The sequence below is a fragment of the Medicago truncatula genome, chromosome 6 (genome assembly GCF_003473485.1).
Source record: "Medicago truncatula cultivar Jemalong A17 chromosome 6, MtrunA17r5.0-ANR, whole genome shotgun sequence".
Taxonomy (NCBI): domain Eukaryota; kingdom Viridiplantae; phylum Streptophyta; class Magnoliopsida; order Fabales; family Fabaceae; genus Medicago; species Medicago truncatula.
The window spans coordinates 39,766,067-39,838,155 of NC_053047.1; the positions used below are offsets into that span (position 1 = coordinate 39,766,067).

At 31.8% G+C, this 72,089-nt stretch overlaps 6 protein-coding genes across 9 annotated transcripts; 3 read left to right on the plus strand and 3 right to left on the minus strand.

Annotated features, from left to right (window-relative positions):
* Window positions 1–6,176: 6,176 nt before the first annotated feature.
* On the minus strand, window positions 6,177–10,916 carry LOC11437178 (ARF guanine-nucleotide exchange factor GNL2). The gene is made up of 3 exons (XM_024786590.2): window positions 10,404–10,916; window positions 9,354–9,919; window positions 6,177–9,252 (listed from the first exon to the last, which is right to left on the minus strand). Exons 1-3 carry the CDS (start codon window positions 10,914–10,916, stop codon window positions 6,177–6,179), a joined length of 4,155 nt encoding a protein of 1,384 aa, XP_024642358.2.
* A 1,383-nt stretch (window positions 10,917–12,299) lies between these two features.
* On the minus strand, window positions 12,300–21,427 carry LOC11436735 (DNA mismatch repair protein MSH7). 3 transcript variants are annotated; one of them, XM_003620465.4, is made up of 17 exons: window positions 20,934–21,424; window positions 18,527–19,247; window positions 18,300–18,395; window positions 18,130–18,185; window positions 17,855–17,921; window positions 17,208–17,303; window positions 16,946–17,077; window positions 16,798–16,831; window positions 16,653–16,700; window positions 15,717–15,913; window positions 15,501–15,627; window positions 15,131–15,408; window positions 14,631–14,825; window positions 13,769–14,176; window positions 13,489–13,585; window positions 13,164–13,291; window positions 12,300–12,971 (listed from the first exon to the last, which is right to left on the minus strand). In XM_003620465.4, exons 1-17 carry the CDS (start codon window positions 21,242–21,244, stop codon window positions 12,495–12,497), a joined length of 3,468 nt encoding a protein of 1,155 aa, XP_003620513.2. In that variant the 5' UTR covers window positions 21,245–21,424; the 3' UTR covers window positions 12,300–12,494. The 3 variants fall into 3 exon arrangements, 2 of the variants coding, with proteins under 2 accessions (XP_003620513.2, XP_024641259.1); XM_024785491.2 differs by lacking the exon at window positions 14,631–14,825 and having other exon boundaries at window positions 20,934–21,425; XR_005642181.1 differs by lacking the exon at window positions 12,300–12,971 and having other exon boundaries at window positions 13,272–13,291; window positions 13,728–14,176; window positions 20,934–21,427.
* Window positions 21,428–23,341: 1,914 nt separating this feature from the next.
* Window positions 23,342–26,494, plus strand: LOC11442572 (multiprotein-bridging factor 1c). Of its 2 annotated transcripts, XM_039826752.1 has the most exons (3): window positions 23,342–23,886; window positions 23,933–24,204; window positions 26,065–26,494. In XM_039826752.1, exon 1 carries the CDS (start codon window positions 23,410–23,412, stop codon window positions 23,857–23,859), a length of 450 nt encoding a protein of 149 aa, XP_039682686.1. In that variant the 5' UTR covers window positions 23,342–23,409; the 3' UTR covers window positions 23,860–23,886; window positions 23,933–24,204; window positions 26,065–26,494. The 2 variants fall into 2 exon arrangements, with proteins under 2 accessions (XP_039682686.1, XP_039682685.1); XM_039826751.1 differs by having other exon boundaries at window positions 23,342–24,204.
* A 3,924-nt stretch (window positions 26,495–30,418) lies between these two features.
* Window positions 30,419–36,891, plus strand: LOC11432192 (rRNA-processing protein FCF1 homolog). The gene is made up of 10 exons (XM_003620469.4): window positions 30,419–30,631; window positions 32,688–32,833; window positions 32,917–32,982; window positions 33,085–33,190; window positions 34,668–34,710; window positions 34,925–34,997; window positions 35,389–35,476; window positions 35,998–36,054; window positions 36,142–36,220; window positions 36,469–36,891. Exons 2-10 carry the CDS (start codon window positions 32,763–32,765, stop codon window positions 36,480–36,482), a joined length of 597 nt encoding a protein of 198 aa, XP_003620517.1. The 5' UTR covers window positions 30,419–30,631; window positions 32,688–32,762; the 3' UTR covers window positions 36,483–36,891.
* A 2,140-nt stretch (window positions 36,892–39,031) lies between these two features.
* LOC11442573 (aldehyde dehydrogenase family 2 member C4) lies at window positions 39,032–49,059 on the minus strand. Its single transcript, XM_013597607.3, has 9 exons — window positions 48,861–49,059; window positions 46,494–46,636; window positions 41,714–42,097; window positions 41,001–41,090; window positions 40,735–40,908; window positions 40,437–40,574; window positions 40,064–40,201; window positions 39,887–39,948; window positions 39,032–39,420 (listed from the first exon to the last, which is right to left on the minus strand). Exons 1-9 carry the CDS (start codon window positions 48,964–48,966, stop codon window positions 39,147–39,149), a joined length of 1,509 nt encoding a protein of 502 aa, XP_013453061.1. The 5' UTR covers window positions 48,967–49,059; the 3' UTR covers window positions 39,032–39,146.
* Window positions 49,060–58,215: 9,156 nt separating this feature from the next.
* LOC11439969 (aldehyde dehydrogenase family 2 member C4) lies at window positions 58,216–63,478 on the plus strand. Its single transcript, XM_003620474.4, has 9 exons — window positions 58,216–58,454; window positions 59,370–59,512; window positions 60,575–60,958; window positions 61,581–61,670; window positions 61,777–61,950; window positions 62,036–62,173; window positions 62,371–62,508; window positions 62,607–62,668; window positions 63,052–63,478. Exons 1-9 carry the CDS (start codon window positions 58,355–58,357, stop codon window positions 63,323–63,325), a joined length of 1,503 nt encoding a protein of 500 aa, XP_003620522.1. The 5' UTR covers window positions 58,216–58,354; the 3' UTR covers window positions 63,326–63,478.
* The last annotated feature ends 8,611 nt before the right edge of the window (window positions 63,479–72,089 follow it).

The window sequence follows — 72,089 nt, forward strand, 5'->3', positions numbered from 1 at the left end:
TCTGACCTGTGTTGTTTGTTCCTTTTGTTTGATCCTCTTTCTTACTGAAACTCTCCTTCGAGAACTGAGCTATTTTTGGAAATTCTGGTCGCTCATTTTTGCTTCTTCTTGAAACTTCGTTGAGAAACAAATGTTGGTAATGTGTGCTATAGTCTCTAACAAACAGAAGAACAGTAAGAGTCCCTCTCTTTTCCCCTTTCCCCGCTTAGTTTGAAAAAATAGCCGTTAGTCTTTTATTTTTTTTATTTTTATTTTTTGAAGTAGTTGTTAGTCTGTTATGTACTTATGTTACCCTTTCGACATTTCATTATTTAATAATTTTTCAAAAAAAAAACAAACACATTCATTTATTTAATCCTTAAAAAATATTATTTCATTTTTTTTAAAAAAATATTTTAGAATAAAAGTAAATAGTAAAAAATTTAAACTATATATGAAACATGAGGTTATTACTTGACCAACAATTCTTGAAATGGTTTATATATGTGATACTATTTATCCAATTTTGCGAAATAAAAGTAAACAGTAAAGATTTAAAAAAAAAATTATTTCATTTAATCAGAATACATCGTAAAATTCTAAAGAGTATTGGTTTACTATAAAAATTGAATATTTGATTAAAACGAGTCCTCACTTTTTACACTTTTCAACTAGGTTTTCATGGAGATATAGTCTTACTTAAGCACATGTATTTGGACACACTGTTTAAACACACACATCAAAATGTATTTTACTTAATTTAAAAAAATAAAAATATTATTCAACTATTTTCTCTTTCCACTTTTTCTTATTATTGTATGTGTGCTTAAAATTGATGTATTGGGTATGTGCCCAAGTAAGTATTTTCTGTTTTCATGAAGTTATTACTTGACAAATAATTCTTGATATGGTTTATGTGACACTGTTTACCTAACTTTGCGGAATAAAAGTAAATAGTAAATAATTTTTTTAAAATTTTTTATTTTATTTAATCAAAATACATCATCATACAATTGTAAAGAGTATTAGCTCACTATAGAGAAAAAAAAACTTCTAATTCTAAAAACAATATGAAGTTTCATGTCACTTGCTTAGATTCTAATGCAACTAGATATGAGGACAATGAGTCCTCAATTCTTGACTTCATATTGCACAAACGTCGGAAGTATCGTCACATCGTAACACTTATTGTGTTATAAAATAAGAGGGAAAATAAGAGATGTATGATTGAACTGTGTGTTTAAACTACACCACAAATGTTTCATTATATAAGCTATATAACATTAATTACAGTAGAGGTTTCATTATATAGACTCTACAACATTAATTACAATAGAATAGAATATGCCGAAACATAAGAAACTATGTTATTTAAATATTTTCCTTAAAAAAAAAATGTTATTTCAATATTTAAATAATATACTCATACTAACTTATATTACAAGTTAAGAAGATTAAAAAAAAAGGAATTAATCAATAAATGTACATGTTAGAAAGAAAAAATTGGAAGATTTTAAAATTAAAATACAAGATTTTAAAATTTTATTTTAACTTTTGGTTAGCTAAAGGCATTATAACTAACTTTTGGTTAGTTATAGCTCAAAGGCTTATTGTTCAACCAAATTAGGGTTTCTCCAATTTAATGGACGAGACATGGAAGACAATGCAAGGTACCCTAATAAAAAAAATAAAACTTTTTTCTCCAAATGGAATTCCACACAAAAACCCTAACCAAAAAAATCCCAAAATTTTCTTCAATCAGAAAAATCTTTCTTTAAAAATCCTCAATTTTTTTGTTCAACCAAATTAGGGTTTCTTCAATCCATCAAAAGGGTACCCTTTACGATGCGAAAATCCTTCTAATCTTCGTAATAAATACTCAATCTGTAACTTATGAAGTTGTTGACGAGTTGGCACAGTGTATGAGTGTATCATATCGAAAATACAGGAAGCAGTTGATGTTGATGATGATGATGATGAGGACACATACACTTGTTTCTGCTGATAATCTCAGTGAGTAATGTAGGTAGGTAAGTGTGTTGTTGGTTGTATTTTTTATTAAGTATTATGTTTTCTTGTAATTGCATGTTGTATTGCTTATGATTTGATTATAGGATGTATCCAAATTTAAAAATATATGACCTGTGTTGTGTGCTCCTTTTGTTTGATCCTCTTTCTTACTGAAACTCTCCTGCGAGAACTGTGCTCATTTTGGGAATTCTGGTCGCTCATCTTTACTTCTTCTTGAAACTTCGTTAGGAAACAAATGTTGGTAATATGTGATGTAGTCTCTAACAAACAGAAGAACAATAAGAGTCCCTCTCTTTTCCCTGCTTAGTTTGAAAAAAAATCTAGCTGTTAGTCTGTTATAACAACCCTTTCAACGTTTCATTATTTAATAATTTTTCAAAAAAAAAAACACATTCATTTATTTAATCCTTAAAAAAGATTATTTTATTTTTTGATATAGTTTATGTGATACTATTTATCCAATTTTGAGAAATAAAAGTAAATAGTAAATATTTTTTAATTTTTTTTATTTAATCAAAATACATCATACAATTTTTATTTTTTTTAAGGAACATCATACAATTCTAAAGAGTATTGGTTTACTATAAAAATTAAATATTTGATTAAAACGAGTCCTCACTCTTTTCACTTCTCAACTAGGTTTTCATGGAGATAGTCTTACTTAGGCACATGTATTTGGACACACTGTTTAAACACACATCAAAATGTATCATACTTAATTTAAAAAATATATATATATATTATTCAACTATTTTCTCTTTCCATTTTTTCTTATTATTGTATGTGTTGGGTATGTGCCCAAGTAAGTATTTTTTGTTTTCACGAAGTTATTACTTGACAAACAATTCTTGATATGGTTTATGTGACACTGTTTACCTAACTTTTTCGAATAAAAGTAAATAGTAAAGATTTCTTTTTAATTTTTTTATTTATTTAATCAAAATACATCATACAATTGTGAAGAGTATTAGCTCACTATGAAAGTAAATAAAAAAAACTTCTAATTCTAAAAACAATATGAAGTTTCATGTCACTTGCTTAGATTCTAATGCAACTAGATACGAGGACAACGAATCCTCAATTCTTGACTTCATATTGCACAAACGTCGAAAGTATCGCCACATCGTAACACTTATGAAATAAGAGGGAAAATAAGAGATGTATGATGGAATTGTGTGTTTAAACTACACCAGAAATGTTTCATTATATAAGCTATATAACATTAATTATAGTAGAGGTTTCATTATATAGACTCTACAGCATTAATTGCAATAGAATAGAATATGCCGAAACATAAGAAACTATGTTATTTTAATATTTTCCTTAAAAAAAAATGTTATTTCAATATTTAAATAATATACTCGTATACTAACTTATGTTACAAGTTAAGAAGATAAAAAAAAAAAAAAAAAAGGAATTAATCAATAAATGTACATGTTAGAAAGATAAAATTTGAAGATTTTAAACATTAAAATACAAGATTTCTAAAATTTTATTTTAACTTTTGGTTAGTTATAATAGCTCAAAGGCTTCTTGTTCAACCAAATTAGGGTTTCTTCAATTTAATGGACGAGACATGGAAGACAATGCAAGGTACTCTAACCAAAAAAATAAAACTTTTTTCTCCAAATTGAATTCCACACAAGAACCCTATCCAAAAAAATCCCAAATTTCTCTTCAATCAGAAAAATCTTTCTCCAAAAATCCCCAATTTTTTCGTTCAACCAAATTAGGGTTTCTTCAATCCATCAAAATGGTACCCTTTATGATGCGAAAATCCTTCTAATCTTTGTAATAAATACTCAATTCGTAACTTATGAAGTTGCTGAGGAGTTGGCACAATGTATGAGTGTATCATATCGAAAATACAGGAAGCAGTTGATGATGATGATAATGATGATGAGGACACATACACTTGTTTCTGCTGATAATCTCAGTGAGTAATGTAGGTAGGTAAGTGTGTTGTTGGTTGCTTTTTTATCAAGTATTATATATTGTTGTAATTGCATGTTGTATTGCTTATGATTTGATTAGTACAATGTTATTTGGAATATAAAATCAAGAACATGTTTTTGTATGTTGACTAGAAAAAGAGTATTACCCTTTACAACGCGAAAATCCTCCTAATCTTCGTAATAAATACTCAATTCGTAACTTATGAAATTGCTGAGGAGTTGGCACAGTGTAGGAGTGTATCATATGGAAAATACAGGAAGCAGTTGAAGATGATGATTCTGATGATGATGATGATAATCTCAGTGAGTAATGTAGGTAGGTAGGTATGTTGTTGGTTGCTTTTTTTTTAAGTATTATGTTTTGTTGTAATTGCATGTTGTATTGCTTATGATTTGATTATAGGATGTATCCAAATTTGTTTAGTACTATAATGTTATTTGGAATATAAAATCAAGAACATGTTTCTGTATGTTGAGTGTTGACTAGAAAAAGAGTATAACCACATGTGTGAGTGTTTCTGAATGAAGAAATTATACTTCTCGGAACTTATCTTGGATTTAGTTAATTTCCCAGGATGTTCATTCTACACTTGTGTCTAACAAAGACGTGTTTTTTGTGTGTTTTGTATCAGATACATTCAGTTCCTGATGAAGAGTTGATTGTAGGCTTCATTTCATATCGTTTGAGTTCGATTTGAGCAGTCGTTTGAGTTCGTAAATGGTGTTTGTAATTTGTAAATCAATGTACTTTTTTTTTTATCAATCACTTATCCGAAAGTGGGGAGACTGTTTCTTAGATTTGAATGTGATATCTAGGTCAGAAGGCAACAACCTTAGTATTATACTGAGGCTCTCCCTCGAAAGGAAGTGTTGTAACATTGTGAGATTGTTTAATATTCACAATTTATTATGTCAAGAGACTAAGATTGTGATTATCGATCACTAGAAGCTGGATAATATCGATCACTAGAAGGAAAAAAAAAATCTAGTTTGTGAGGTACTCTTTACACAAATTGACTGGCCTTTTATGCATCAAAAATGTTAGCTTTTATGCTTTCAAAGGCATAACTCTGCCTTATTTTCACCTTGGAATTGCTGCAATTCATGAATAAATAAATACTGTTTGGAATTGTATTTATATCATGGTTAAAAAGCTTGCAAGTCAGCTTGTAGACTTGGCCAAGTTTACGAGCCCAGCAACCCATACAAGTTGGCTCACGAACATATTCGTTTTCTGGACAGATGCGAGAAAAACTCACGATTATGGAGTTCGAATTTTTTTCTAAAAAAGCCCAAATCGCAGTACCGCCTCACAGTTTATTGAATTCTAAGAGTTGTATCCTAATATCTTCTCTAATCTCTAGTCTTTGTGTTTCTCTTACATCTCTGTGTGACACTGTTGCTTTGTGTCATCTCTGGCTTTCGTCTCAGACGAGTTGCACTGTGTTTTTTCGGCCTTCTCTTGTGTTCGCATGTCAGGTTTGTGGTCCTCTTCTCTTTTTTCGTTTGTCTGGTTTGCAATGCTTTGTCCAGTCTGATGTGTTCCTCTTTTCTATTTTGCCTGGCTGTGTGATGCTCTTGTTTTGCTCTTTGAAATGTTGAATTACTTTTTTGTTAACTGGGGTTATATTATGTATATGTGCCATTTACCGGTGTTTTTAAGTCATTTTTTATTATCCATGACCGTGTACTCTTACGAGTTTACAAGTCAAGTCCTGATTATGTAGACAATTTTGATTGCTAAGTTTAAGTGGTGAAAAGTATTTGATTCTTCATGATATTTTAAAATGATTTTTGTGTTTTACATTTTTTATGATTTCTGAAAGACTACACCACTTTTGGAGGAAAGATTGCACAGATGTATGAAGGTTGTCAACTCATTTTTGTGCTATCCCACTTATTCACCTTGAAAAAGGTGAATTTTAACCACTATGCTACATGACCCAAAAGAAAAAAATGAAGTTAGAAATATGGCATATGAATGGAAGATACTATTTTCATTTGGAGTAACCGAAATTTGATGACATAAACATAGTATTTTTAAGTCTTCCATGGAAATAATTAGTCATTACTTTGGTCCTAGAAGAATTGATGTCAACTGTAATCATGGAAAGGAGAATAGAAAATAATCTTTTTATAAGAAAGAAACTCAGGGATTAAAATTGAATAATTTTATTTTTTGTATTAAGGAACAAAATCAAAGATATATATTTACAATGGAAATAACTCATCCTTAAGACGAGGACAGATCCATTGAATCTGAATATAAGTAATCTCCCACATATCATCATCTTCTTTTGGCTCCAAAATTCCTTCATCCTTCATTTGTGTTATAATCTTTTTCAACAAATCAGGAATAATTTCACTCAAAGATGATGGACCATAATGTCCTAACTCAGCTTTCATGCATGTATCCATTCTTCTCAATACTCCTAACCAAAATGCTCTAAATCCAGGACTCTCAGTAATTTGTCTCAAAGATTGCAAATACATAGCTGACAATAATTCCATAGCAAGTTTCAATGTCCCTTCCATACTTCTCATTTCCCTCTCAGCATTATCTCTTCTTGAATATTCCAACATCTTCTCATGTAACTCATCAACCATAGCAAATATCACAAGGTTGAAATAGCTTATACAATTTGATGATGTATATAGCATTTCTTCAGCTAAGTTGAAACTTTTGTGAAGTGAATATACTGCATGGTTTCTTATCTCTTCTTGTCTTGATAAACTTGTTCTTCTAAATATTTCACCAAGTTTCACAAACAAATTCATGTTATAGTTTGCACTAGAAGGACCTCGAAAATTGTCTTCAGCTGATGAACTACTTGTGTTGCTTACTACACTGACATTACTACCTGGATCTGTATATTGTGTTCTCTGCCATTGAACCAACAAGTTTGTCGAATCGGCTAAAAGATCTAATATCTTCTTTTTCTTCTCTATTGGACTGTTTTTCGCTAAGAAACAACCGAATGCGCAATCAATGAGATACGCGTAATTCGTTCGTGTTACATTAGTGGCATCAGAGAATAAAGATATCAATGCCTCGATTGCGAGGTCATAAGTTTCGGGATGTCTCCATGCAACTGATAACAAATTCAATACTGATTTCCATCCGACTTGAGTCTGTAAATTTGCAGGGTATTGGATGACTATTTTGCTCATCAATTGCGCTATAATCTCGTAACACATGTCGAGTATTTCTTTATCGAGTTTCCACATCAATGTTATGGATTTGAAAATAAGTTCCTCAGCAAGTTTGTCTTCTCTTGGTGTTGAAAAGAGTTTGAGACATACCTTGAGAAGGGCTAAAAGTGCTTTTTCTGCAAAAGGGATTGGTGAGAACATTGGAAATTGAGCAACTGTTAGGAGATATTCATGGAAGTTTGGCCAAAATATATGGAATCTATGAACATTGGCTAATGATAATGCAGTGATTAAATCCCAACAAAATCCAACGGTTTCTTCTTCCTCGACCGGTGTGCTAAACTTTTGGCCTTTTCCAGCAGCTGCAAATATCAAAGATCTTCCAAGGTTTTGTAAACATTCTTTTGGAATGTTTGAACTACTTCCAAAGATGCTACCAATTCTACACAGTTTTATCATTTTGAGATTTTGTTCAAATTCACTACCAAGTGTCAAACCATCTTCTGAGTTTTCTTGCGAAAGAAGCGATAAACGAGTCATGACGCTTGGAAACCGATGATGAGTTCCGGATTTATGATTAGCAGTTGGAGAGACGACACCTGATGATTCAGGCATTGTTGGTGCGTTCGCTGGCGCATCAAAGTCGATGGTGGATTGAGGTAGCAACCTTAGCCTTTTGAGTTTCAACAAGCAATCTACTATGTTCTTCCACCCTCCTCGAATTGAGTCTCGGAAATCGTTCGCTAAGGTGAAAACAGCAACTGTTGCTAGTCTTGGTTTCATATCATGACTAAATGTAAACATTGTCTCTTCTGTTGAAGCATAAGGATTTAGAAGTGTTGTGAATTTGCAAAATGATGTTATGAGTTCATCAAGTGTGTCTTCTAATCCATACTGTGCGATCCTCGCAACTGAAAATAACCCTTCAATGCACTCATGCATAAGTTCCTCTTCATCTGCATGCTCAAAGAAAGACGAAAGAGCGGCTACCGATGGACCGGCAATGCAGGCAAACATATCTCTACACATTCTACGATCAAATTCGCATTGTACAAAACTTTGCATTACTTTCGACTGGTTTATAAGCTGAGTCCACTTGCTTTGGGTCATGTCTAATGACAATTCAGTTTGCTTCATTACAATTGCATTGTTGGTAATAGATTGGAAAAGTTCAGAAAGATACTCTCTTGGTAAATCTTGTCCTGAATTGATTGTTCTATTGTTTTTGATGAATTCCTCTTCTGTCATTTTCTTCTTGACTTGTGCATTGTGATGATCAGTGTTAAGCATAATAAGTGAGTAGCACAAAATAAGAACAGTGTCCTTGCTTGCAAATAAATCTGACGATTGTTGATCATAGAATCTATTGGAAAACGCGTCTAACACACGCTCAATCTTTTGCGACTCGCCTGGCAACCAAAAACTTTCAAGAAAAAATCTCAATCCAGTGTCAAGAACCATACCATTAAAATGAAAAGTTTCTGTAAACTCCCTAAGAACTTCGAGGTAAAAACTATCAGGGTCACCAAGATATTCGCCGAGCGCCTTTTTGTCTAGACCAGGTGTGAACCGGAAGAAGTAAGCATACGACTTCGGATCAGGAGGATCGGAGATTAACTTAGCATGCTTCAAGTACTCTAAACCCTTTTTATTATCTCTATTGAAATGATTCGCGGCTATAAGTAATTTCTTCTTTTGCACTTTCGTGATTCGAACATGTTCAACCCAAGCTTCTAAATCATCATCTTTTTCTTTTTCCTCCCAAAAAGGTTTATACTCAATCAATTGAGTTGTGTAAGGACCTAAAGGTGTTCTGTTATCAATTTTGTCAATGTTATCTGCAATGTTGTGAATCATTATCAATAGTCCTTCAAAGGCTTGAATGTGTAAACTTGTTAAGTGACCAGTTAATGCAAATGAATGCTTGCATAACAATCTTCCAACTTCTTCGAATATGTTTCGGCATAACGGATTGCAATCATAGTTTGCATAAACTTCAGCAATGAATGTTGGTTGTCTGCAGAAGTTTATTATCCCTTCAACTGCTACTTCTTGAAGCTGCATTGTGCTTCCAAGAGTTGCGACTCTTATTAGTACATGTCCAAAGAATGCTTCTAATTGGAAACGAAGAAACCTACACAAAGAAACAAATAAAATATAAGCACAAGACAAGACAAATGAATTTGGAGATGAATTTCATTTTTGTTCCTAATATTAATAGTGATGAAATCATACTTTCTTAGAAAGTGATAGGCATTCAAAACTGTGCTGCAAATCATAGACAAGACAAATGAACTAGACCAAGTTCCATAGTAAATCAAATGATGAAACAAATCATCTTGGACCATCCTCAAAAGTTTAGGGTGATTCCCTATCTTATCACCACTCAATTCAATAGCTGAGTTAATCAAAACCAAAGCAAAAATCTGAACATCTTCATCAGCTGTATGAGTAGTTGATCCATCTGCCTCAACTACAGAAACAACATTCAACAAAGAACACAGAAAATGAAATATATCAATTGCGGCACGAACACCATAACCGGATTTCAAACCCGCGTTATCATCAACATCTTCTACGTCTGATTCAGAATCTCCTTCCCTATCATTCCCTTCAATTTCAGGTAACCTTGCATATACTGCTTGAATAAGCTCATGCATTGTGTACCTTGCACTTCTTTGTAGTAAATCTCCTCTGCCCACAGATTGTTGCACAACTTGAAAACATGCATTCACAAGTGTGCAAACAGCTTGATCAGAGAGTAATACTGAAGCTTTATGGTGCATTATCCCTGCCAAAACCTGTAGCATAAGATTTAGCATTTTCTTCTAAAGAATTTACACACTTTAATTGGGTTGATCAATATCCAGCATAGTCCCAACATTATAATAATTGAATCCTCGGCGGCGCTACACATGTGCATCCACCAGAGAGCTTTTGAATCTACATCTAAAGACGAAAATCATGATTCAACGCTTTCTCGGCGTTTGCACATGTTAGCATTGCAGATGATTTCAAACCTTATAACTATCATAGTATACTACAAATTAAAAGACAATTATTATTTTTAAATATTATTATAGGCCTGTTTTCATTTGACCATATGTACTAACATATGGAAATAGCGTCCATAAATTGTTTTTAGCTTATTTCCAAAGGCTCTCCAGGATAGCATATATGAAAATTTTCGACTTTATTTAATCTTTTCTTATAACAATAAATTATACATAAACACTTATATCGTAAGTGTTTATGTCAATGCTTAATTAAGTTGTTTATCCATACCTGAAGTATCTTCATCATGACAACATCTTCAGAAACCGGATCAGTTTTCTCGAGTCTACAACTAGTAATCCCCACTACAACCGATTCCATAGCTTCTTTTGCGCCTGGAGTCCTATCATCAAACACTTGAAACTTGAGAATCTTGAGTATGGAAGAAAGTGCAACGCCTGTCGCGGACGCTGGAACATCATCGCTTTGAATGACATCAAGGAAAGGAGTAAGGTAAATGGAAGGATCGATAGTGCGCCATTCTTGTTGAGGATTGAATATGAGAGAACGGAGAGACCTTAAAGAATTAATAATGGAAGAATCGTAGGATTCTTCAGGAGAAGATATGTTGTAGACAGGAGTAAATTCGGGATAACGTCGTATCACTGCTAGAACTGCACCAACTTCAGTGCTTAACATGCATGAGAGTCCTAGTTGTCTTCTTTTGGATTTTGTTGTGTCTTTTTTCTTTTGATTACGATCATCTTCTAGTTCTTCGTGTGTGAAATCTTCTATGCTATCCATTGCATGCATGAAGATGTAAAATTAATATTCCTAGGAAAAATATGGTTACGTAGTTAATTAACCATGTGCGTGTCTGATGGTTTTAAATTGCAGTTGCAGTTACTACTATCGTGATCTCTTACTTTGTGTAGAATTGATTGCGATTATGTTGTGGTTGCGAAGACATGAAAATTATAATGTTGTGTAACTTTTTTGTTTTGTTTATGTCTTTCACATATGCATGTTCTTGATGTGTAACAAAAATGGTAGTTCATAGAGTGGGAGAGAGAGAAGAATAGGAAGCACAAAGGAGAGAGAGTTTTGGAGAGAGTTTTGTGGAGAGTATAGAAGACCAGGTAGTTTTGGAGAGAGTTTCGTTTCTTTATGTGGACACAAAAAAATCATGGGAAAAAATGTTGGCGGGTTATTTGGTAAAGAAGTGGTATTGGGATCAATGCAATTTTTCTATGGTTTCAAATCTTCAAAGGAATAACTCAATAAAAAAAAATATTTAAAGGAAGTTTTGTTAGGTGTGAGTCCGTGACAATAGTGTCAAAACCAAATTGATTTATAATTTCTGTATAAAGTTGAATTTATTTAATTCATTTCTTAAAAAAGAGAATTAAATTTGAAATATTATTCATTAATGATATTGAAACAAAAAAATTATCAAATAAAAATGAAACAAAAATATTTTAATAATCCGCGTCTTGCATGGGGTTCAACAAAGAGCATACAAATATTTGACGTTAACATAAATTTAAATTTACCGCTAAGAGCATACAAATAATCCACATCTTGCATGGGATTCTCCAATGAGCATACAAATTGGAGCTTCACTCCAAACATGCGTTAGTATAAATCTTACCGCTAAGACAAACACTTAGTGATTTAGACGGAAGATGGATAAAGATAATAGCCACAAGATCGGAACCAATAAAGCTCTCCAAGAAGAAATATGAAGAATGTATATTAGCATGGACATGGCTTGGAAGGAAGGTGTCTCCCATCTCAGTGTGACTCTAAAGTTCTCATTGATTTTAGTTACTAACAATTGTACTATGAAAGGTTGTATTTGTACTCTATTTCGGACGCAACCTTATGAATTCAAATTGGCAAGTTCAACAAAATTATACTCTTGGCGTGAAATTGGCAAGTGCTAACTGGCTAGCAAACTTCAACTTCACTTCCAATTCCATGAATGCATAATGTGTGTGTGTGTGTGTGTGTGTGTGTGAGTGGTTGTATTATAGGATAATTGTGTTTATAAATAAATTCTAATTCCATCCTAGCTGTTATAAGTTGTAATTACTTCTGTCCCATCGAAAATCTCTGCCTAGCAATGCTTGAATTAGTTAAGTTTATAAATAATATCTTGAGCATGCATGCTCCTATTGCAGTATATAACCACAATGCATTCTTCAACTCCTTCAATCGCATAATTTACAATAGTTCAGCTTTCTCCAAAACAAGAATAAACAAGCCACGTTTTTCCAAAATGAAAACAGGTGTTCTTTAATCACTAAGGAAATAAGTAAAAATTTACAAGCAGTTTTGTAGAAGTAAGATTAGTAGCCCTACCTGCTGCACTCTACATCTCTAGTTACCTGATTTAAACGAAGACTTTAGTTCATACCGCAAACAGACTAATGTATCTAAAACATCATCATCAAAAGATTCAACATCCTCTATTCTTGCGATAGACATCAAGGTCTTCAGCCATTCTTCGTGAAGAGATGAAAACTCTGATCTCTGTTCACTTGACCTAAAGTTTTTGCCAATTGATATTTTCATCTGCTGGCTTGCCTTTGAAGCAACGTTCACAGTTTTTTCTGGGATTCCAGCCATAAGTGCAACCTGCAATCCGTAGCTCTCTGGACATGCCCCGGGGGCAAGCCGGTATAGGAAAACTAGTTCCTGATCTTGTTTGGAAAGGGTATCAGATTTTGACTTGAAAGCACAAGCCATGTGTTGCATTGTAACGCGTGGATGAGATGCAAATTCTTTTGTTAGCGGATGGTAATGCGTTGCAAATAGCAATCGACAGTTAACCTTTTCAATCAGATGCCGGAATACCTGTGAGCATCCATAGAATTGTTAATAGCCTAAAAATGCTTTTCAAAGCATGGAGCAAAATTACAGGATAAGGAATTGGATAAATTTTCAGTATGCCCACCTCGTAGTAAGTATAGAACCATTGTACTCAAAACCAGAACCAAAAATATCATTTAAGAGAAAGATAAAGAATGGTGAAGAATGGAGTCTTACAGCATATGCAATGGCGTAGCCATCAAAAGTGCTTGTTCCCCGACCCAATTCATCAAGGATAACAAGAGAATCTTGAGTAGCATTATGAAGCACTGATGCAGTTTCTGTACACTCAATAAAGAAGGTACCTAAAAACAAAAACATAGTTCATTAGAATCGCAAAGCCATAAATTCATGAGGTAAACTGCATGACTACACATTGAAATATTTTAGAACCACAATCCTGAATTTCAAAGTGCTGAAAATCTCTATTGGAAAAATTGATGGATGAGCAACACCTCTAATATAACAATAAATCTCATTTGCTGTTTGTCAGAGTACTTACTCTCGCCTGCCATGATTCTATCTGTGGCTCCAAGGCGTGTGAAGATGATATCCACAACTGAAAGAACACAATTTTCGCACGGCACATAGCATCCTAACTGCAGAGACGTCAGAGGCATATTATAAGAGGCAACAGAAAAATCTAACAAATATGTGTTGAAGCTATTGTTTCCTTTGTATCAAAAGCTTGGAAATTAACATCAACATAGTTTAAGAAAAGTAACTGCTCATCAGAGACACCTAAGCTAAAAAAAGCTAGTAGAATGGAGAAGGATGAGAACCTGGGCCATAATAACAGCTAGACAGGTAGCACGCAAAAGTGTTGATTTTCCACCCATGTTTGGCCCTGTCAGAAGCAATGTGCGAGGATGATGCCCACCTTCATTCTCGCCAAGGATCATGTCATTTGGAACAGGCTCACGTCCAGTCTCTCCAAGAGCAAATGGATGCCACAGTCCCTTCATTTTGAGCACAGGTGCTCCACTATCTTTACTTGTACTTTTTGATGTTGGCACTATAACAGGCCTAGACATAGTTCCACATGAAAAGCTGGAAGTAACAGCAAAAGATCTTAGTACATCAATGCAATTGATGGCGTGAACAACTTCAAACCATTGATTAGCTTTCTCCAAAAATAGTTCAGCAAGTATTGTGAGTGTTTCGGCGTCTGTATCCGTAACATCATGATTCTGGCAACAAATATAAGGTCAGACATACATACAAGTTGAAGATTATATTCTAGCCGTCACCCTTATAACAAAACAGTTTCAAAGATAATGCACATGGCAAACTCGAAATACATTTTTAACTATAAGTGAATGTTGTGACGAATAAAATACTTCTCAGCGAAGTGGTCCATTTCAATTTTACACTGTTAAATGAATTGATAGGAATTTATCAAGCTGTTAAATTGTTAGGAATTTCAAATTTCCAGATATAACAGTGAGTTGTGACCAACATCTAATGGTTTGTATTCTAATTTACAAATGACATAAGAGCACATTCAGTGATAGTACATATCAATCTCCAATCAATCAAAATTAACAATTTCATGCAATATACAAGTATATATCAGACTAGGAGGAATACATACAAGAAGTTTTGTTTCATATTATTTGTAAGTGTAACAAGGAAGAAAAATACTTGGTAATTTGGGAAATCACTATCTACAGCTGCTTCAAACTGAGTAAGAAATTGATCGAGCCCATCGCTTCCAGTAAGAACTGGAAGTTTGAAAACTTTGGTCAAGGATGATATTAGAGGCTGCTCTTTCTGTAGTATAAGCAACAAACTCAGAGTAGTCCGAAGGCCTTTCACAAGTGACCCAAACACTTTCACCTGTATGTATTTACATTGAAAGTTATTTGTGCACTAAATAACAGAAAAACCTTCGGCACATATTTTCGACATGTCATTTATAAACGAAATTCTAAAGATCCTTGATTTCATTATCCATGACATGAAATATGCAACTAAACTAAGTAATGCAATGAAAGGCATTACAATCAATATGTTTTCTTTGGCATTCAAATGAGAAGTTGATTCCATTCAAAACAAGAGTGCGAGAAATTGTTCAGAAATATCATAGAAAGAACTAATTAACAATCCTGTACAAATTTGGCATAAGAAACAGTAGAACTTACCCTCTGTTTCAATATTTTCTTTACCAACAAGGGCAGTAAGATAGGGCTTGATACTTTTAGGCTGGACTTGGTTCGGCCAAGTAATAGTTCCAAATCTGGAAGCTTACGAAGATGTTGTGCAATATGAGACACAATTACAGGGGAAGCTATTAGATGGTCTACCACATCAAGCCTATTATTAATTCCTTCAGCATCTTTCAATGGACAACAGATCCAGTTCCTAAGAAGCCGCTTTCCAGATGAAGTAACACAGTTATCAAGATACTTGTACAATGTACCTGGAACACAAGCAGAACAGACTTTTTAATACTGAAATTTCCAATGTAATATGTTAGAGGGTTAAGAGTGCTCAAATAGAACAAGCACTTGCCTGCTTTTCCACCATCGTTGCTATTGCCAAAGATTTCTAGATTTATATAGGTTGGACCATCCATTTTGAGGCAACCCTTATAAACCTGGTATGGATAAATGTCCCCGTTCTGAAGGACCTCATCTAGCTGTATGAAAAGAAGAACAGATTACTCATTATAAACAACATAGTTGCACACTGCTCAAAAAAGGTATCACAGTAAACACAAAGCTATACCATCAATCTATTCAGATGACCTATCAGTCCACCAAGAGCAGATAACGTGATTTCACAGTGAATCACATTGGTCAGCACATGATCCAGTGAATTAGACGAACCCTTAAAGTATCCTTTCGAGTGAATTAAATCACTAATTTCTGAGGTCACCAAGTCAGTGATCGACCGCATAGGAGTCAATTGTAGTGTTGTGGAACCTGCAAGTGGAACAGAAACAAATAACGAGGTCCAATTATGTTTTTTAAATTTAAACCATACACACACACATACATATTCAACATAGTAAAGGTAAAAAAAATACTTCGAAAAATTCATGCTACAAAAACTTTATATCAAGCAAAAATATCTAATTGCAACATAGTGTAAAAATTTGGTAACTAAATTATTCCAAGTGCAGCTTTTGTATTGAGCTATTCACGTTGTTAATACACAAGACAGAATGTATATGAAGCACAATCTAATTAATCTGTTTACGCTAGAAGAACAAGCTATCGGCAATTCAGCACATAAAACAGAATATCAAATGTGGAGATGTTACGGTTAGCAGATAAATTACAAAAATGAATATAATACCATATCAGCTTAATTTCATAGGGGGACAGGTAGCCTGAATTCCTAAGAGACCACTTTGTTCCACATCTATTTCCAGATATCATAGAGATACAGGTAAGGTATTAACTGATTTCCAAAAACATTATGTATCTTTAAGTCAAAGCAGAACTAAATGCGCCAATGAATAACATACAATAATTGGCCACCCCAAAATGATTGTTATTAAATTGTTATGCAAAACTGTAGAAAACTATTACTTTCCTAACCTTGATATTTACATACAACTTCCAAGGCAAAGTATAGTAGAAACACATTTAAGACTCTATAATACTTTCAATAGCTTGCTGGTGTATTACTAAACTGCAATGAAACATAACAACTCACCATTTAAAGAGAATTTTCTAAATGCTTTCTCAGCTTCTTTGGATACCCCTGTAAAAACATTGTACTTCACAATAAGAAATAATCCTATGTAAGGTACAGAATTGAAGTGTGTTCAAGCTAAAGGCAAAGAAATAAGACTGTTCACCTCTGCGTTCATATATAATTTCCTTGGGTGACACCTAAGATTGCATTCACATAAGCAAATTAGCTAACAATTTGACATATTAAAAGATCAATCACAGAAATTACATCCAAAAATAGGAACCAGTTAAGGAAGGGAATTTTGAGCATACTTGCATCAATAAAGCCCCCAAAGCAGAACATGACGCATCATCATCAATAGAACCAACCCATAACCTAAGACGAGCACAATCAACAAAAGCAAATCCATATGTAACTGAACCATTATCCGAGCCATTGCTTTCCTGAAGAAAATATACAATTCATTGTCACAACAATAATTCAAAGTATTAACATTTAACATCATTATACATCACAAACACTTATCATAGCACACAGAAAATGAACAATTCAACAACGGTGAGAAGTGGGAACCTCTTTTATTGCAAGAAGATGGTTTGCATCAGGGCCAATATTACCATCCACATTGGTTGATGGGGTGACTACCTGAACTAATTTTCTTTGAATAACCTGCAATCAAGCAGCAAGAGTCAGACCATGGAAAAAAACCACCAGATCAAAAGAATTAAGGACACCAGCTAAACTAGTATACTGATTGGAACCAACTAGTATAGAAGAAGAAAGAAGCGAGTATCTATTGATATGAATGAAGCACTCTCAGGTTACTAGAGAGAACTTGATCTCTCCCTTGTCCCAATCTGATTCACCAATTGAATCTCCTTTTTATCCCTTTTCCTATCGGCAACATGCGTTGTTTATTTTTTCTAACACAGTCTAATAGTAACAACCGACCTAACATACAGAGAGTTCTAAAAATTTAGTTGACCAGAAAAAGCCCAATTTCAAATGACAACTACATGTCCTGCAATGTTCACTGTATGCAAGATCAAATTATAATCTACCTAAAAAGCTGCTTTTGTTACATGGAGATAAAAGAATAATAACCAAAAATGAAAGAACTTCAGAATGTTAACAGATGAAATAAGACCTGGAATAATCTCTCACGTGAAAATATAGGAAGATGAAAGTATATATTGAATCATAACTAACAGAAAACTTACAGAATTAGCTCCTCTAGCTTTTGCTTCTTCAGATGTCTCCAATTGCTCCACTCGCCCAACCTTATATCTTCACAATGGAAAAAAACATCATACTGAGTATCCAACAATTTACTAGGAAACTACTATCACCATGTAAATTTATTATTGAGATTTAATGCATATGGTGCAATAATCAATGATTAGCAAATATCATTTTTATATGATGCATAAAATCTCTACTTAGTATAAAAAAAGTAGTCATATCAACTTCAAAATTAAATCCATTGTATCCTTACCCACGAGCAACCAGGTTTTTAACAGCATCATCAATCCCACTTTCAGATATACCAACCTGAGTCAACAAATTCAAACAATTCACATTAAGTAATAAACATAGAAAATGGGTCGAGAACCACAAAATTATAAAGGGAAATGTTAACGACCACAACTAAAAATTAGAAATCACCTGCCGACATTTTCCCACACCACTTAATGTTATTTTCCAATCGAGCTCCTTATGGCCAATTTCAGCATCCATTTCATAAAGCTCATAAAATTTTCCCTGTGTTGAGGATTTATTTTAGGCACATTAACTAAGGGTTATGTATAAAAAATACCAGTAGTAAATAAACAAATGTACCACAGGATGTAAAGGAATAAAATGTCAATGATCAAAGTTATTGATTGACTAACCACTTTAAAGAACAGCAAAACATCCATATATTTACATTTGACACTCCAATACTGTTTCTGCGATGCAGTCATTTTTCTCAAAACCTCAGGAGGTATATAAAGTGTAGTTCTGTCGTATAACGGATCATCGGGCCTTCTTCCATTTGCATCCCTGATTCGAGAAGGATCAAGCCACTCAAACTTGCTAGCTATTTCTAACTCCTTCTTGGTCATGTCCAGTGATATTGAATCATCAAGGAATCTGACTCGTTTGCCCGAATCCCGCAAGGAAGAAAGCTTGGACACATCCTCTACTTTTCGCTTTACATTAGAAGTAAGAGGTTGCATTCCTGGGGTTTCTGGTCCAGTAATATCATCATCATTTTCAAACAGGAACGTGTTTCCACTGTTAACCTTTTGTTTAAAATTTACAGCATTATCTTTCGCTTTCACCACAGGTTCAAAAGCTGCTGCATCTCTCTGCAGCCCTTTCCGGTTAGTATTAGTAAATATAGAAGATGGTGGAGACGGTCTGGGGAAGCTATCATGATTTGATGACTGGCTCCTGAACGTATTATCATGACTAACTTTTTCTTTGAAATTTACAGCATTATCTTTGGCTTTCACCAAAGGTTCAAAAGCTGCTGCTACTTCTTTCTGCAGTCCTTTCCGGTTAGTATCGGTAAATATATTTGATGATGGAGATGGTTTGGGGAAGCTATCAGGATTTGATGACTGGCTCCTGCAAAAAAAATTGCACATGAGAATGTTCTGGCATCCAATAAACAACACTTTCCATTATGATTCACTAACTTCTTCGGTTTCAACTAAATAATTTTTATCAGTGCTTCCTTCAGAAAGTGTGTCTATTTGAATTAACTTATTCTAGTTATCTACCAGTATAAGTACATGTGAGACAGTATTGAATAGCTTATGGAAACAGCTTACAACATGTCCATAAGTTGTTTTCAGCTTACTTTCATAAGCTTTCCAGGATAACTAATGAAAACAGCTTATATAAAAACAGTTTTACTTTATTTTATCTTTTCTAAGTGAAATAGCTTATACATAAGCACTTATATGATAAACTTTTATACTATAAGTGCTTAATTTCAAATTTGAAAATGCCTAATCGTGCTTCAATAAAGTTTCTAATCAGATAGCTTCAAATCAACCTAGAATGTTGTATCAATTTCACCATACTCTATAGTTTCAAATCATAGTTCATTCTGAACATCAAGCTTCAGTCAAATTTTCTCAAAATAATTTTCAAGTAAATCACTGAAACAAGTTGCATCAGTGCTTATTTTTTGGCATGTTTGTCTGTTTGAATTAACTTACTGAAGTTATTTACCAGTATAAGTACTTGTGAGACCGTTTGAAAGAGCTTATGGAAATATCTTATAACATGTCCACAACTTGTTTTCAGCTTATTTTCATAAGCTCTCCAGGATAACTAATGAAAACAACGTATACCTTATATGAAAACAATTTGACCTTATTTTATCTTTTCTTAGTGAAATAGTCTATACATAAGCACTTATATGATAAACATTTATACTATAAGTGCTTAGTGTGCTTCTATACAGTTTCTAATCATATATTTCCAGATCGACCTACAACCTTGCATCAATTCCACTGTAATATGCACGGTATAAGGTCGTTGGTCACTCTGTACATCAAATTTCAGTGAAACTGCATCTATACACTTTTCATTATGATTCAGTAATGTCTTCAGTTTCAACTCTACATTTCAAGTATATAATTTTTATCATAACTTATACAATCATATTCAGACATGATAATTCCAAAATGCATAGGTCTGTTTGGATTGGCTTATTGGAGTTTATCTACTCGCATAACTATCTGTTTAGGAGAGCTGATAGAAAAATCTTACAACATGTCCATTCGTAATTTTCAGCTTATTTTCATAAGCTCTTCAGAATAACTTATGAAAATATCATAGCTCATATAAAAGCAGTTTGAATTTATTTTATCTATTGTATTAAAAATAGCCTATACATAAGAACTTATATAATTAATGTTTATACTTTAAACTTCTAATTAAGATGTTTATCCAAGCAGGTACTTAATAATCATTCTTCAACACAATTTCTAATTATACCGTTTCAAATCAACCTAAACATTGAACCAATTTCACTCTAATCTGGATCATTTCAAATCTTAGGTCATTCTGTACATCAAGCTTCAGTAAAAAATCCTTCACGTTATTTTCCAATAAATCATCAAAACAAATTGCATTAGTACTTATTCTTCAACGCCGCGAACAAATACAAAAATCAATAGCAAAAATCACGTTCAATTTTTCCACATTTCTTGAACAAAAACCCTAACCTATCGATTTCACATAACACGAGAAAAGGAATAAAACTACAAAATTAGAAAGAAGAAAGAAAACGATAATTACCTCTGGTTAACCTTTTCGCCATCATCGACCTTAATAAACTTATGCATGATACTCTCAAACAAACAAGAACCTGAGTTCTTCGTGTTCGCCACGTAGTTAGCCGGTAAAACCTGACGCGGCACCTTCTCCGGCGGAGTGTCAGTTCCTCTGACGTCATCTGACGGCGGCGGTGGATTGACGACTGGTTTGATAGTACGATCTTCGGGGTTGGATTGCGGAGCGGATGGAGCGGTGGTTTTTGCGGCGGCGGAAGTGCGATTTTCCGGCGAGGTTTTATGGAAGAATGAGAGAATTGATTTTTGGCGAATCATGTTGGATTTGTGTTAAGAAGAGAGTGTGAGATGGAAAGGGTTTTTGTGAGGAATGTATGAGAAATGGTTACGATTTGAAAAATGTGAATTGTGAAATAAGGTGGAAAATTTTGCCGCCAAAAGTGAAATAACGTTTTAGCGCTAAAAGTGTGATTAACATGAAAACCGAGGAACGAGGATAATAGTGGTGACTGGTGAGTGAGTTTTGAAATATTGTAAAAGAAAAATGTGAAGAAAAAAATATATTGAATCTATATTCTCTTTTATTTACAAGTTGAAATAAAGTTGGAAAAAATAAAAACATGTACTAGAAAGAAAAAAAGACGTCCCCGTAAGCTTAACTCAGTTGATAGGGACATTGCATAATTTATGCAGGGGTCGGGGTTCGTGATAATCGGATATTTTAGCATCAACGTCTACTTTTTATCTTTAAGTCGAAAGATAACAACCAAGACAATATCTATGAAGCAATATTAGAGAAATAATATGGATGGAATGGCGACTGAACGAGTGGTATAATGTGGAGAACAAATAAAAAAACTATTATTTTATCACATGTTTACGTGAGTTTAAACGAGTAATCATACTGATTAAGAACTTTGATTTTTATTTTTTATGTTTATAATGACCACAATCATGGCTAATATGATTGATTTATACTTGATTTTTTTTTTGTCTATAAATATCACTGGTGAATTTCATTGTAGACACAATCAAATAACTCATTAATCAACGAATATTGATCAAGTTGAAAGATTCGACTCATATCTCAAAAGAACTCGAGTTTGATTCGTGTTATTGAAATGAGCACCTCATTCATAAATAATATGCAAAACTTGCATCAGTGTCTTTTTAGACTTTCCTTAATCTTGTTTAGCCTGAGTTCCAATTCGTATAAAATGTTTTTGTTGATGTAAAAATTTATTGAACATTAATTCACATTGATAAATGATAAATGAAACACAAATAGCAATTTATTTGTTTTGTGTCTTGTTTGTAGACGAAATGGCAATTTATGATTAATTCAAATTTGCTCAATTTATCTATCGTCAATTTATGTTAATTTAAGTTAGAGATAAGCACGAGTGAAAGACTACTGAGAACCATCAACAAAGTTCGGTTATTAAAATAGATCTCCATTAATCTTCATTCGTGTATATCTCTCACTCAAAATTAGATAATATTAACATTTGTTCTCTTATTTAAAATCTATTTTTTTTTCACTACATAATACACATCCATATCGCTGCAAATTGATAAACAAAAAGTTTTTGTTGATAAAGAACAAATTTGATTAAAAAAATAATTTAAGATCAGTAAATCAGAATATTACAAAAATGCATATATTCATTTTGTTTAAGGATAAAGAAGAATATATTAATTTTTTTAGGGAAAAGAATAATATACTTTTGAGGGAAAAAAGAAGAATATATTGATCATCCCCTCAAAAAAGAATATATTAATGGAAAAAAATTGGTTGACAATGAACCAATTTTCCCCTAAAAAAGAACCAATTTTATTAAAATCGATCTGAAACAAAAAAAAAATTAATACCAACAAATTGGAATATTGCTAAAATTTTATACATTGATTTTTTTTAAGGATAAAAAAGAATATAACGATCTTTTTCAAGGATAAAGAAGAATATATTCTCCCATAAGTTCTAACTCAACTAATAAAAAAAAAATATCAAAATTGTTAGGTTGAACGTCATGATTGGAGTTCGAATCCGCATTTCCCCTTTGTATATGTGAGTTTATGATAACTTTATCATTTCGTCTATCTTTAACAAAAAAGATTTTATCGATTAAATTCGAGAAAGAAAATAAAAGCATAAAATCTATATAGTTATAAAAAATATTGTTTTTCTTAGAAAAATGTTTTTCCTTTTCTTATCTTTGAAAATGAAAAAGTTTTATTTTGATAAATTTCAGCTTGTTCTCCACGCAAACTTGAACGCCACGCAATAAATATCTTCTACTTCTTACTAGAACTTTCTTGAGATACCTCGAACCCAATCCAATTCACCAATCACCATCACAAAACAGAATCTGCCAGATACACATTCACCACCCTATATAAACCCCAACCCTCACATTTCACTTCTCATTCCCATTTCATTTACATTAATCTTTTTTTTTTGAACTCGAGACCTCACAATTTATATGTTTACGATGCCGACACGAACCGTAGGAACAATAAAACAAGATTGGGAACCCGTGGTTCTCCACAAAACCAAACCCAAAGCACAAGACCTCCGTAACCCAAAAGCAGTAAACCAAGCCCTCCGAACCGGAGCAGAAGTGTTAACAGTTAAAAAACCAACAGCCGGTTCGAACAAAAAAGCAACGGCCGGACCGGTTTTAAACGCGAGGAAACTAGATGAAGCGGCTGAACCGGCAGCGTTAGAGCGGGTTGGTGGAGAAGTGAGACACGCGATACAGAAAGCGCGTTTGGATAAGAAGATGAGTCAGGGTGATTTGGCGAAATTGATTAATGAAAGGGTTCAGGTTGTTCAGGAGTATGAGAATGGTAAAGCTGTTATTAATCAGGGTGTTTTGGGGAAAATGGAGAGGGTTTTGGGGGTTAAACTTAGGGGTAAAATTGGTAAATAAAATTGTGTTTTTAGGGTTTTTTTTTTTGTGGCGATGTATGGAAATGTTGTGTTTTTTGTTGGATCTATGATGATTGTAATGGAATCTTTTATTTTATGTTAATGTAGATAATGTTGTGGTTGTTATCTATCAACAGTTTTTTACTTTATTTTCTTTTTCTTTTTTTTCTTTTGCAAAAGACAACTAATTCGGAATATCGATTTACTGTATGTTAGCAGGATCTATTTAAAGTAAGATCAAATTTTTGTTTGAACTACGGATACGACACTCACATGGATATTTAAAAACGAGAAATATGATGAATTGGTTGAAGATAAACTTGGATTTCGTTCATGATTAACTAAGGTAATTCTTTCATTCTACTCTTGGAATTTTTCTGAAATCTCTTTGTTGAATTTCGTTCATATTTATTGCTTATGAATTTTATCTAGGTAGACAATTATCCAAGTAGCTAATCCTTCTGTTTAGGTAGTTTTTATGTTTACATAGTTAATTTTTTAGCATATTTCTAATATTTGAAACTATGACACAAAATTCTGACACACCACTTGAACGAGAATTAATAGCATCAACCGATTTATTTTGAATCAGTCTCGAATGTAACACTGCAAACTGCTGCTGTGAATGCACTTTATAGCGTTCCATAGTCCAAGTGCTTCACCTTCATGAACTTCTTGAACCGGGACTGTCCAGCCTGACATGGCAGAAATTAAGTCACCCTCGTTCCTCTGATGCAACATCCGTAGCTAGTAAAGTTTAATGAGTGATTGAAGTCGGCGTCTATGTTGCATTTCACGCAACCTTGCAGAGGTGGTTCTTGAATGTCGCTGTTGTTTATTCTATTACTGTGCACAGCAGATTGCACGCTGTTTGTGTTGGAGAACCTTTGTGTTATAAGGTTCCGTAACACACAGCGTGCAATCTGCTGTGCACACTAACAGCACGAACAATGTGAAATGCAACGTGCCCAACATTGCATAATCTCTGGACTGTTAAAAAAGATGTGCCAATCATCCTCAACTCATTACACAATTCGCACGCTACAGGGCATTGAACATGACGTGCTGTCAGATTTGAGCGAGTTGGTTGACAACCGTGACATCAAGCTAGATCACGAACTTTTGGTGTCTTGCACACCACATGCTATCCCAATTTCCCTCAACATGGACCTTGTCAACTCCATAAACCTCATCATATAATTATACCCGGAACAAACCGAATAAATACCATTCCTCTCGCCTGTCCAGATTAAATTATCCATCTCAATATTAGGAAAAAGTGGGTCCTATAAAATATGCTGGACAACATGAGAAGGGAACAAAGATTAAATCTTACCAACATTCTACCTCCTCTCAACCAGGATCATTAGATCTCTCACGTATGTCATAAACCTCATTAGGTTGAGGGATGATCGCATCCAAACTGAATATTCCGCCCGCAGGCATGATCCTTCATCACCCTCACCCTCATGAAACGTGGCTTCAGTATTCTGCTATGCTATGCTTGGTCTTAGGAGTAGTCAGTGATTTTGTTGCAATCTTGATTCTACGTGGGTAAAATTGTACTTCACTAAATGAAATTTCTATGCCCAAGAACACTAGCTCAGAAGACACTATTTCACATTAGTTACTGTTTGATCATTGGATCCATTTTGTCGATTGCGGAAAACAGTGGTTTATTCAACTTTTAATATGCTACGATGCTATAGCTCACTAAATGAAATTTCTATGCCCAAGAGCACAAGCTTAAAAGACACTAATTCACATTAGTTACTATTTGATCTTTGGATTGATGTTGTCAATTGCGGAAAATAGCAGTTTGTTCAACTTTTACAATGCTACGATGCTACAGCGCAACTATAGCTGCTATTTGACAATACTTTGTACTAAATAGCGTGCCACAAATTCCACTACGCTATTTTAGCATCTATTTGGCAATACTTTGTACTAAATAGCACAGCCATAGGCTCTATTTGAATCTACTGCTCTTGATCGGATCCTTCTGATGCTGCTCTGCCTTTATTTTAGCATATGTGGCAGCCATACACCTCTTTTGTAAAGCTTTAGACCTCTTTTGTAAAAAGAGGAAGATGTTGATGAATATGTGGCATAATATTAGCGTGTGGTTACATGTGCATGATCCTGCTACTTGCTTATATTTTTCTTTTCGGTGTTTAAAATACTATTTCCCCTATTTTTCTGGCAGATCTGAGTTCGTTTTCATTAATCCAAACTCCAAAGGCCAACGTGGTTGTGGTGAATCTTTCATGCAAAAAACCAAGTACTGGAGCCTCTAAGGAAGGAAATGGTTGAAATTGTCATTCAACTAGGTGTTGATTCACACTTATGAAGTATTTCTTTCAGGATTGCTTGTTGAGCATGCAAATACAACAATTGGATTTCTGTAATTTTGCTTGTGAGTACAGAGGAAAATAAAAGCTTTGGCACTGATATGGTTTCAGTATGAAGTTCTCTGAAGCTGATGCTGTAAGGCTTAAGACAACAATATGTACTAGCATATCATTTGTTGAGATAATTCTTACTTCATTCATGTAAAAAAATTGTATTGTGGATACTGTATAATTTGTAGGTTGAGAAAATCAATAAAATAATTTACCCTTTTATTTAACAATCAACGGATCAGGTGCTGACTGCTGAACAATTTTTCTTATATTTACCTGTTTATTTATTGCCAACTATGATTGCACTTTTACTTGATGATAGTAGCCATAGTATTGTTTTTCATGAAATGTGGAAAATGGAAGGACATGTTGAGATGGTCCAGTATCTTTATGCTAGCACATGTTGGAGCTTGTAATCAGTTATGTGATTGAGTTCTGATATATGATATTACTTGTATCAACTCTTGGTGGGTGATGTGTAGCACTAAATAGCAATCTTCAAGCTGACCAATTAATTGTTGGCAAGAAATATGCTTATTCATTTACTCCCTCCGTTCCAAATTGTATGACGTTTTGGACATTTTATACATATTAAGAAATACTTATAATTAATATTGTGTGGGAAAGAGATATTATGAATTGTTTTACAAAATTATCCTCAATAAATGATATGGGAAAGATAAATGAAGGAATTGAAAGAAGAGAGAGTAATAAATAGTTAAGGATATAATAGGAAAAGTAACATTAATTTTTCATTGGTATTGTAAAGCGACATATAATTTGGGACAGATATTTTTTTTTAAAGTGACATACAATTTGGGACGGAGGGAGTAACTATCAACTATCTGGCTATGCGGGCCCCCTGAGAGCCATGATGACATGCTATGATGGCACATTAATTTTGTGAAATTATTTGGGTGAATAAAATTACATATATCAGAGTGTCCTTTCTTCCACTCTTTTCCAAACTTGACAAATTGGAATGTGGTAAGCATGGTCTGTGTTGTTGGATTTTGGTGACCAGCCTAACCCGTGTGCAAGAATCGCCATTTTGATACTGCTTTTGATACAAAATCATTTTATCTATAAAAAAAAAGGATACAAGTCTCCCGTAAGCATAACTCAGTTGGCAGGGACATGTATTGTCTTATGCAGAGGTTGAGGTTTGAATCCCGGACACCCCACTTATTCACCTTAAAAAAATTAATTCTAGCCACTAGACTACTTGACAAAAAAAAAATACAATAATTTTATGAAAATTCTCCATAAAAAATCATTTTATGAATATTATTAGCAAATACTATTAGAATAATGAAGAGTGTAATCTGTTCTTGGTATAAAAAGTTGTATGCTCTTAACAAGTAAAAATAATTGATATATGTAATTTTAGATGGTTATATTTTTGTTAAAAAGAGGACCAAAATGCCTAAAAGAAAACTAAGTAATTAGTTGAGCATGCATAGGCAAGCAAACCTTTGAAATATAGAGAAAAAAATCTATGAAACTTACTAGACGGATGCTCCATTTTAGTAACCATAAAAGAGTTTGAAGAAAGTCTAAATTTCGCAACTGATTCGCACAACAATTTCACTCCTCCAAATATGATGAAGTTAGACACGCCAATCTAAAGTCAAAAGGTTGCAAATATGCCGCACCAACATAAGAATCGCTCCGCTAAACTTACAATTATTTGTAATTATGTTAATAAGAATTTTAGAGTCATTTATACAATGAACTGCGGAATACGCTCTCGTCAAGTCATATAAAACCAAGATATATGCTCCACAATTCAGCATGAACGACGCCACACACTCCAATCTTTCTGATGGAGCCTTTAACCATCTCCCATCAAAGTTGTGGAAAAGGTATCACAACCTGAATTCATATTTTGATAGTATGAGAATTATGGTTGATTGACAATATAACCAATTTATGGACGAAATTGACTATTTATTCATTGTTTAATTGTTATTTAAAATTGATGATGTCGATCTTTTTCTTTATTATACAACAATAATTCCACAAAAGAACAAAAAAAGGACAAGAGTGAAATCCATTTTAATCGTTTACAAATTTTCATATGGACAAATTTAGTCTCCGATAAAATTAAAACTCAAAATAGTCTATAATACTTATACGTTGAGGACAAAAGAATTCATGATTAGTATATTCAATGAACGGATTTTCCCTTCATAAAAATATAATACTAGATTACTTTGATTTTTTTTTTATAATAATAACTTAATAAGGCATTAAACCTACACAAAAAATTGTGAATTAACAAAATGGGTGACAAATATTCTTTTCCAGTGGCATTTTCTTTAAAATATTCGTTGCATCAAACACATAATCAAGGAACCTCACCCTCTCAAATTCCTCTTTCACAATTCGTTCGATCCATTTTCAGATTCCACATCATCTTCACGATCGCTTCATTCTCCTGGTTAGTCACTTTCTTCAATCCCATTTTTCCCTATTTCTTCCATGGGATTTGTATTACCCTTTTGAATTTTACTCATAAAGTTTCATTTTTTAACATTTCAACTTAATTAATTTTCACATTGAGTCTCTAATTCTTGTAAATCTATGCATAATCCACATTTTCTAAACATCGGTGTAGTTGATTAAGAATTTCTGATTCTGGGTTATGGATAATCTTCCTGTTGAAGTGATTGGCATAAATTTTTTATAGTGGAAATTGGCATGGATACTTTTTTTTTAATTTATATACTAAAACACAAATAAAAAAAAATCCTCCTTTCAAAAAAAAAATAAAAATCCTAGCCGCACAAGACTCCTCACCCATACATACATTTTTTATTTATTTAATTTAATTTTGCCTTTTATTCCTTCAACACAAACACTTGATTTTATTTTATTTCTCTCTCTTCCTCCTTTATTAATATGAATGTTACCGCTGCCACCCATCTTAAAAAATTGAGAATTGATGTTTACACATTATGTGCCACATGAGTCCTTACGAAACTGTTCTTCGGCAGTTAACCGTCGAAGTTTTAGTAAACCGGCGGCAATTAACTATCGAGGAAAACTTCTGCAGTAAACTACCGAGGAATACTACTGAAAATTTCGGCAGTTAACTGCCGAGGAAACCTCAAACCTGTCTTTTTTTTTTAACAAAAACCATAAATTGTCATTAATAATATTTATTGATTATGAATGTTTCAATCATTATTTTGGTACGTTTCAAACAATTGCAGTATTATATTTATGTGTATATATATTAATAAAAATAACATTAAATCAATGTAAAAATTAAACATTTTAATGTTTTAAATAAAAATAATAATAAGAAATCGTTAAAATAATTGTCCATTAATTACCGATGACAAACATTTTTATTTTTTGTTGTTGTATTTTTCATGTTAATTAAAGTAATAATATCTGAAATATTAGTATAAAGTAATAATAGGTTAGTCAAACCTATGAATAATGATAGACATCAATAAAATTAATTACTAATAATTACAAATATAATTATTCTATCATTTGAAACGTTTTTGTTGCATTTTTTTATCGAATCATCATTTTAGGTCCATTAACTACCGAGATATTATTCATCTCTCATATTTCTTCATTTATGGCAACAAAATCATATGAATGAAATCATAAAAATAATAATGTTTAATTCCTTTTAAGAGAGATGAATAATCGTATGAATGAAATCATAAAAATAATCATATGAATGCAATCGGTAGTTAATGAAATCATAAACATAATTATTTTACATTGATTTAAATGCTATTCTTATTAAGATATATACGCATAAATATAATATTGTAATTGTTTGAAACGTACCAAAATAATGATTGAAACATTCAAAATCAATAAATATTATTAATGACAATTTATGGTTTTTGTTAAAAAAAAAAACAGATTTGAGGTTTCCTCGGCAGTTAACTGCCGAAGTTTTTAGTATTCCTCGGGAGTTTACTGCCGAAGTTTTCCTAGGGAGTTAACTGCAGCCGTTTCCATAATTCGGCAGTTAACTGCCGAGGGGCATCTGGGTAAATTACTAGTTTTTCTCGGTGTAAACAGCAATACTCTAAAAAAATTTATACACAGGAAATTACTACAATGCCCTTTATTAATATGAATGTTACCAATTCAATTTCATTTCCTCTTCCCCTTCTCTTTCATCTGATGCGCGTTACTCTTTTTTCTTCTCCCAGCCAAAGCAAATCCGACCGAACAACATCCACCACCACACCACCGCCGGCGATCCCCGACCACTCTCCTCCTGCTCCATCCATCACCGCCGCATCCTCCTCCATCTTCTTAATTGATTCTTTAGTTTAGAGAGCTATCTCCATCCATCCTTCTCCACAAACCCTAATTGTTGTAACTTATAAGGTAATGTGAAATTTGAATGTAATTTCCTTCAATTCTGATTCTGATTTGATGATTACATGTTCTTTAGTAATGTGAAATTGAATTTAATATTCTGGTAATGATTTGTAATTTTGTATGTGTTTAGTAATGATTTAGTAATGTGAAATTGATTTTTTGAGTTTTTGATTGCTACTGATTGCTACAAAAATGTTTTAGTAAGACATGAATGTTCTGCTTATTTCTAGGTGTTTGTGTTTATGTCTCTATGAAATGGACAAATGGTTTTGTTTTTGTTTTGTAGTCTCTTTTGTGGGGTTGTTTTATTTTGATCAGTGGATCGAGTATTGTTATAAGGTCTATAATGGGGTTTGATAATTCAATTTTAGTAATAGGGAATGGGTTTTCATGAAAAATCTTTTGGGGATTGCACACTATGTGTTTGTGTTTATGCAGAGGTGGAAAAGCCTCCATCTTCTGTGTTGTGTTTAAAGAGCTATCTCCATCTCTCTCTCCACAAACCCTAGTTCTTGTAAATTGTAAGGTAAATTAGGTAATGTGAAATTGAAGTTTGATTTTGTTGATGGTAATTTTACAAATTTGGTTTTTGTCTTTGCTAATTGCTTTTGATTATCACTTTGACTAGAGTCATACAAAGTAACCTTTGCATTGGATTAGAAAATCATAATAGCTGTTATTACAAGATGGTTGTGTTGTTTAGGAAAGATTTGAATATCATGAAGTAAAAAAAGAGGAATGTGACTTCACTCATATAACCTGCAGAAATTTTAGAAGCGAGGCTGAGTTTTAAACTTAGAATATCAGTTTTAACATTATTTGTTTATATATTGTGAAATCATAGTTCAGGGTTAATCTTAATCCCCTAAATATAGTTTTAATGTTACGAATTTCCATTTCCTAAATGCTAAGGCTAAGCTGCTTTGTATTACAGAAGTTTGATTTTGTTGATGGTAGTTTTACAAATTTGTTTTAGAAATCCAAAATAAACAGAGGCATACCTACTTTGATCTTGCTGATCTTGCTGTTATGTTCCTATTTTGAACCTATTCTGTACCTACTTTGATTGTTGCTGATCTTGCTGATTTGTTATAGTTTATAAATTCATTATATCTCTTTCTGATCTTGCTGTTATGTTCCTATTTTGATTTTCTTATTTTGCATACTACTCTTTCTGATCTTGCTGTTGGTTTATTACGACTTAAATGTGTTGTGTTTAATATGATTTATATATTATAGTTTATTTTGATGGCGAGATGGCGGCCACCCCAAAATTTTTTGGCTGGCTCCGCCACTGTGTTTATGTCATGTTGTTTTTTGTGCTTTGAGAGTTTTATAGGTGTTATTTAAAAATTATTATTATTATACACAGTGATACAAATCCTTCTTAATATAAGAATAGAAGATGTTGTGGTAAAACCTAAATTACCCTTTTGGACACGTGTCACCTGTTGAGCTACTTCAACTGAATATATTATTTAAATATTCCTTAAAAATATACATTTACATATGTAAAAAATTAATATAGTCAGGTTTTGTAAAAATTAATGAAATTATTTTAGTGAAAACTTAAGTGAAATAATAATTATAATAATAATAATTTACTAAAGCTTAAATTTGTAAATACGAATAATAGTGCTGTAAAAAAATGTTGTGTAGCAGAAGAGCGATACTCCGATAGGGTTTAGGTAGAAGAAGAGAATGGAAGGGAAGAGAAGCGTGCGTATGTGCTGTTTATGCAATGAAAGAAGAGCTTCTCTCAAGAGACCTAAACCCTAAACCCTAGTTTTTTTCATACGCACGAAACATGAATCAAACGCTAAAAAAGTCTTAATATTTTCCCTAAAAAAACAAAAAAAGTCTTAATATTTTACTACTTGAACCAATATTTTTATTTTTTTTTGGAAAGATTTGGACCAACTTTACTAAATAAACCAACCCGGCTAATTGAACCGTGTTGGAGTCTGGTTGAGGGAGTGAAAAAGGTCATAAAAAACCAAATAAAAACATCGATCAGTTGTAACCCTAATTTTGCTTTCTTCTTCACTTCGTTTGTGTATAGAGGATAGCGAAACCTCGGCAAGAGTTCACGTTTACAGTGAAGCTACAACTACTAGCTTGTCAATTTCACAGAACAATGGGTAATGCTAAGAAAGGACCCAAATTTGCTGTTATGAAGAAGATGGTCACTTCCAAAGCAATCAAAAAGTAATTTTTTTTCCTCATCTCTAAATTCATATGCTTCGTATTTTCACTCTATTTTCACTTTTAATTTTTGTTTCAATTTTCAGCTATAAAGAAGCGGTTTTGAACCCAGAAAAGAAGAACACTCTTAAAGAAAAGTTACCCAGAAATGTGTAAGCCTTTCTTCTTACTTTTCATTCCTATTCAATTTATCAATTTTTTTAAGGTTTTAATAATCACTTTTCTGAATTTGCATCTGAATTTGCATTATCCAGTCCTACTCATTCTTCGGCACTTTTCTTTCACTACAATACTGCTTTGGGACCTCCTTATCGTGTTTTGATCGATACCAACTTCATCAATTTCTCCATTCAGAATAAGGTATGTGTGTTTTTTTATTTTTTTATTTCCTTTTTGAAGTATTTTTTATTGTGAATTCTGTATCTTTTTTTGAATAAGTAAATGATTTTTGTTCAATCTTATAGTGTATGATGCCAATTATGTTTGTGATTGTATTTTGGTGACATACTTATGATACTACTTATGAGTTTTTCCACAAAGGATTGGAATGATAAATCAATCATCGAATTTCTAGTGGAAAATTAAAACGACATGGATAAAACAAGCGTAGAAGTGATGAGGATGTTAGGATTAGAAATGACAACATTAGAGAGAGAGAGAGTTGGGGTAACGCCTATGGTGGAATCTATGCTTAGGTTGTTTGGGCACGCAGAGAGAAGACTTGTAGACTCTAGTGAGGAGAGTAGATCATATGGTGGATGGTCAAATCACTAGAGGCGGAAGAAGGCTTAGAAAAATTATAAGAGAGATCGTTAAGAAAGTTCTAGAGTTTAATTATTTGGATTGAAATATAGTTTATGATAGAACATTGTGGTGCAATTTGATCCATGTTGTCATCAACTAGTGACGGATCGAGAAATTTTTAGTTGCGGGGGCAACATATACAATATAAATTTGTGGCAGGAAAAATATATAATATTTTATTTTTGGGTTAAATATGTTTTTGGTCCCTATAAATATGTCAGCTTTTCGTTTTAGTCCCTCTAAAATTTTCCTTCAATTTTTAGTCCCTATAAAATTTTCAATCACTACTTTTGGTCCCTATTTTTAATTTAATTTTTGTATTTTTTAATAAAATTGTGCAGGAATGTGTAAAATATTCTAAAAAAAATTAGAATTTTTTAACAAAGTACAAATTAAATATGAATTTTTAACCGTAAAAATATAAAAATTCATATTAAATTCATGTTTTGTTAAAAAATTCTAAATATTTTTTGTAGTGATTCTTATAATATTTTGAATTTTTATTAAAAAATATGAATTCTACATATGAGTTTACTTTAAAAGAGGGACCAAAAGTGAAAATTGAAAATTTTGTAGGGACTAAAAGTTGAAGGAAAATTTTAGAGGGACTAAAACGAAAAGTTGACATATTTATAGGGACTAAAAACATATTTAACCCTTTATTTTTTAAATTAAACATAAATATAGATTGTAATTATTCTCTGTAATATTCTATGGTTTGCTTTGTTACTTATATATTGGTTCGGTAAGGTTAAGCTAACTTTCCTTGAACAAGTACAAAGTAAATAAGTAATCAATAGTTATGGAATGCTTATAACAGAAACTGATATCATAGTGGGGGCACTTGCCCACATACCCTTACACGTAAATTCGTCCCTGCAACCACCCCTTAGTGGGATAAGGTTTGGTTGTTGTAAATCATTTTAATGTTTGATTGATCTAATCTAATTAAAACTGAGTTTTATAATTTTATTTTTGAAGTTTCTATGTTGGTGGCTGACCTAAAGGACTTTTTTGTTTTTTTTTTCTGCAGTTGGATTTGGAGAAAGGAATGATGGACTGCTTATTTGCAAAATGTGAGTTGAATTGGTGATTACTTCACTCCATTTGTGTATTTAATGTATATGTTTTGTTGAATGTTGGGGTTCCTTTTGAGTTTATTTAGAGCTTGTGTTTTGATAGCCTTTCCTATGATTAAAAAGCTCGTCTTTAAATGTGGTACGGCATATTTGAATCTAACATCCTATACACTATTCTTATCGTTGTTCTGTTAATACTTTGGATTTTCAGGTACCCCGTGTATCACAGACTGTGTGATGGCAGAACTAGAGAAGTTGGGCACAAAATATCGTGTAGCTCTAAGGTAAATCTTATGTGCCTTGATTTTTAATGGTCTATATTTTCATACACCTGCTATTTATGCGTAAGAGTTCGCAATTATGTTATGCATGCTGGCCTTTACCGTGCTTTTTGTTTAGTTTTCCTCTTTACTATACACCTACCAAATTTTTTGTTGGGCTATTTTTATACTAAAATCCCTATTTTTCATTTTGGAAGATAAAAGAAATCAGATATCCATTCCAGACTTCATTCATCCATTTTCTCCAGAAAAATGGGAAAAATCATTTTTTTTTTCATGCTACTATTGATTATATTTATGATACAAGCCATCTCTCAGTTTAGTACAGAAAATGAATTATATTTTTCCAGTATTAGCTTCAGGTTGTATTGGTTTATCACTTTTATAATGACAGGATTGCCAAGGATCCTCGATTTGAGAGATTACTCTGTACTCATAGGGGTACCTATGCTGATGACTGCCTTGTTGACAGAGTTACCGAGGTGTGATTTATTTTCAAGTATCTGTTAATTATTGGACAGCATACGTTTTTTTCTATGATCTTGTGAAAAGGAAAAACGGTTTTAAATTATTGTTTTGATCAAATAATAAAGGCAAGATCCAAAATAATGGCAAATAATTTCAATGTCTATTTTTAGGTCTTGCATATTTTAATCTCTTAGCAGTATATGAGGTCATCTTGATCAACTAGTTTTGAGTTAGAGTACTTTTCTTCTCTCCTATCTTAATCTACTTTTGAACATTGCTTCAAAGTTTTTTTAACTGTGAATTCGTAGCTGAGCTAATGAATACAATCAAGTATTATTTGCTTAATTCTTGGTGTTCACGGTTTCCATTTTCTTTGGCGATTGCTATGTATATCCATTTAAGTAAAACAGTTTTATTTTATTAAGGAATAATTTGAAACAAGAATAAAAGAATAACAGTAACAGCAACACGCACCTACATCCTGTTTCATTATTTTGTTCCAAATTATTTAAACAAACCATTTTCTTGGGAGCAGAGTAAGTGCTTCATTGTCGCGACATGTGATCGAGACTTGAAGAGGAGGATCCGGAAGGTGAAATAACTAATCATTTCTCTACTTGTCATTGCTTTGATGTTGAACCTGGATGCATGACTCATGGACTGGGTACCTGCATTGCAGATTCCTGGTGTGCCAATAATGTACATCACCAAACATAGATACTCAATTGAGCGGTTGCCTGAAGCAACAATTGGTGGAGGTAGATTCTCTGAATTTATACTGATATGTATATTATTTTCTATGAAGATTCAGTGGCTCTCAGGAAGACATTTATGCTAGCTAACTAACTATGAGTTTCAACCCAGTTTATCTGGGAAGTCAATCTTATTCATCTCGTATTAGCAATTTTGCGCATTGCTATACTGCTATACTGTTTATTTTCCTGTGGGTATTTTACCATGTTTTTCTGGCATGCAACTGACAACGAACCTGTGATTCTTAATGCAGCACCTAGAATCTGATGCAGTAAAACAGGGAAAGCTATGCCTACCAAAAATTTTGTCACTCCTTTTCTATATTTAGAAGCAATGGTACCATGCATGTTTGATCCTTTTGCTGTCTGGATTGGAATCTAATTGAAGCTCGACAGTGATCAAATAGCAACTCTACAATGGTTGATCCGTTAAATTTCCTTAGTATAACTTGGTAGTTTTTTGGTGTTGTCAAACATTTTTCTTTTTACCTAGGTTTTGCCTTACAGATGTATCATCAATGTGAACTTTTGGAGTTTGGAGAGTGCCTAATATTTATTATAGCTTATGGCATTTTTCATAGTTATAGATATAAACCTATTTTTTATGGCATCCTTTATGTTTGAAAAAGAAAGTGTTTTAGTTGAATCTGAATCGTAGGGTTCATCCTTCTCACATATCAGAAGATTCAAAATCACCATTTTTCTTCTTTCAAAATCACAAGTCAGAAGAAAAAGTGGTTTTTGACATTTTTCTTGTTATTAATGTTTAATATTTTAATATTGTTGGGATTTATGTTATTGTCTTATCACCATTCCAAAGGGCTGGATGAGCAGAGTTAGATAAAGTGTATATATGCACAAATGTTGTGTGTCTGAATCTTGCTCCAAACAATTGTTGATGGTTCTGTGTTGATCATGCATTCATTTAGTGATTTGGAAAGAGGTTCAAGTTTTGATCTAAGAATTTCTCTATTTCCTCACAAACTAACCATTAGCATTTTCGAATGAATAATAAATAAAAGTTGTGCATACTAAAAAATATTGAGACGTAAAAGATAATTTCAATTTATATTTATATACACATGTATATAATATTTATAAAAAATAGGCTTAAATATGATTTTTGTCCCTGTAATTTGGACCACTTTTGATTTTCGTCCCCGTAGAAAAAAAACTTTCCATGTTTACGGATATATGGATTTCAATTAAATTGTCACAAGTTAATTAAACATCAAGTTTTTTTTTTTTTTTTTCAAGTAGCCTTGATCATAAGGGATACTCAACTCTCTTTTGAGAATACAAACTTCATAAGAACCTTTTCAAAACAATATTCTTGTGTAGTGAATTATACTATCACACATCCTTATGATCTTAGACCACAAATCAAACTTGATTGTCTTATACCTTACACATTAATATAAAGGTCTTCTTCTTATGTAAATAAAAAATTAGCTTCATAAGAGATATTCAAGCAAGCTGAAGACATACCTCATCTCCTTGCTAAGCTAAGTAAAGGCTGCTTGCCTTTCCATGGCCACTAAATAGTATGGTAAATCTTTATCATATATACAAACTTCACACCATAAAGAAATAGTTATGTAGTGCATTATCTTCTGAATTAATATACTCCTATGCAAGAGAACTCATTAAGTTCAGCCATCAAAATCATTCCACCATGTGATCCTGTACAACTCTTTGAATAGGCATTCGATAAGTGCATCTAATTTTGATGCAAACCCACTTAGAAAATGTTAACAGTTGAATTGTTAGAAGAATGTACTAACATTCATAATAAAATCCATAACTTTTCCAATATCTATCAATTTAATATATTTGAATTCAAGATGAATCAAAATAAATTTAGTATGTTGCAAAATAGAAATGGAACCAAAGCATATAACTTTTTTCAGTCATGTTATGTTCTGTTTTGCTCTGTATATGAACTAAATGATTTACAAGACTATATAAATTTAAGCAACATCAACATCTCAACACACACATAACTTACTATCTGGTTCAAAATGCATGCGTGTTGGAGCTGGACGTGGAATCTATTAGCTACTGCAGTGCATGAAGCCGATAGTTATGCGGTGCAGAATTTCACAAAGCCTATCGTACATGACATTGTGACGATCGTGCCATGCTTATGGACGCGATGAAATGAGAAGGTATGGGAGAACGAGGAGAAGAGGCCTGCTGTGTCACTCAACAGTCCAAGAATTGCTTAGACGATGGCAGCGTGTTCGCACGCGTTCCACAATTGATCAGTTTGCGGCAGGAAATGCTGCAGCCCGATTCCAAAGAACAAGGATGCATTGGTATTGGAATGTGAATTAGAGATCAGACAAGTCAATCTGTTAGCACAATAACTGCGTAAATGTTTAACGGCTGTCCACCAACGATTGAAGCAGAAGCTTAGGTGTAAAGAAAGCACTCACCTGGCTTGATGAGTTGGGATTATCGAAGATAACCATTGAACTCGATTGCAAAGAAGTAGTGGATGGTATCTTTGATAATTCTAGGAACCAAATTGAATTGAGAGTCATTTTAAATGATTTTAGATCTTTTTTTGAATTTCTCTCCAAACTTTATAATAAGTTTTATTCATGGACAAACATACCATGTCGCTCATAACTTAGCCAGGGCGTCAATGTTGCATGTTAGGCACCATATTTTTAATTTCATCCCAACATGTATTTCTACATTTATTTTGAATGAAATGCATTGAGTTTGGTTTTGTTGAAAAAAAAAAATGTATAGTATGTTGGATCCAATTTAGATTAAATCATCATTTTCAACCTTGACATGCCCACATAATTGATTGGATGTAACATAACATAAGATCTTATAATGTTATTATTATGATGAATTATACATGGAAAAGGTCCATTTGTTCACTCTCAAATACACATAACCCAAATACAAAGAACATTCAAAGCCAAGGAGAATTGTAAATGGGAGTTACAACAGATTTAACTTGCAAATATTTATGTAATGATTCCAATCCAAAATCTCTTCCAAACCCACTCATCTTGTAACCTCCATAAGGAATATCATTTCCAAAGGCAAAGTAGCAATTAATCCAAATAATTCCTGCTCTAATGGACCTTGACACAGTGTTTGCTATATCCAAATTCTTTGTCACAATTCCTGCTGCTAAGCCATATTTTGTATTGTTTGCACTTTTGATTGCTTCCTCAATAGTCCTATTTTTTATTCATGTACTTGAATTCATCATTCATGAACAACCTTACTATAATTACTTCAAAAACAACAATAATAAACAATTTGGTTTTGGTGGTATCTGCATCACGCAGTTTTCGATCTCAATTGCGCGATCTCCAATCACTAGTTGAGATCATTTTTAACTGATTTTGTTATCATGCAATCTAAATCATTGGATCTCAGATTAACGGTCCAGGATAAAAAACTACTTATAACAATTGCGATCGAAAACTGCGTATAACTACGTCTTTTGTTCATTGGAGCAAATCATGGTCTAAAATAAGTATAAAAGGAAATTCTTGACCACTAAACTTTAGTCCATATAGAAAATGTATTTATTTTTAGTCCTTATAGTTCGTCTAAAAAATATGTGTTTGTAGTCGTTCGTTTGTATTTTACGGAATCAAAAGTGCAAAAATATTAATAGACTTAAGTTGAATAACTTACTTGAACTTCATGAGTGCCATGACAGGGCCAAATATTTCATCTTGTGCTATACGCATGTCCTCCTAATCAAATTATCAAAGAACAGAAAGGAAAAACAAATATTATATGGTTTGTTTATTTGAATATTCTGAAGGTACTCCATATAGTATATGATATTTTTGTTGAGTTAAATTTCACCTTAACATTTGAGAAAATTGTAGGCTCAATGTAGTAACCCTTGTCTCCAATTTTTTTACCACCTGTCAAAAGGGTTGCGCCATCATTCTTTCCATGCTCAATGTAGGAAAGAATTTTTTCAAATTGCTTCTTGTCAACCTACAATGAAAAACTTAGTTATTACTAGAAATATATTACACTACTAGAATAAATATGTGAAATATGTTTCTCACGCCTAGCGTGGGCCTGGGTCCAATTCCCACATTGCAATCTATAACCCGGCCCTGATCTTAACCTGACTCTGATACCATGTTAAATGAGTTTGGATCTCATCCCAAAAGCTAGCTCGACTAAAAACGAACTACAAATAACTTCAACATTGCTAATTTCGTACCTGAGGCCCTTGTTGAACTTTAGGATCAAAAGGATCACCAACAACCCAAGCTTTTGCTTTCTCCACCAACTTCTTCTCAAATTCATCATAGATTCCTTCTTGAACAAACACACGAGAACCCGCAACACAAATTTCTCCCTAAAACCATACAAGAATTAAAAAAACAGAACTTGTTAGAAGCTACACAATTGGATTGTTTTGTAAAAACTAAATGGTAGTGTTTAAAAGAAAATAAATACGAGAAACACAAACAAAGAACACACGACATTTGAACACGGAGTTAGGTAAAAAAATTCACCTTATTAAATAAAATGCCAAGGAGAGCAAGTTCAGCAGCTTTATTAACATCAGCATCATCAAAAATTAAGAGGGGTGATTTTCCTCCTAATTCAAGTGAAACTGGTTTCAAATTACTTCTAGCTGCAGATACCATTATTTCGCGTCCTACTTCTGTTGAACCGGTAAAACTAACCTGCACAAGCACAATCAAAGCAATTCTATTAGTCTTATATTCTTTTGAATCGTGATATTTTCAAATGCTTATGCTTGATATTTAAAATTTACCTTATCAATGTCCATGTGTGAGCTTATTGCAGCTCCTGCAGTTGCACCAAATCCAGGTACTACATTGAGCACTCCATCTGGAATTCCAGCCTTCAAAAGACGAAAAGCAAGAAAAACTAATCAAATTAGTCTTGGGATTTAGATTAATTTATAGTTTATAGAAGCTTCTCAATGAAAATTAGTCCTAAAATTTGGGTTAGAATTAACTCGACACGACAAACATAATTGGTAAGAGATATCTTCCACTTATAAATGTTTTTAAAGATCATATCACATCAAACGTGACACTACAAGAAAACAACTTATTACCGATAGATTATTGTTGAAGTCATGTTTCTGAAATGATTTTCTACCTCCTTTTTTTTGGTCTATGTTCGTTAATAACCCGTAGCAAACATTTGTTTTGTAGTGTGAAACTAACACATCCCCTAATGCTCAATACTGGACATTTGGAGTGTGACCTAAGTAACCTGATTACGGATTACCTAACCGATTTTTAATAGACTTAGAAATAATCTAAATTAGTGTTGAACTGAAATTCAACCCGACAAAACAGACTTCTAAGGTCAATGATGCGATAAGTTTATAATACTTGAAAATTTTCCAATCAAAAGGAATCAAAATACTCGAACATAAATATCACATGCGAATGTTACTAAACGAACTAAGGAACTAAGATTGAAAAATAAATGAACCAATTTTTTTAACCTTACCTCCTTAGCAAGATGAGCATAAAACAAAGCAGAGAGAGGTGTTTGTTCAGCAGGCTTAAGAACCATAGTACAACCAGCAGCCAAAGCAGGAGCAACCTTAGCAGCAAACATAGTACTAGGAAAATTCCAAGGAATAATGTGTCCAACGACACCGATTGGCTCCATCAAAGTATATGCGTGCAACTCCCGAGCAGGTTTTAAAACCTTGCCGTGAATTTTATCCGCAGCACCGGCATAGTAACGTATTATATTTGCTACTCCAGGAATGTCAACAGCTTTGCAGAAAGTGTATAGTTTTCCAGCATCTATTGTATCTAATGCTGCTATTTCTTCTATGTTTTGATCAATTAAGTCTGCCCATTTCAGCATTATTTTTGCTCTTACCTGATTAATTAACAAACCATATGTCAAGTTTAATATATGCTGCAAAATATAAATGGAACCAAAGTATATAGGCCATGTTTCGATAAACAACTTAATTAAGTGTTTATAGCATAAACTATGATCATATAAATGTTGATGTATAAGCTATTTCTACAACAAAAGGTAAAATAAGTCAACATGTTTGTATGTTTTCATAAACTATCATGAATAAATTATCGAAATGAGCTGAAAATAGCTTACGTACATGCCAAAGTGATTTTCATATGTCGTCGTAAACAATCACGAGTATTTATGTCAATAAATGAATTAAAAAAGGTCAATCGAAAGAAGTCAGTAACTTTTTTTAATCACGTCATTTTTTTTTTTTGAAAAAAAAATGTCATGGTATGTTCTACATGTATTTATGTATTTTTTTTTTTTGTGGTCGAGGTTTGAACCCGAACCTTACATATATTATGCATTGTCTTTACCAACTCAGTTAAGTTCATGAGGATGCATGTATTTATGTATGCAACTAAACTACATTTTGTGTTTTGCATTTAATTCCATCATTTTTGTATGTATCGGGGCAGTTAAACATCAACTCCTATCATTCAATATCTGAACACCAACTCTATAAACAAATGATTGGTGTGAGTGTTCTAAACGTTGTTCCATTTCAACCAATAAATAGAACGTGGACCCAATGGCAGTGATATGTTGTTCTTCTGCGTCAAAATAACTGAGTGTAAGTTAACTCGTGCATTTTTAATGTGAGTTAATTTACATAGATATATTTTTTCAATATAATTTAATTCACGTTAAACGAAAATGAATAAAAATAGATGAGAGAAGAACAATTCTCAAAATATTCGGGTCGTGTAGGCCCGTTACATTATAAGTAACAGCCTAGGCTAGAAGGATCGTTACTTTATGCACCAAATAGTCACGGGTTTTGAAGTCAATCACATGACACGTCAGAAACACTAAAATATATTTTATCAAAGTCCTTTGTTTTGTCTTATAAACATAAAATATAAGGGTGCGTTTGATTTGCTAAAAAATGAAGGACATGACAGAATAACTCTAGTTATCCAGTGTTTGATTTGTAAAACTGTTTCAGGTACAGGACAAACTGGAGACAAGGGACAGGACAAAAACTCATATTTTTGTCCCTCACCAAACCACATCACAACTTTTTGTCCCACTCACAAGTTGTCTAAAATACCAAAATAGTATTTTGTCCCTCAAAAATCGTATAAAACAAAAAATTATTCAATGTCATAAAAAATTTGTCATGTGCTGTTCTGCCTTGTGTTGTACTGTTCTATCTTATACTGTTCTGTCTAGTATTTACTGTTTTGCAAATCAAAGACACCCCTAAAAGTTAGTTGTATAGTGTTGTACCATGCAATATGCATGCAACTTGGAAAAGTTTATAAGTCAATTGGAAAAAGTAGAGACTATTTAATTTTTAAAAAAGGAAAAATATCAATTAAATCTTTAAATAATAATTAAAAAATGTTAAGAGTTTTAACTTTTATGTGTAATTTTTAAAAAGATTGGTGACATAAACGTCCACTGTTGTTAATAGTGAAAAGATCTGCTTTCAGGGTGAATCCTAGGGGTTCACCAGATCATGAACAGTCTAAAGGCTCCAAGAAAGTTTTAAAAAATATTTTCATTCTATTCAGAATCGTCATGTCTGGAAGATAATTCAAATTTAAATATTTTTAATTACAAGTGCTACAATAAGAAACTATCAAGTATTTATGGTTTTCGATGCTTGAAAATTGTTCAAAAATTCGACGTTGATCAACATCTCCACCTTCAAGGAGAAGTTCAAGGTCATGACATGGTTAATTTGATTCTACATAGATAAAAATAAAAAATAAAAAATAAAAAAAAACATATATAAATTAAGTTTTGAGCATGAGTATTCATTTTCCTTGTCTTTTGTCGAATCGGTACAACCCAAATTAAATCATACTCGTAACCGTGAGATGAATAATATCATAAACTTCTAATATTCATTTCATAGGTATATGGGGTATTTGTTTCAAGTTATAGAATTATATACTTGGGAATGATATTTTTAAGAATCTTTTTTTTTTTGAAAGAATACTTTTAAGAATCTTATCATCCAAAATATTATTCCTACAAATATGTTTGGCAAGTTCTTGATATTCCTAAGAAGATTATTTTATAAAATTTACTTAGTTTAAAAATATAAAATTAAAATAATACAAATGAATAAAGAAAAATGAGTAAATTATTGGTAGTTGCATTCTATGTTCATGGAGTTTTGAATATCTCTAAAATATTTATATAGACAAAAGTTAAATCCTTTTATTTAACTAATAATGTACTATATATGGAGGATCCTTTGGGTAAAAAAAAAACTAAGAATGAATCGGGTCCTATTATTTTAATATCAGTTTCTAGTTTACTTTCAATTTGTAGGGTAGAAGGTCAGCTCATTATGAATAATAAAACTAATTTGGATGAAACTTGGAACCATTCAAAATACTAAGTTTTATTTGGTAAGTTTAGTTTTTGGGTTAATATTTGTGTAGTCAACCTTATTTACCTTGTGAGTTAATATTTTATATTTTATGTTATCACTATTTTGACCAGATTGAACATGAGAATGTGCAATGTACTTATTATATTTGGAAAAGTCCATTTCTGAGTTATAATACTACCGACGTTGAGGGTTGAATTATTCAAAAATTTCATTGTTGTTAATAATCTGCAAAACAATTGTAATATAACTACTACTTGCGCATCAATAGGATTTAGTTGTTTGGAAATAAAAATTTAAAATCACAAATAATTCAATTGCAATATCAAGTGACATAATTAATGAATAATCAAACATGTAGCAGTTGAATTATAGTTTTTTTTTTTATAATCGAATCGTCTCATTATACAATGTCTCTGCCAAACCAATTGAATTAAGCTCGTAAGGACACAAAAGCTAACAAATTAACAATTAACTTATTAACATTAATTGTAAAACATTTCATCTCATTTCGTTAATGAAATATCACTAACTATTTGAACTCTTTTATAAAAAATAAGTAGAAGTTCTTTTTTAATTATTTGAACTTTTTTTCTTTTTGATCAAGAGGTTAGAAATGAATTCTATAATGAGAATGATAATTTTTTATTTTTTAATAAAAATATCAAATCACAAATATTATTGTCTCTTTCATAGGTTCCCTACACGTTTTTCTATTTTCTACTGTATCAAATACTTGACGAAAAAAATTCAAGTTCTATATATTCTTCTCATTTGGTCAATGGATTCTATTTCTAATAATCCAAACTAATTGTGCCAACCAAAGAGATAATGCGTGTACATCATCGTGCAAAACAAGGCACAAGGGCTGCCGGAAGAAAATGTCTACAACAGTAGTTATAATATTTTTTTGTTAAATAGTTTAGGGTTTAGATATTTACCCCTTAAGCTGAATCGGAAATTTGAGTTTTAAACCCTAACTTATGCATATTATAATTTTTTTGTCAAGTAGCATAGTGCCTAAAGCTCACACAATTTAATTGTGGAGAAGTGGAGTGTCCGGGATTCGAACTCCAGCCCCCTGCATATAATATGCAATATCCCTACCAACTGAATTAAACTTACGGAGATCATGTTATAGTATTTCTATCAATTGAATTTGTCCACGTGTAATCTTTTTTGCTTATTTTGCTGGTGCTTTCTTGATTTTGGAAATACTTTTGGTTGGTTTATCCTTTGTACGCCTTGTGTAAGGTGAATCATAGCTGTTTATATTATATCTCATTTTAGTGTGTTAAAAAAATATTTACAGAGACTAGTGGTTTTAATTATTTTTAGGGCAGAGTAGTTATAATTTATTGAATGATTTTTTTTCCGATCAATTCTTTGTTAATAAAATTTAAGATGAAGAGATGAAGTCTAAATCTAAGGAATAGATGAGTGAAAGCAATGTTGAGGAATAAAAGTATTTATGTTATTTAGGCCGTCAAAAAGCACTAACACGGCTCAATAAATAATTATTATCGTAAATCATTAACGTGTCCTTATAATATATATTAGCATCATATTCTTCTATGGTCGCAAACATAAAAGAATAACGTTTGAACACACGTATAAAGAGTTTTTTTTAATAATAAACGAAATTGATAAAAAAAAATTAATATTTTGAATATAAATCTCTTTATATATGCGTCTACACACTGTTCATTTATATTTGTGATTATAAAAAGATACCTTTGTTACAAGGCATTAACTAAAGAAAATAAGTCAAATTAGACTTTTTGACAAGCTAAAATAAGATTCATCCAAGAAAACTACTAGTAAGAGAGTAGAAAAATGGAAATTTAATAAAATTAAATGAAATAAAAAGAGTGGGAGAGAAAGATAACATACAAAACCGGGCATACGAGGCCATGGACCATCATCGAAAGCGACACGTGCCGCTTTTACAGCAACATCAATGTCTTCTTTCGTTCCCTCTGCAATTTTTGCTATCACCTCTCCACTTCTTGGATCTATTGTCTCAAACTCTTTTCCTGTTTTTTCATTTTAAATATTATAAACAAAAGAAGAAGAAGAAAACACAAGCACCAAAAAGGTTTTAATAGTTACTTTTAACAAGCTTTTTGAAAGTATAAAATATGTTTCTATAAGAGATATTTAATCTCCGATTATGTACTTTATTAATCAAAATATATCTGACATCTTTGAATCTGAAAACTACTTTTAATTAATTTTGGTTGATTTTATGTGTCTCAATGATTATTTTGATTAACGAGTGAACAATAAATAACAATTTAAAAATTTTGCAACATTGATTGACTGTTGTATCTATTCATTATACATTTTAAGATAAAAATGACTATTTACTCTTTGCAATTAGACCTTATTTGAATTCCTTCCCAAAACAATAGACCGGATTGAATATGGCTTGAATTACACTTTGAACTAATTACATTATTTAAAGAATAGATTGTATCAATTCATTCAGATTTCTCATTTTTACTTATAGATAATGACATATCTATGTAATGTCAATCTATTATAAGTTTAAAACAATTAAATAAGTTTAAGTGGTTAATGAACTAAATCAAAATACGAATTGTTTAAGAGAATCTCAATTCAATTCCTTTGTTAAACAATTTTTGAAAAGACCAAACTTTGAAATATTAAAACACCTTTACCATAGAGATTGGAGGGTTAAATTAAATATATAAGTCAAAATACACCGACGTATATTATGTATATGTAATATACTAAATAAAAGAACAATAACATCCCTTCAAAAAAAAAAAAAAGAACAATAACATTAAATTAATAAATATTTTAAAATTTCACCTAATAAAAACAAAATGTTACTATCAAATAATAAATTAATCAAATTCAATTTTGTATTTGATGAAAAGGTATAAAAATGAAGCAGTTTATGTGTGTTCCCTTTTTCTTGTCTTATTCTTTGTCTATTTATACACTTCATAATTAAAACGGAACTATACAATATTAGTAAAAAATAAGGGAATGATTCTTTGACAGCAAATATGATATATTCTCCCCTAAAATAAAAAAATTATATCTTCTGATTTTTTTTTAGGTTTTAATATGTGTAAGTTGTAGTATGTAACCAAAAAAAAAATGTGTAAGTTGTAGAAAATAATGTTAATATAAAAAGAAAGAGACATTTAGATAAATATATAAAATGTTACATACTGTATTTTTATTTTGATATTCAAATAATTCTGGTAAAATGTAATACAATTTATAAAAAAAATAAAAATAAAGGAAAATGTGATTAATCACATTTGTGATATGTATGTACAAATACTTTTTTTTTTTGTGGGGTCAAGGTTCGAATATACATGCACGACACATGATTAATCACATTTGAATTAATGACAATTTTAGTTTTGAATTGAACTAATCATCTACTTCCTCCGTTTCAAAATACATGTTCAAGTCAACCACTTCACATATGCCAATGCATAATTTTGACTGTTAATATCTTTAATTTTCTAAAGTAAAAAATTATAAAAATTTAATATTTTGAAAATATTTGTCGAGACAAATCAAACAACATCTTACATGCTAATATTTGTATTTATATATTAGTTAAAAAGTATGGTCAAAGTAAGTCAAGTGAATAGTGCACATTGAAAAAATTGGACATGTATTTTGAAACGGAGGGAGTATTAAACTAAATTAATTATATTTTTCCACGTGATTAACTCGATATCCTAGATGTATGAAAAAAGGGTCTAGACCAAACATTTTTTATTTAACATGCACTATGTAGGCCTAGCATGATTTGAGAATGAGTGAATTACGGTTGTGGCCAACTCTTATCTAACAATCATATTTATGAGTCCAACCATTGAAACTATATGCAACATAAATTTCACATTTCATTCATCTATACATACGTGTAAAATTGTGTGCCGTGTACCATCATTCAACTTTCATGTGACAAAAAAAAAAGAAAAAAGAAACTTAAAACTAATAATCTAGAAGGTATGATAAGCTTGAGAAACAATGAAAATTAGTTAAGGTATGACAAGTTTTTTTTAACAAATTAAATTAGCCAATTCAAATTAATACTGAAATAAGCGAATCTGAGACCTTGAGAAAGAGCACATTCTCAGGTCTCAAACCAATACAACCAGGTTAACCCAAGTGGGTTGAGAAACAATGAAAATTAATCTATAGAAAGAAAAAAATTGAAATAAAGGGAGAATTAAAGAAGAAAAAGAATGAGTAGAGAAGAACCTGAAAGGGAATCAACAAATTCTCCATTGATGAAGAGTTTGGTGAACTTGATGGTGGGAATCTCTAGAGAGAGATTAGTCTTGCCATTGGAAGAAGGTAGAGTCATCTTTGTGTGTTTCCCAAAGAAACCAGAGTCAAGTCACAAGACAACTTGAAAGAAATGGTAGATTTCAAAGAAATGGGATGAGACCCTTATTTTTATAGACAATGAGTGAAGATATGGGGACATATAAGAAGGTGTGGGCAGAGGTGTAAAATGTGACACATTTTGTCATATTTGACACATAAACGTGTCGTTAATGAATTCTTTTTTGGTTTAATTTATATACAGTCAAAGTATTTTTTTTCCACGGTTTTCGGTGAGCATAATTAAATTGATAAGAATAATGTATTATTATTTACATGGATAGATATTCGAACCTTAAACGTTTTATTTATTCATTTAAAATATTAATTTTAACCACTAAACTATTTGATAAAAAAGTAATTTTTTCCACACGTGTATCTTAAAAATATTAGCACATTTTAATTATTTAACGAGGTATGTGATAACACATCGTTAAATACATATAAAATTTCTTTAAGAACATGAATGATATCAACCACTCTTTTTAACACTTTCTCTAGTAATCACTTTTTTGTTGGATAAAATTAATGCAAGTCTCACTATTTTATGAAGTTTCGTTTTTAGAATTTAAGACTCAAATTGATTAGAGTGAGTGTTTGAGATAATGTTAAAAGAAGAATGTTAGTAGCAAATATTCTATATTGAACGTGAAATTTTACTTCCTAATGACATGTCATGAAGGACACAATCGAAAAGTAAACGACTAAATTGCACAATTGTTATACTTTTGAGTGATATGAGCAGGGCACAACTAGGAAAAAAAAATTGTTTTTATAGCATAAAGTTGGTACCAAGAAAATAATGCATCGACAAAACAAAATAATGCATTGGATGCAATATAAAATTATGTGATTATAGTAATTTATTTGAAATAAAATAATACACGGTTCATTACTTTTGCAGAGGGTAGGGTCCAATATTATTTTCATTTTTTTAGGGACAAATAATAAGACAAGGTAGGTCCTTGAAAATCAGGTGAACTCAATATTAGAAGAAACCAAAACAAGGTAACTGAAAAGAGGAAAGATAAAGTTTCACAATTATGATATTTGAGGGACTAAAAATGAAAATTAAGCATTTATCTTGAACTCAATATTACCCATCTGACTGTTTCATCCAAGTGAATTTGTACTATATGGTTGATGTTGATGAAGGTGTAAAAAGAAAAGTCCAATTTTCTTCTCTCTTCTTTAACCTCTAGAAATAGAAAGTGTAGTATACAAGTTGTTGATTAAAGTTACACATGTTCAAAATTAATTTTTTAATTTAAATCAAATAACCATTACATTAAGACGGAAAATAAAAAACACGGCAGAAAAAAAAAATTGAAATAAATAGAATTGTGCAAAAAACATCGAAATCAAAAATAAAAAATAAAAAATTGACCTAAGTTTAAAGAAATCAGTTAAAATACATTAAAATCATGATTTTCACAACATGCTTTTTCAAATCTAAAATATATCTTTAAAAGTATTATTATTTTAATATTTCAAGAAGTAAAATGTTGGCAAAGCCAATCACGTGGACAAGATTACACGAAAAATGCCTTTTTCCACCCAATCTCTTGTACTAACTTGTATACAAGTTTATATCACATATATATAAAGACTCTAAATTATATCCATTATATATAAAGACTCTAAAGGAAGCAAATTCAAACAAACTAAGGATTTGAACTTGTTGAAATATCACTCAAAAACAACATTTTCTAGTCTCACTTTTAATTCATTTTTAACATAATTAGTCTAAGTTTGATTTATTCAGTATTGTTATTGTGAAATTTCACTCCCTAACGTTGATCAATAAAAAATAGGTTAAATATCATTTTTGGTCCTTTTAGTTTGACAGAATTTTCAAGTTAGTCCTTTAAGTTTCGAAAGTTTTAATTATGTCATTTTAGTTTGACAAAATTTTCAAGTTAGTCATTTAAGTTTCAAAAGTTTTAAATATGTCCTTTTAGTTTGACAGAATTTCCAAATTAGTCCTTTAAGTTTCAAAATTTTTAAACTAAAATGACATATTTGAAACTTTTGAAACGATGACGGTGAAATAGTTTATCAACTAAAAGGACCTATTTGAAACTTCTGAAACTTAAATGACTAACTTAGAAATTTTGTCAAACTGAAAGGACCTAATTGAAACTTTCGAAAGTTAAAGAACTAACTTGGGAATTCTGTAAAACTAAAAAGATCAAAAGTGGTATTTGGCCTAAAAAATAAATTATTATATTTGTACAATTGTAAAATTTTGAGGGAAATTAGCACGTCACAACCAGAAAAAATTGACGTACAAAATACAATATATATATATATTTAAACAAAGGAGACTTGCCAAGAAAGCAAATCCCTAAAATATATTAAAAAAAGAGAGAGAATACAAAAGAAAGAGGGGGGACAACACAACCAATACCCTCTACAAGAGATATCAAAATCAACAAAATCTAAAAATCAACAAAACCTAAAATAAGGTAAGCCTAACCTATTTCTAGTATAAGCTTCCCTAATTTGATGTGGCAAGCTATCCCACCAAAAAGATGTATTCAAAGCCAGCCCTATGTTAGCAAGTTGATCAGCACAATGGTTCCCTTCCCTATATATGTGTGTAACAAAAAATGACATAGAAGAGATCAAGTGAATGCAGTTCTCCCATCGGTTTCTGAGATGGCAAGACACAATTTTTTTGTTCTTGAAAGCTAATGTTACCAGAGTGGAATCAGTTTCCAGCCAAATATGACCCCAACCTTTTTGAGCTGCTAATTCAATAGCGTACATTGCTCCATATAATCCAAAACATGGTTTGAATTATAAAATCTACACAAAAGGTAATTTGGAAAGAAAAATAGGGCGTGTGAGAATCGCATGTGGTGGGAAAAGTAAAAGGAACAAAAAATGAATAAAAACAAAAGAAAGCCCAAATAAAATAGAAATAGGTTGTTGTCACCTCAATATAGAAAATAAATAGTACACTATCAAATTGGAGAATTTCTTTTTCCACCCTTCTAAATTCTCACGCGCCCTCCGTTTTTTACTAAAATAAATACAATATGCTATATATTAGAAACGATAAAGAAACTCATTTTTTTTTTATCCCTAAAAAAAAAACTCATTTTTATGTCTCTAAATTATATTGCAGTTTCAACTTTTTCTAACAACGATAAAGAAACTCTACCATGACAATACTCATTTTAAACATATAACACATAATAAAACGAATTGATGTGTTTTTTTTTCAAATTATATAATACAAAAGGTAGTATTTTAGTAAAAAATGGAGGGCGCGTGAGAATTTAGAAGGGTGGAAAAAGAAATTCTCCAATTTGATAGTGTACGATTATTTTCTATATTGAGGTGGCAACAACCCATTTCTATTTTATTTGGGCTTTCTTTTGTTTTTATTCATTTTTTGTTCCTTTTACTTTTCCCACCACATGCGATTCTCACACGCCCTATTTTTCTTTCCAAAATACCTTTTGTGTAGATTTTATAATTCAAACCATGTTTTGGATTATATAATTCAAAATTATGCATTTCTCAAATTTACAAAACAACACTCATATATAGTATTAAGAAGACATAATTAGAAATGACCAAAATTAAAATTAATGTAAAACAAAAATGTAAAGCGACAAAAATGAATCAAATTCTCATTTTATTATTAAATCATATTTTTTATAGTACATTTACATTAATATTGAAGCTTTTTACACAAAATTATTAAACTCATAATGCTAAAGCAATGGTGCAAGAAGATAGAGGAGGAAAGAGACTGGGGTAAGATTTGTTCACCCTACAGGAAGAATGAGACTTTGATGATCAATCTTACACTCAGACAGATGCTGCCAATTTACAGAGGGCGGCCATTCATACTCCCTAAAATATTAGAGTAACTTTTTTGTATGAAAGACCAACGGTAGAAGCAATTTGTAGAAGAAAAGAGAACGAGAGAATGCGAGATGGAGTGAGAATTCGTGAAGGATTGATGGATATTTACAGGGAGGAGTTTGTGAAAGGTGGAGCATAGAGTGTAACGGTCCATTAATCATGGTGAAAAAAAATGGTGAAACTGGTCTGACTAGTCAAGGGACCCAAGAACAAACTGTTCAACGAGTCAGTCATGTTGCCCAAGCCACCGTCCACACTCGGAACTAGTTCAAACTATATAATCTGAAACCATCTCAGAAATGCTCGAATTATATAATCAAAACTAATTCAATTATTTGTGTTAAAACTCGCACTTTGTAGGATGAGAGACAATTCAAATTATATAATCCGAACTAGTCAAGCACACAATTTTTATGTGGTCTACATTGAACCAATAATTTCTATGGTCTACGTCGCATAAAAAATTCTATAAATTGGTGCGCTTGTGTTTCATATGGTGTGAACCACACCAAATAATCATGGACACCTCAGTCATTAATTTGAATATTAAACTACTTGTAGTTTATTACAATCGGGAAAAACCCAATTTATTTCGGGTTCGAAACAATGTCACTCTCTCTGAATTGATGGATCAGCTAGACCAAATCAACTGTCGACTCAACCACATAGACACAAGGAGGATGGATTGTGTTGAGTATCGATATCCATCGACCGACTCAGCTGGAAGCGCTAGTTTACCCAGATAAAGCTCAATAATGACGATAACGTGAGAACAACTTTCTCAATATTTAGTTAGTATAATACTAAATAAACAATCGAGTTGGATGCCTCCTTGATTCTTTCGAAGATACTCTAAAAAAATTGATTCGACCCATAACATATTGATGACACTCTGTCATTACTAGTTTTGCAGACATTTTCATGTAAATTTTAGGGTAATTCATTAAGAAAATAGGAGTTGAAAGAACAAAAGTTGAAGAATTTGGATTTCCAGCAAAGTTCAATTCGGCCGCCGAATCCAAGCATTCGGGCACCAAATTCCAGCCACCAAAAGAGCACTTTGATTTGTAAAAAATCGGGCCCCAAATAGAAGAGTTCGGGCCCCGATTTTGACAGGCTGGGCACGCGTTTTGTGCAGCTTAAAGAGGTTCGGGCACCGATTTTTATAGCTCGGGGGCCGATTTTCACAGGCCTATATAATCAAAAGTCCGTTTTCAGAATAAGGGTTCACGATTTTAGAGAGAAAAGGCATATTTTGGAGCGGAGACTTTGGAGATCTGGTGAGCAACCATCAAAACTCATAGTCAATCATCCAATACACGTATGAATCCTTGTTTTTACGTTAGTTATCTTGTACTTTAGCTAGGAGTAACTAATTCTTTTGATGCATTATGAATCTAGTGCGGATTCTTTTGATTTTAGAGAGAAAAGGCATATTTTGGAGCGGAGACTTTGGAGATCTGGTGGGCAACCATCAAAACTCATAGTCAATCATCCAATACATGTATGAATCCTTGTTTTTACGTTAGTTATCTTGTACTTTAGCTAGGAGTAACTAATTCTTTTGTGGTTAAGCTTGAGATGAATATGATATAATCCTATGAGAACCCTAGTTTGTTGAACTCCTTTGAATATCAATGAAAGTCTAGTTTTAATTTATATTACTTTATGTTTAATGCTTTTTGTATGTTTATCATCGACCACTAACCCTGGCTTTAGGAGTATGCAAATCGATCTTAGAGATTGAATGACCACTAACTCTGGATTTTGACTGATCTAGGTAATAAGTTTAACCTAAGTAATCAATCTAGAGATAGATCATTATTATGTTATGACATAGGGATTAACATTCTGTTAATACCTCCAACGGTTTTGAATTCACTTAAGAGATTAAGGGGTTGTCACTTACGGAGTGCTTGAATTAGGAGTGCAAATTACCATAGGAGAACTTCAGAGGATTCAAAGGTCTTAATCAAACATCTCTCTAATTTTCTAAAACCAAACTTTCATTGTTTTTAATTCGTTTATTTTACAAATACCAATCCAACTGCTAGGGCAACCTTGAATTTAATACATCTTTTTTGATAAAGAAATTGCTGAGTAGAATTAACAACGGTCCTCGTAGATACAAATTTATTTATTACTTCGATAGTTTTGGTTCACTTACCAAATATCTATCACATATGAAGAAATCATGGCTCTCATGGAGGAACCATATAAAGAAGTTAGTTTGCCTGATTTGTGATATGTTATTTTTGTTTTATTATGTGTTTTACTTTGTTGAATTGATGTATTTGAGATTGTTATATTTAATATATGTCGTTCAAATTAAATTACCCGTGTTAAAATTCGTACTTTGTAGGGTGAGAGACAATTCAGATTAATTATATATTCCGAACCAGTTAAGTACATGATTTTTCTGTGGTCCATATTGCACCGACAATTTATTTGGTCCACGACGCACAACAACTTGTATAAATAGACGCGTTTGGTTGATTTGCCGATTAACACAACAAAGAACTATGAAAAATTATCCAACAAATCTAAACACGAAGAGATTGTTATAAACCAGATATTGCTACCCTGCCAATAGAAATATGTTAGCTGGTAAAACAACATGGTCGAGTTCAAAAGCACCTTTTGAAACACATTCCCTTTCAACATTATCATGCAGCTATGAACACAAAGAGGTTCTTATGACCTTGAACTTTGCTGCCCTGTCAATAGAAATATGTCAGTTGACATGACAGTTGGATCAAGTTCAAAAACACCTCTTGAAACACCTTCCCTTTCATCACCATTTATCATATTATGTTGTTTTACGCTTTTGAATTATGTCGTTTAATTTTTTCCTATGTTATGCACAATGCAAAACCCTTTAAACCTTACACTTTAACATACTCTGGGACAGTTCGGATTATATAATTTGAACCGTATCAAATTGTAGACAATGGTGTTACACCAAACTTTTCCTATGTTATTATGTCCTAAGATTTTTAATTTGATCATGCAAGTAACTTTTTAAAACTAGCACTTTTTAAGAGAAAATAGATCTAATATTTTCTTCATCAATCTATTTTAATTTTTTTAAGCATAAATCGAACATTTTCAGAAATTTTGAAAATACTAAAACCTTGTTTTCATTTCTTCCATAAATACATTCTTTCTAGCTTTTCTTCCATCTTTACTCTACAACAATTGTTTACTACTTGAGTATTCTATTCCCTTGCTAGTAGTTTAAATCCAAAATATATTTATGAAAAGAAAACTGAAAAGTTTTCAAAAAGTAAACGAGACTTAAAATAATAATAAAAATGAAAAGAATAAAACATGGTATTATTTTTTAAAATATTTTCTTAATAGTGTAGGAGGGTTTAGCGTAGTCGAAACAATAAGTCACTTATTTCTTAAATGTTCAATTTTTTACTCGTGCACTACGGTAAGAACAAACATCATGTAAATCACTCTTTTATATATTTAACATTTTATTCAACTATAGTCGACGTGAGATTAATCATTCATACTTTAATTCAAACACTCGAATCAAGAAGTCGAAGGGTGTTTGCATATGTATCATTTGTATGGATTATCCTTTGCAATAAGGAGTTTGACGAAGAAAAAGCAATGGAGAACATAAAAATTCTGATGTAGGACTGGCTGAAAACAAAGCTTAAGTTTTTGACTTTTCTATTCGATGGTGTGCTTATTGTGTGACGTGCATGCACTTCTATATTTGGTCAGTCAAGGGTAGGTAGGTGGCATGTGCTGTGCATGTTAAGCGGGATTGAGATTCTCTCCATTGAAAATTCTCTCAAGTTTTTTCATATGTGGAATCTCAACCATCAATTATGAGAGAGAAAGTGAGAATTAAATTATACTCCATCCGTTTTAAAATGAGTGTCGTTTTAGCCAAAAAATTGTTTCAAAACGAATGTCACTTTTAATTTCCAATGCAATAATAACTTTTTCTTTTCAATTGTATCATCCAATTAATATTCTGCACACTACTTTCAAAGTAGTATTACTTTTAAAACTAACCAATAGTTAATAAAGATAATTTGGTAAAATAATCATTCTCTTTCTTTTAATCATTGCATTTCTTAATATGTGTGTAAACACCTAAAACAACACTCATTTTGAAACGGAGGGAGTAATGAATAGTGGTTGTTATATTTTAATGGTGGAGATTGAAAATGGAGAAAACTTGAGAAAATTTTCAATGGAGAGGATCCAAATAATATTAAGCATGCACTTCAATTTTTGAGTAGTTCTTAGTTGCTAGATCAGATTGTGTAACATGTTTGTACAACATTTCACATTATTTTTATTTGCATTAAAACTTCTGTGGGTCTACAACAATAAAGACTTTTCTTTTTCTCTAAAAAAAGCTTGAATAAAATTTGTTAGACAAATCGTTCATTGCCTTAAAACAAATGGTGAAATACTACTTTTCTTCATCTTTGAAGGAGGAAACCCTAAAATGACGAGTTAACGTAGACTTAAAAAATAAATTAATATGGTGTTGAGAGAGATGACAATACAATTCTCTTCATAGAAAAAAAAAAGTTTGGTTACTAGGGTTGCAAATTAAATATCATATTTTATCCGATTTGAGGATTAGTCCTATACTAGATCTAAACTGTTTGTGAATATTTGAGATGCTTAGTACGCTTAGTAAGATCTACAAAGGTAGTTAGAGTTATATTTTGTCATTGTGTGAATCAAATATTTTTTTCGTGTAACTTGCTAAAAATAAATCTAACACAACTCTTTTCTTTTATCCGGGCTTGATATCGGTTATGCATAGCAAACCTATGCCTAGATAATAAAAATGTATCGATGTATGTATGTATTGATACATTTACTTCATAAATCAATAAATTAACAATTATTTTTATGAAATAATAAGTTATTTGTCGAGTTTTGTATTTTAGAAAATATCATTTCATAAGAAAAAACATTGTTCTTTGTAAAATAAAATAAAATTAGTATGATTCATAAAAATTGTCACTATCATTTTTTTGGGTAATAAAAATAACATTGTTTCTTGTAAAAAAATAAAAAATAACATTGTTTCACTATTATTTTTTTGGGTGCAGTTTCACTTTTATTTTTATTATATTGTTATTGCTGTCTATCCTTGAACATGAACCACAATTTCTTCACACAATTTTTCTGTTTATATGTTTGGCACCATATTCTTGGCATTGCCCACAAATTCTGACTTTGCTAAGGCATTCAAAGTGGAAAATTAGAAAGGAGAAAAAGTGTAAGTCCCAAATTATTAGGGGATGCCAAAAGAACTTAAATCGTTTTTTGAGCTTGATATTTTTCCACATATTCTTTAAATATAATGTAGACTCATATGTGTCATTGCTCCTTATAAATAACTCATGTACCACACCCCTTTTCTCAAGTTACTCTTTCTTTAAAATTATATATTGCATATTTAATTTAATAGAGAAAGGTAGGTATAGAAATTAGAGATGGACAATCTCAGCATCAATGGAGACTCCTTTATTAAGATTCCAACTATAAAGTTTAAAAAGCTTTTTATCAATGGAGGATTCGTGGATTCAGTTTCAGGTTTTTTTCAATTAGTTTCATACATATTTGCCTCAATTCTTTTTAATTTTCGTATAATATTTACCTCACTACTATTGCACTACTACTAATTAACATTTCATGCCTTAAAAGAAAAATTCATACATGCTAAGTAAATAGGAGTACAACTAAATTGCAGCAAGTGCAAGGATATTTGATATCTTGAGGCGCAAGTTTAAACCTACAGTTCTCTATTTTTCTACATGTAATATGTGAAATTTTCGCAATGTGACCATTTGACAAAAAATAATTCATACCTTTGCATCGTGTCCTAGCTAAATATATAAAGTAAGAGTTTAAAGATTTGAGCCAAAAAAAAAAAGTTTAAAGATTATAGATTGACAAATATTTTTTTATATGTGAGAATATAATTCTTTTATTTAGTCATTGAATCATGTATTATCATTTAGATATTTGTTGATTTTTTTTTTTTTAAAGAAATGTTATTACAAAGTAACATAGTGATCATGATGTTGGATTGAATAAATACATCAAAAAATATATACGTCATCAATGAAAAATATAGAATTGTATAGTCGTTGATGAAAATTTATCCATGATATACAGAAATGAGAAATCAACTATCAAAATTCAACTTGGATACTATATTTTAGCACCAAATATATGCATTCCATTTCTACTATTAGAAAAAATGTGTAGGTTTGACATTGGACTATATATATCTCAACTTGGTTAGAGAAAAATGTTGGAGAGGGATAAATCAAATTAAGTTAATTAAGTGTGATATAATTTTTGGGTGTATACTGGTCAAATCATAGATATATAGGGGTAATGGTCCAAATTTTTAAAAATAAAAATTGACTATTTTGGTCACAAAGTTTTAATTGACTTGATATACTTATATGCATATTGAATTTTTTGTTGAAATAAAAAAAGGAAAAACGTTTGAGACTGTTGATCCAAGAACAGAAGAAGTGATTACAAAAATAGCAGAAGCTACCAAAGATGATGTTGATATTGCTGTGAAAGCTGCTAGAGAAGCATTTGATAATGGTCCATGGCCACGTATGCCTGGTGCTGTAAGTTCAAATCTTCACCTATTTTGAATGTGACAAAATTAATTAGCTAAGTATAGAATTGATTTTTGACATTTTTGGTTGTTATCATGGAGAATTGATTTTGCCTGTAGAACTGATTCTAATTTATAATTTGTAGTTTTTGATGCAACATAATTTTTCCACTCAAATTTACTGTTCAAATCATTTTTAAGTGAACATATTCAAACATACTCCTCCAGTCACATTTATAAATAATTTGTTTTTCAAATTAATTAAATATCTGATATATCTGGACTATATTATATAATCAAGATACATCAGTTATTTAATGAATCTAATATCACTTCACATTCAACTTATTTTAACTAAAATCAATTTCACAAAATAATTTCATGTGGGTCCCACTTCTATAAGAGATTGAGTTTATGTTAGGTATTTCGGTGAGTATTGGTAGCACCAACCTTCACAATAATTTTACAACTATTTTTGAGTAGATTTGAACTTTGTCTCAGAAAGCGTAGAAAAACAAATTTGTGGATTTTCTTGATGAAAAGTTGCATTACCAAGCATCATTCATAAATTACTCTTTGAACACACATATTTCATAAATTATTCCAAGGCTACTTTCATTTATTTAACTGTTTTATATGAGTAGTTATCTAGCTGGCTTTTGTCCAAGGTGATCACAATAAAAGAGGAAACAAAATTTTGACATCCCTTAGAGTGTATAAGAAAAGTGACAAAAATGAATATTGAGAAAGACAAAAAATAGTTAAGGAATGTATAGAATAAGTGGCTGTAGAAATATATATTTTTCTTTTCCCACCCTCCAAACTTCTTAGGCACCCTATTTCGGATTTTAAAATCCGAAAAATGGATGGTTTATGGAGGATTCCTGAACGTTTTTACACCTTTTGTATTATATAATCCGAAATGTTGTAGGATACGCGAGAAGCTTGGAGTGTGGGAAAAGAAACTCGCAAAAAATAATGCCTAACAAATTTTCAGACAAAGAACATAGCCAATGTTCTCAACTAGGAATCAACATGCATTTATTTGATATGTTCATGAACTATTTTATAGGAGAGAGCAAAGATTATGGTGAAATGGGCAACCCTAATTGAACAGAACCAAGAAGAAATAGCAGCATTGGATACAATTGATGGAGGGAAACTATACAGTTGGTGTAAGACAGTAGATGTACCCGAAGCAGCCAATATCCTACGTTACTACGCCGGTGCAGCTGATAAAGTTCACGGAGAAGTGTTCAAAACTTCTAGGAATCTTCACATGTATACTTTGATGGAACCTATTGGTGTTGTTGGACACATTATACCTTGGAATTTCCCAACTATTATGTTCTTTGCTAAGGCTGCTCCTTGTTTGGCTGCTGGTTGTACTATGGTTCTTAAGCCTGCTGAGCAAACACCTCTCTCATCACTTTTTTTTGCTCATCTTGCTAAGGAGGTAAGGTTAAAGAAAATTTGTTTAGTTGGTTTTGAAAGATTGTTTATAGTTCCTTAATTCATAGCATTTGTGGTGTATCTTTGAGGATTTTGATTCGTTGTTGACGGGAAATTCACAATCAAGCAATTTGGACCGTCCAATGAAGATAAGAGAGCTCACGTTCCGACTAGGTAGTTTGAATCTGATTTTCAAAGTCGGAACGTGAATACTCCAATCTTCCTTCGTATCTAATGTGTTTATGTTTAGTTTGTTAGCATCACGAATACATTATCATACGGGATATCTTCAAGGATTTGGATTCCTTGCGGTAAGAGAATTCATAATCAAGCAATTTGGACCGTCCAATCTAGATAGAAGAGCTCACGTTCCGACTTGGTATACTTTGAATCCGGTTTTCAAAGTCGGAAAGTGAAAAGTCCAATCTTAATATGATGAACCCTAATCCTTGGTATCTAAGGTGTTAATGTCTAGTTTGTTAGCATCACCAATACATGGATGAAAATTATTAGCATAGGTTCAATTTAAGAAAACATGTACCTATTTCTACTTTTAAACTTTTTTACTATAATAATTAAAAAAAATGTCAATTTGTTTCATTTCTTTCTTTCTCCTTTTCATCTAGGCTGGTATTCCAGATGGAGTGCTCAATGTACTGCCAGGATTTGGTTCAACTGCTGGAGCTGCAATAACCTCACATATGGACATTGATGCAGTAATTTGGATTCAAATGAAATTTTATGCCATTGAATAAGTTAAATATGCATTACATTTCACACAAACTAGGCATTGACAACTACTAATTTTGACTGGTTTTACAGGTCAGTTTTACAGGTTCAACCGAAACAGGCCGTCGAGTAATGCAGGCTGCAGCATTGAGTAATTTGAAGCCGGTATCACTTGAATTAGGAGGCAAGTCGCCTGTTTTAATTTTCGATGATGCTGATGTTGATAAAGCTGTTGATCTCGCTCTATTTGGAATCCTTCACAACAAGGTATATAATTTTTCCTTCAAGGAAAATCTTGTAACATAAAAAAGATCAAAGACTTGTTACTCAAGTAACTCTTTGTAATTTTCAGGGAGAAATATGTGTTGCATATTCTAGAGTTTTTGTCCAAGAAGGGATTTACGATGAATTTGAGAAGAAAGTGTTGGAAAAGGCGAAAAATTGGGTCGTTGGCGACCCTTTTGATCCTAAAGTTCAACAAGGACCCCAAGTAAGGATATGTTAAATATGCACAATAATTCAAAATAGATTCCTTGTTGTAAATGTGTCAGGCAGTTACATATCTTGACCGTTTAATCTCAAATCAACGATCAAGATCATTTGAAATTAATTTATGCGCTTTATAAATAGAATCGGAAGGAAATTGTTACCAACATACTTCTCATTTGCACATTATTTTCTTTGCAGACTAGTAAGGCACAATTTGATAAAATTCTTTCCTATATTAAGCATGGAAAGAATGAAGGAGCCACATTATTAACTGGGGGTAAACAAGTGGGAAACAAAGGATACTACATTGAACCTACTATTTTTACCAATGTTAAGGTATATGTCAACATTATCAAGAAAAATGAAACCTTATGTCATTCTCATAACTGAACAATAGAACTAATTGTTATTTTGTTTTTTGAAAATTTGATTAGGATGACATGTTAATAGCACAAGATGAAATATTTGGACCTGTTATGGCACTTTCTAAGTTCAAGTAAGTATAATTTATATTTCTTTTTCGTCATCTTAGTCATGATTTTAAACTAGAGTTGCAATAGTATCAAAATTTTAAATATCATAGAAAATCACGGTCAAATATAGTTCGAGTTAAAGTCGCAGAGACATCTAAAATCACCGACACTTTATATTGAAGAATGTCTGATGCCCAATAACACTCACAATATTGTCGTGCACGTAACCACATGTGCCAATATTGTGAGTGTTGTCAGGCATCAAACATAACTTCAATATAAAGTGTTGGTCAATAACCACGATATCACGGCCCAAATTCCATTCACAAACTTTTTTTTAAACCCTAAACTTAGTTTTAAAAGATGTTTATGAATGTGCACCTAAATGTTGAATTAAATATTGAAGGACCATTGAGGAAGGAATTAAGAAAGCCAACAATACCAAATATGGCCTAGCAGCAGGGATTGTGACAAAGAATTTGGATATTGCAAATACAGTCTCAAGGTCAATTCGTGCAGGTATCATTTGGATCAATTGCTATTTTGCCTTTGATATTGATTGCCCTTTTGGAGGGTATAAAATGAGTGGATATGGAAGAGATTATGGATTGGAAGCACTTCACAAGTATCTTCAAGTTAAATCTGTTGCAACTCCTATTTACAATTCTCCATGGCTCTGAAACTTTCATCTCAAGCTACCTTTAGACACTATATATACATGAATTGGATCAACTACTACAGTGCTTTTTTTTTTTTAATTCTAAACGATGTAAGTTTTAGGTTAATAATGATCACTACAACTTTTGAGCTTGTATTTTATGTATCACATTGAAGAACAATGATGAAAATTGGAATATACTATCATATAAGTGAATATTGAAGAAGTTGAAATGGAGGCATTTATAGAAACTCATAAGCAATACTTTTAAAGAAATTGCTTCTTTAGTATAAACTAGAAGAAAATTAAGACTATGTTTGGTGACATGGTGAGTGTTGAAAAGCATGGTATAACCTACAAATAGTTCAATAAACTAAGAGCAAGATTAACTTTAGAATTGAATGAATGAGAATTTTTTTATTACAGTTGGTGTAGGAAACACTTTATATAGTGATCCTAATTACTTCCTCCGTTTTTAAATATAAGTAAAATTGTTTTTTTAGGTTCATTCATTTAATGATGTATGGTCCATATTATGAATCACATACATTTTTAAATGAATGAACCTAAAAAGTCAATTTTCCTTATCTTTAAGATGGAGAGAGTATTTTTATTTTTTTGTTCTAATAGTGATCCTAATTAAACTAACACAATTCAACTAATTTGCAACTAATATTAACCATCTTATAACTACATTTAACAAATTCCAACAATATCCAATAAATCTCTAATTATATCTACGCACGATGAGTATAAAACTACTAGTTGGATGAGGACTTTAATTCAAAAGTACGAGTTTCAAACTAAGACATAAATCACAATTTTTAACTTTAGAAATTTCATTCTTGTTAAAAAAAGGGTCATGTTTCTTATGAGAATCAAATGATACGTTAATAAATGATCTTATCTCAACAAAAAAGTTGAAATAAATATACGTTAAGAAATAATTTCCTCTCAAAAAAAAAAAGTTGAAATAAATTTTGTGAAGAAGTACAATTCTTAAAGAAGAAAAACATAAACAACAAAGACCACTTAAAAAATTGAAGGTCAAAATCACGCAATAAAAATATAAGAAACCCTTTTTTTTGGTAGTACGTACAAGTAAGGGAAATTACACTATGAGATTAAAGACTAAGTATGTGTTTGAATGCACATTTCTCCCTTAATTTTTGCATCCCGAGGCAATTTAGACGTGAAAATACCAAAAGCTCCAACTCAGAGAGTTGGGAAAACGCACGGTTACAACCTTTTCAATATGGAAACAAACACGGAAAATGATATTCATAGCGAACCAACACAATCCGACGATATCACGACACAGTTGGCATGATTTCCACTCGACTAATACCTCAAATTTGTCATTGAATTTTGAAAAATCGGCCAATTTCGTCCCTGAATTTTGCGAAATTTGAATTTACAAAATGCCAATCAAATCAATCCCTCCGTTAAGTTGGTATGTTAACGGAGATGACGTGTAACGTTAACCTCTGACAAAGCTTACCACGTCAGATACCACGCAAGCAGGGACCAAACTGATTGATTTACACAACATTTCCGAGGACCAAATTGATGGATTTACACAAAATTTTCACGGACCAAATTGATGGATTTTCAGAAAATTGGCAACAGCTCTTTCCCTTCTTTGTGAGTAATGACTATTTCTCCTCTTCCTCATTAAGGGTTATTTCTTCCCCAAATATATAAATTTGGAACCCTAATGTTATAATTCCTTACATAGAGTTCAAAATCCCCAAAATTTCTTTCATGAATTGATGTCAAATTTCTTCCCCAATTCAAAAAACTTAGAACCCTAATTTTTTTGATTAAATTCGAAATTCATAAATCAAGTGGTCTGCCTTGTAGATTCGGTGTTCAGAATTGATGGGTGCGCGAATGGGCAAAAACAACTACAACAACCGGTATTCATCTTCAAGCTCTATGTACAATGATGATGTGAGAAAGCTTCAATGTTGTTGTCCTAGAATTTGTGTTGTAAGAACAGCAAACACTGTCAATAACCCAGGAAGGCCTTTCTATGCTTGCCCTCTGCATAAGGTTTGTTTAACAATGGTTATTTGATGTATGAATGTTTTGTTTAAATTATACTGATTTTGTCTTTTGATTGTATAGGATAATTTTGAAAATTGTAAATTTTTTGTGTGGGTTGATGAAGCTGAAGAATTAGGCTATTTTAAAAACAATGGTGTTGGTCATGGAAGAAATGCAAGGTTGATGGAGAAGCAAATGCTAGGGGCAAAGAAGGGTTTGGAGGGCAAGGTTGATGGATAAAGTTGATTGTGTAGGAAGTGAGCTTAGGTTGATTAAGATATTGATAGGAGTATTTTGTTTGACTGAGTTGTTTAAAATGCTATTGCATTGTGCCAAGTCCATGTAATGTTGTAATGAAAAGAGATTGTCAATGAATGAATCAAACCTTTCTGTCAAAAAAATTCAATCATATTGGTCCTTTAATTATATGCATATCCATCATTTCGATCCTCAAATTAGTGAAAATACCATCAAATAGGTCCTTGAATTTTCACAATAGATATCACTATGATCCTTGGTCCATACATTTGCTGAACAAAGTAAAAAGTAAAAGACAGACACTTTGATTATAAAAAGACACACATTTGCATACCATCATAAGTCATATATTTGATGTTCATAAGTCACTACATAGCCAAAAAAAATAACATTACATAGCCATCAAGTCATCAAATCATTTGATGTTCTTAAGTGATTACATATCCAAAAAAGCATAAACTAAACAACTCCAAAAAACATTAATTAAACTAGTCCAAAAGCATAATTTAAACAAGTATCAATGCTTTGGAAAATCCCGGAGTTGGGATAAACTCCATGTATTGGGGTTTGAGTAGAAGCGGATTTTGGATTTGAAACTCTAATAACTCCAGGAGCAGTTGAATTTTGTGGAGCAGGACCCCTCAGTGGTGTTTGTTTATGCATGTCATTTGAAATCACTGATCATCTCATGCCATATCTCCTTGTACTCATTCTCTGCAAATAAAATCAATCATATCAGTCCTTAAATTATAACAAAATCCATCAAATTAGTCCTCAAATTATGCCAGTAAGTCTCAAATCGATCCATATTTTAGAGGGGTATAATTGGAAACACAGGAAAAATTATATTGAAAAGTTAAGTCTCGAAATTTTACCATTTCCATCAATTTAGTCCTTGTACACGTGTACACGTGGCTGCCTTGTTGACACGTGTACAAGACAACACATCATGCAAGGGACACGTCATCACCACTAACAGATCTTTTGGACGGAGGGACCATTTTGATGGACGTCTGTAAAATTCAGGGACTAAATAGATATTTCGCAAAATTCAGGGACGAATTTGACCGATTTTTTAAAATTCAATGACTAATTTGAGGTATTAGTCATTTCCACTCACCACCATTTACTGTGTTCCAATCTTTTCTCCCAACCGACCGTGATAGCCGCTCAACCCTGGATTTTCATTGGCTGCATATTGGTTCGGAAACAATTCGGAATAAAATGTTTCGCAATGGTTCCCTACTTGTATTCATCGTTGAACAAACACATACTAACGCTAAGATACTCTAACAATTAATTTCTTCGTATTCATTCTTGATAATTATTACATTCAACAATTCCCTATTTGTAACACTTGCATATGAGGAGTGCTATGAACACTCTCTTTCAAACACTCTCTCTAACACTCACTCTCTTATTGGGTGAAATTCATGTGGGTACCACACATTGGAAATGGATCCCACATAAAGCGGTGAGCCCCACTTGGGTTTCATCCAATAGAAAAATAAGTGTTAGAGAGAGTGCTAGAAAGAGAGTGTTCCTAGTATTTCTCCTTGCATATTCTAACAAACTAATCAATGACTCGTCCAATTGAATCTATATATATCATTCTAAAACACATGAGTAATCACCTAAAATATCTAATACAAGGTGTAGTTCTTAACATATTTGGGTCATAACAACTCACAAATCTTAACCCACTTGAGTTGGTATGATGATATTGACTTGGAACCTGAAAGTGTGCTTCTCTTCGAGGTCTCAAGTTCGATGATCAATTTTGAGTAGATTAATTCAATAATAATCAAGTCTATATAAATTGAGTCTACTTCCATTGGAATCTCTATTTGTTGCAAAGTGTTGTTCTTGATACAAAATTGACTAGAATTTCCATGGACAAAAATTAAGAGGTAAGAAAAAAAAAATCAATGGAGCATGTATGTAATGACCAGCGCCACTAACATAAGAAAACAAGCAATTACTTGATCCAGAATCTGAGCACCACCGGTAGGAGTAGGTGCTGGAGAAATATCAAAAATTTTAGCATGACCCATATGAGAAATTCCCATGAACAAAATACTTAGAATTGGGAAGATGAATATATTCATTGTCTTCATTATTTTCTAGGAAAAAAGAAGCTAGAAAACGATAGAGAAGTTGAGAAAATCTTATAGTTATGGAGTATGACAAAGTCTTGAGGGTATTTGTTTGAATTTGAATTTGAATTAGGGAAAAATATTGGTGCTAGTATTTATAGGTAGGGAAAGAAGGAGGAGTAATTAGTGGCGTCTTATAAATCTTAAGTAAGAGATAGACATAAAGAATAGACCATAGATGTTATATTAAATAGGCTCACCGTCATTAATTATTTTCAAATTAATTGTGTTTTGTCTCTCCAAATAAAAGATATGAAGAAGATTTTAAATAGAGAGAATCCTAAGTCCTAATTCTTTAAGAGACACATTTTTCTTTAGGCCAAATAGAAAATATACTCCCTCCGTCTCTAAATAATAGTCGTTTAAGATTTATGCACGGTTATTTAGGAAATGATTAATTGTGTTGATTTTGATGGTAAAATTAGTATTATTTACTAAAACACCCTTATTAATTGTAATTAGTAGAGTAGTTAAGTTGGATGAAATGTAATAAATAAAGGTACAATAATGGAAAATAATAATAAATGCTGCATTGATATTTTCTAAAGTGACAATTATTTTGAGAAAAAGAAAAAATGGTAAAGAGACAATTATTGTGAGACGGAGGGAGTAATAAATAAAAAGAAAGAGATACACCGACTGAAGGACATTAGATTTGACACATGAATAATCAAACGAGGAATACATCGTGAAAAATCATTTCAATGGATAAACTCTAATTTATCCTAACAAAAAATTCAATAACAGGTGCAACCCAACAAACCCACGTACGGGCGCAAAACCAAGTTACAAAGGAGATGAAGAGTGAATATCTGAATATAACAGAGTGAATATCTAAATATAACAGATAGAGTGTAAATATGACGAATAAATCGTTCGCCAACATGGTATTAACATCCAAATGTCAACTCTGTGATCAACAAACATAAAAGTAAAACCCTTTCGAGGAACACATGATTTAAATTGAAAAAGGTAAAAGGAATGTTTTTTTAATAATCTACATTACTTCATCACTATTTTGGAGTATAACAATTATACATAATCATCCCTACTAAAGGGTGAGACACTGCATGTGTTTTCCTTTTTGAAAATAAAATTATCGATGAGTTGAGAAAATAAAATGGTAAAATATTCCACATATTTAAATTAATAGGTCTGAATTCACATTCCCTCAAAAAAGAAAAGGTCTGAATTCACGTTGGGGCTCTTGATTAAGTTCTTTATCTTTGATTAATCCCTATATATATATATATATATATATATATATATATATATGCTCTGTTTAATAAAAAGAAGCTATAAATTAGCTGATAGCTGAAAAGCAAACTTATGGCTAATAACTGATAATTTATAGGTGAAAAATTTGCTTATTAAAAATAATATATTTGACAAAATTAACTCTTATAAATATAAAATAACCTAAAAATACATGACGATATAAAGTATATGACTTTAAAAAATGTCTTCTCTTCTCAAACAAACTGTTACTATAACTTGTTGATAGTGCATCAAATTTTTGTATAACCTACAAAAAACATCAATGCTCTATATACAGTATGTCACTCCTTTCAGTGGCGGAGTTAGAAATTTTATGGAGCCTCGGTAAAATTTTGATTGCAAATTCACATGCGACATAATATATAAATAGTCATAAATCGAAATAAAAGAGGCTCGTCATTTTGTCGATAAAAGTACAATTTGAAATAAGAGAGATAAAACATAACTTGCCAATGGTGTGCTAAATAAAATTAAGAGGTAAATGCCCTTTCCGATACCTCTTTGGGATGAATGTTCGAATAATATCAACATCATCAAGTGATTATTATCTTCCGCTCGATGTAACATATCATAAGTCATTGAACCACACATCGTTAATCATGTTGTTACCATAAATTAAATCAGCAAAGAAAGTATCGGTTGAGCCCGAGCGTGTGTCCAGGCTAGCCTGGCGGTAGAAACGCCCCTGACTCATTTATTTATTTGATTGAATTAAAATTGGTAAGAGATAGAAAAATCATGAATAATAAAGCATCTGGTTTTAGTACCTAACCAGACAACTTAACGCATCAATTGCTCACAGCCACACGGGTTACCCAAGACTACAGTTCCAACTTCCAACTGATAATAGCCATTCCCCTTAGCAGGCCAAATTTCAATCAATCATTTCAATGAGAATTGATATTTGAACAACAATTTTTTGATAATTTTTATGACAGTCTCATACTTATATTATGTTTTTACTTTATTTCCGTATTATTTAGTTTTTATACCATTAAAATTTTAATTGTCTCAAAAATTATGATATAGATGGATGTTGAAATAACACAACTTTTTTTTCAATATAGTTCATGTTTTATTCACTATCCTCGTGTACAATGCATTAAAGAATGGAAAATGCTAGATGGTTTATTACGTTTCCTCTTTCTCCTACCACAAGGTTGTCATTATCCTCATCATGAATTTTCATATAAGGCAATTTATTCATAATTGTAGAATTCAATTCTCATTGTATTTCTTGAATGATAAATGTTACTCTGTTAATTGTTATGTTGATTTTTCTCCTTTAAACACTCGACCTCCAACTCTTTAACCTTTCTTGTGGTGTTTTAAAAACCGGATCGATCAATTCTATCAAGATATTTAGTTATGATAAAACCAGTGGGTTGCTAGTTGAACCCTATGACTATTGATTCGATCCATATTTAAAATATATTTAAAAAATTGTGACATATAAATTAATATTCTATAATAGATATTATCGAGAAATCTTTTTTTAAGTCTTGAAAAAATAAGTTATAACAACATGTTTTATACAAGTTAAATGTTAATATTATATTGTGTATGATCTAGCTCAATTGTTAATGTTGTTACTGTTATGTTAGACAATTGAGTCGAGTTTTCAAAGTTGTCATCCGAGTTCAAACCCAAAAGCACAAAGTCGTGTTCTTAGTTCGACCGACGAGTTGACTCCATGTTTTAAAACATTTTTTTTTTTTAAGGAAAACATTGTTTTGTTGCATTTTGGCACCTTGATTTGCACCAACATGTAACTTTGTTCTTATTGTTTTGCAAGTAACACATTGGTTAGAATTTCACCTTCATATGGGGAATTGAAGGTTCAAACCATAACTCATGCATATTATTGTAATGCATTGTTTATGTCAATTAAACTATGCGACGCTCCGACACATAATTAACTATCCAATTATTAACTTGATTTTGAATTAGCACGTAACTCTCCAATTAGTGTGGAATTAATAACTGATGTTACCCCTCCTTTAGAGCATCTCCAACGGTGCAACTCAAATATATCTTTTAAATGGGGTCTACATTGCCACATCATTTTGAAAAACCTCATTTGCATTTTACTCCAATGGTATAACTTTAAAATACTTATATTTGATCACACAACTTTATCTCATATATTACTATTTTACTCATATTTATTTTTCCCTTAATTTTATTCACATTAAATTTTATCACAACTCACATTTTACTATTACAATTTTTATTGAGAACCGTGACACAGTTACTTCAGAAAGTAACCAATATTACATGCTGGCGGATTCCAATTGTACAATTTGCCAAATATCTCATTTTTCCAAATTACATGCTGGCGGACTCAGCAAAATCCCTCTCTAACTATCAATGCTAAATTATTGGCAGCATGTACCGTAACATTATTGTCATCACTTATGAATTTACGTTGGAGAATCGGTGGAGAAATGTTCTCTCCTTGCAAATCGATTTTTTTCTTTCTTCATATATAGATTGAGACTGATAAAATGCCAAAATTATTAGGCCGGATAATATGAGTAACTTACTGTTCTCAAGCAAAATGTAGTTGGAAACCGAGTTCGTTGTTTTTTATTCTATTCTCAATTATTATGGGTAGTGTTTATGAAGCTCTAACGTGATCTGACATCGAGTGGATATTTTTTTGCATCAAGTTGTGTTAATCTTGAAGAGCAAACTGGATATTGGATTGCACCGGTCCATTGTGAATTTACTTATGGAGGTGATTTTTACTACGGAACAACAACCTTCTTCTATTTTTGCTAATATTTATAATCTATTTTTTATTCATATTTCCAACATGTGACAAAACAATCATTCGAAAAGAGAGAAAACCCTAGTTTGTGACAACTTTATCTCTCATACTCACATTATACTTTTATTCTCTCTCTTCCTTTTTCTCTCTCCATTATCTTATCTTATTATCTAATCCTAAACTACAATGCAAACAAAACATTAAAAACCCTAATCCTAAGTTTTGAGCGGGAAACTAATGCTTTAACCTCACTTAATGCCATTTTTGAATTT

Bases quoted from the DNA above. Each gene is read 5' to 3' on its own strand.
- LOC11437178 (XM_024786590.2), bottom strand. From the start codon at position 10,916: ATGGATAGCATAGAAGATTTCACACACGAAGAACTAGAAGATGATCGT. The intron at 9,920-10,403 runs GTATGGATAAAC...CTTATGCTACAG, and splicing joins TCATGATGAAGATACTTCAG to GTTTTGGCAGGGATAATGCA. The intron at 9,253-9,353 runs GTATGATTTCAT...TTCTTTGTGTAG, and splicing joins GCCTATCACTTTCTAAGAAA to GTTTCTTCGTTTCCAATTAG.
- LOC11436735 (XM_003620465.4), bottom strand. From the start codon at position 21,244: ATGATTCGCCAAAAATCAATTCTCTCATTCTTCCATAAAACCTCGCCG. The intron at 17,922-18,129 runs GTAAGGATACAA...TCCATTGTGAAG, and splicing joins AAAAACCTGGTTGCTCGTGG to ATATAAGGTTGGGCGAGTGG. The intron at 17,078-17,207 runs GTTCCCACTTCT...TATTTTCTTCAG, and splicing joins ATCTTCTTGCAATAAAAGAG to GAAAGCAATGGCTCGGATAA.
- LOC11442572 (XM_039826751.1), top strand. From the start codon at position 23,410: ATGTTTACGATGCCGACACGAACCGTAGGAACAATAAAACAAGATTGG.
- LOC11432192 (XM_003620469.4), top strand. From the start codon at position 32,763: ATGGGTAATGCTAAGAAAGGACCCAAATTTGCTGTTATGAAGAAGATG. The intron at 33,191-34,667 runs GTATGTGTGTTT...TTTTTTCTGCAG, and splicing joins ATTTCTCCATTCAGAATAAG to TTGGATTTGGAGAAAGGAAT. The intron at 35,477-35,997 runs GTGTGATTTATT...TCTTGGGAGCAG, and splicing joins TTGTTGACAGAGTTACCGAG to AGTAAGTGCTTCATTGTCGC.
- LOC11442573 (XM_013597607.3), bottom strand. From the start codon at position 48,966: ATGACTCTACCTTCTTCCAATGGCAAGACTAATCTCTCTCTAGAGATT. The intron at 40,909-41,000 runs GTAAATTTTAAA...GTGCTTGTGCAG, and splicing joins CACACATGGACATTGATAAG to GTTAGTTTTACCGGTTCAAC. The intron at 39,421-39,886 runs GTAAGTTATTCA...AATAAAAAATAG, and splicing joins ATGGCACTCATGAAGTTCAA to GACTATTGAGGAAGCAATCA.
- LOC11439969 (XM_003620474.4), top strand. From the start codon at position 58,355: ATGGACAATCTCAGCATCAATGGAGACTCCTTTATTAAGATTCCAACT. The intron at 60,959-61,580 runs GTAAGGTTAAAG...CTTTTCATCTAG, and splicing joins TTGCTCATCTTGCTAAGGAG to GCTGGTATTCCAGATGGAGT. The intron at 61,951-62,035 runs GTATATAATTTT...TGTAATTTTCAG, and splicing joins TTGGAATCCTTCACAACAAG to GGAGAAATATGTGTTGCATA.